We start from the raw sequence: 60,948 nt of genomic DNA on the forward strand, positions 1-60,948 counted from the left end.
GTCTCGCAGACTCTTTCATGAATCAGAAACCAGAAAGATCATCTCACCTTTTGGCAAGTTCAGCAGTTCTCTCTCTGTGGGTTCTTTGTGTCTAGTTTATGCATCATTCCAGGCAAGAGCAGTTTCTTGCCCAAATGACTATCAAACTCCATAAGGAGCCTCTTCAATGTCCATCTTCCTCTTGAAGTAGATTGGTGCTGCCACGAGCAGATGTGTCTCATTGTCATGAAAAACCCTAAGTTATTAAAACATTAAATGGCATATTCTGTAGTCTTTGAAAGATATGAAGAATGCCTATCTTACTGAAATATATCTCTACATATCTAGAAAATCTAACTAACATGACTAGAAACTTGACTATTATCAATGATTATCCATTAACAACCTATATTTCCTAATTATACATTACATTTTAAAATGAACTACACAATCACAATACCTTAATCAAGATCAGAAATACATATACATATAACAAAATTCCCCAAGTCAGCACATCTCCGGGCTTCCATTGCAAGGTCAGCACATCCTTGAAATAAATTGGTTGATTTAATTTAGCAGACCTTTCCTTTATCCAGTGTCTTTCTGCGGCTGTTGTTCCCTTCTCATTAGCATTGAGAAAATTCAAGGTTAATAAAACATTATGTAACCTATTTCTGGGGGTATTTTCTACCCCCTTTTGTTTGTTTAACATATTCTTTATAGTTCGATTTGATCTTTCTATAATTTGCTTGACCTGTAGGATTGTATGGTATATCTGTAACATGCTTAATATTGTAATAAGCAAAAAACTGTTTCATTTTCCTAGAGACATATACTGGACCATTATCTGTCTTTATTTGTGCAGGTATACCCATGATTGCCATAACTTCTAATAAATGAGTGATTACTGAATCAGTTTTTTCAGAGCTTAAAGCAGTTACCCATTGGAAACCTGAGTACGTGTCAATGGTGTGATATACATATTTCAATTTGCCAAATTCTGCAAAGTGGAACGCATTCATCTGCCAGATTTCATTCCTTTGAGTACCCTTTGGATTAGTCCCTGCAGGCAGTGGTGTTTGTTTATAGAAAGAGCAAGTAGGGCATTTCTTTACAATCTCCTTAGCTTGCTGCCATGTAATAGAGAACTCTTTCCTTAAGCCTTTGCTATTGACGTGATGTTTTTTATGAAATTGAGATCCCTGCATCACACTTCCAATCAATAATTGATCAATGTCTGCATTACTTTGTGCTAGAGGACCTGGTAGACCTGTATGGGATCGGATGTATGTTTTATACATAGGGCAAAACCTATTCCTGATCTTTTCTTGTACCTGGATAAACAATGAACTCAGTTCTGTATCACCTGGTATAAATTCAGCAATTTCAATAGGCAAGATAACTCTTTCTGCACATTGTGAGCCAGTAACTACATTAAGAGGTTCTTTAAAATCCCTTAACACCATAAGAATGGCATATAATTCTGCCTTCTGGACAGAATCATAAGGACTTTGTTCCATCTTTTGTAACCTGCCTTCCCTGTTTTATTAGCATCAGTATAAAATGTACGGGCTCCGGTTATCAAAGCGTCATGGATGATTCGAGGAAGAATCCAAGAAGTTCTCTTTATAAAGTTAAACCTCTTGCTTTTGGGATAGTTGTTATTAATTTCTCCCAAAAAATTAGCACAAACTCTTTGCCATGGTTCATTGCCTTCCCATAACTTTTCTATCATCTCATCAGTAGTAAAAGGCACTATAATTTCTGCTGGATCTATGCCTGCTAGTTGACGAAGTCTCAATTTACCTTTTATAATTAATTCAGAGACTTTTTCCACATAAGTTTTTAATTTTTTACTTGGTTTGTGTGGTAAAAAGATCCATTCCAAGATAATATTGTCTCTTTGCATCAAAATTCCTGTAGGAGAAATTCTTTAAGGCAATATGACGAGAATACAACTAAGCTTTGGATTTACCCTGTCCACATGAGCCTCCTGTAATTTTTCTTCAACCATTGTCAGTTCCTTTTCTGCTTCAGCTGTTAATTCTCTAGGACTGTTTAAATCTTTATCACCATTTAAAGTTTTGTTTAAATGAATTATTAGATCAGGTGTTATCCCAACAGCCAGTTGTAGGTTGGAAATGTCTCCTAATAATCTTTGAAAGTCATTAAGAGTTCATAACCGGTCTCTCCTGATTTGTGTCTTTTGTGTCTTAATTGTTTGTAAACCTATTTTATAACCTAGATAACTGACAGGATCTCCTCTCTGTATTTTCTCAGGAGCAATCTACAATTCCCATTTAGGTAAAACTATCTTTATTTCTTCAAACAGTCTTTCTAAGGTATCTATGTTTGAATCAGACAACAGGATATTGTCCATGTAAAGGTAAATAATAGACCTTGGAAATCATTTGCATATTATTTCCAATGGCTTATTTACCAAATATTGGCACAATGAAGGGATGTTTAACATGTCCTGTGGGAAGATAGTCCACTGGTACCTCCTAGAAGGCTGATAGTTATTATAAGTAGGCACTGTGAAGGCAAACTTTTCTCTATCTTTTTCTTGTAAAGGTATAGTGAAGAAACAATCTTTCAGATCAATAACTATGAGAGGCCATCCCTTTGGTAACAGGGAGGGCAGAGGAATTCCAGATTGCAGAGGGCCCATAGGTTGAATAACCTTGTTGATAGCCCTAAGATCTGTCACCATTCTCCATTTACTAGTATTTTTCTTAACAATAAATACAGAAGAGTTCCAAGGGATGGTAGATTCTTCTATATGTCCAGCATCTAATTGCTCTTGTACCAGCTGTTCTAAAGCCTGCAACTTTTCCACAGCTAAAGGCCATTGCTTAGTCCTTATTGGTTTTTCAGTCAACCATTTTAGAGGCATGGCTGTTGGTACCTCTGAAGGGTCATCACTTGTGTTGTGTTCTTGTATAGTTCTAATGGCTGGTTTCCGCCATCTGTAATATCTTGTAGTATTTTCCTCAAGAATATAGGCTCTAGAAGCAGCAGGAATGTTAATTTGGGTATTCCATTGCTGCAATAGGTCACGGCCCCATAAATTCACTGCAATACTGGCTACATATGGCCTTAGTTTTCCTATTTGTCCTTCTAGCCCTATGCATTCAACCCATCTTGTACTTTGTCTTACTCAAGATAGAGTTCCAATTCCCAAGAACTGAATATCTACCTCCTGAAGAGGCCAATGCGAATGCCAAGATTCTGGAGTAATGATACTTACATCCACACCTGGGTCCAGTAAGCCAGTAATAAAAATGCCATTACACACACTCTTAGCTTTGATCTTTGTTCATTTATAGAAGTCTGCCAAAATATACGCTTACTTTGTCCTACCAGATTTCTTGATTCATTCACCACATTTAACTCATCCTTCAGGCCGTTATTGCCTTTAACAGCAGGCATGGGGCTTTCTAATTTCCTTGAAGAGGCATGTTCTCTGCAGTGACCAGAAATGACTGGACCACATTCACCATGGGGGCCTGCGAGAGGCCCCTCATTGCATTTCCTGGTGGTAATAGGTTGCCTTGTTTATCTCTTGTTGATCTACACTCATTTGTCCAATGCCTGCCTTTTCCATATCCCCTACATAAACCTGAAGGCTGAGTTCTCCTATTCCTGTTATTCCTAGAAGAGGCATTATTCCTGGAATTCCATTGTCTGCAGTCCCTTTTCTTATGTCCCATTTTACCACAATGAAAACATTTGGTAATCTGATGTCTCCTTTTACCATTGAAAATTGCTTCTTCTACCCATTCTTCAGTGTCATAGTCAAATGTATCAACATCCATTGTATGCAAGACCCATTCATCCAAGGGCACTGATCTGATCTTTAAAGGCCCCAGGATCCTTTTGCATTCGACGTTGGCATTCTCATAAGTCAAAGACTCAATTACTATATGTCTTGCTTCTGGGTCAGGTATCCCTATTTGTACAGCCTTAGTTAGTATTTGTAAGAAGTCACTAAAGGGTTCTCTCTGACCCTGTTTAACCATGATATATGATTCCACTCTCTGTCCTGGGTCTTGAACCCTGTCATAAGCCTTTAAAGCTGCTGTGGCACATATGGATAAGGGGTGGTCATCATAAAGAGCTTGTTCCTGAGAATCAGAACACCTAGAATTTGATCTAGGGAAATCTCAGTTCCTTTAGCTCTTTCCTGCTGGTCCAGAAGTCTGGCCTCTTGTTTGAAAAGGCATTTCCAATGTAATAGATGTCTGCTCTCCAGGACAGCAGAGACCAGTTGATTCCAGTCCTGAGGCGTTGCCTTGTTACTGAGAGCCCAGGTTTTGAGCATCTCTCTAACAAAGGATGAATGTAATCAGTAATTTACAATTGCTTGTTTAAATACGTACAGGCTCCCATGTATGTTCTTTAATGATCTTAGGGTTTTTGGAGCCAGTTATCTTTTCTGATGTTATTACTGGAAAGTCAGGTAGAACTCTGGATAAACCAAGAGTTTTTGGAGTTAAATTTTGCCTTTCTACCTTTTGCTCCTGTCCATCACTGTCTATAATTTCCTCAAACTTTTTAAATCTGTTTACCATTGCCTTCTGTAAGTTCTGAATCTCCTGTTCAGTATTATGCTCCAAAGCCGTCATTGAGGATTCTAAGGTATGAAGTTTGTCCATTAGAGATAATATCTCATCCTTGGACATAATCCTCATGGCATGTCTGTGCCTTCTTGTATGGAAATTCTGTCAGTCTATCATACCCTTTTGATAAAGTCTGATTTTAACATTCAATGGTTTTAATCCTCTCAGCTAATGTTTCAGCACTTACAGTCATGGACTAGATTTTATGAGCCAAATTAGTTGTTCCCTCCTCCAGAGTAGTGAAGCTCTCTGTTAAAGAAATAATATTAGACTGCACCTTCTCAAAATTTTAGTCAGTCGACCGAGTCATATCAGACAAAGATCTAGTCTCCTCCTTGAGGACTCCAAACTCTTTTTTGAGGAGGTTGGTGTCAATCTGAATTGTTTTTGAAATTTCCTCAATTGACTGAAACTTGTCATTCAAAACAGTCATGCCCTTCCTTAAGGTTTGAACCTCTGCCCTTAGAATTCTGGATTCAGTCTGTAAGGACTGCATCATCCTCAAAAGACTGCTAAACACCAAAAAATGATAAGCCCCAGAAACAACCAAGTAAGAGGAATATCAGAAACATCTTGCAAAATCTCATCCATAGTGTAATTAAAAAGACTATGGAAACCTTGAACAGTAATGTTGTCCGACATTTTCAATGAAAAGAAATCTTACTTGTATTTATTTATTTTATTTATATATTTATTTTCAACCAAAAAAAAATCTTACCTGTAATGACCATTGCTCAGTTGGTAGAGCATGGGACTCTTAATCCCAGGGTCGTGGGTTCAAGCCCCTCGTTGGGTGCCAATTGAAGGGGTGAGGTCTATCATTAGTTAAAAATTAACCAGACTAGCTTAATATAAAAGATAAAGCTTTAATAAACAGAATGAAGGAAAACTTATACCAGAGTCCCAACAGTCCGTCCGAGAACACAGGGGAAAAGAGAGAGCGGAAGTGGCAAGACACTTCCATCTTTTATTTATTTTGTGTGGCCCCAGGGGGACACACCCTAAGCAGAATGTGATTGGCTTAAGTTCCCCATCACTTAGGGATCTTCAAGATTTCAGGGTTGTACTCTGTAGGCAAAGGAATTGTTTGAAATTTGAAAGGCTTTGGAGCAGTCATACATGTCAACAAGACTATATATATATATATATATATATATATATATATATAGAGAGAGAGAGAGAGAGAGAGAGAGAGAGAGAGACTGTTATGTTCAAGTTTCTGGTCCTCAAATGTAATTCATGGAGCCAAATTTCCGATGCAAATTACATGAGGGTTTTTAATAATATTCAAACTCAAGTTTGGACCAACACCTTTCCAGCACCCCAGCATGATGGGTGCAGAAAGAACAGCAGGGAGCCCTGGGAGGGTAGAACTTTTAAAGGGGAAGCGCTGTAATCAGGGGAGTTCATGTCCTGTTGTCTAGGGAGTGAGTAAGAAGGGCATAGATAGGATAAGGTAGTTTTTGAAACCATTGGTTGGTTTCTGGACGCAAAACCCTAACAAAGGACCATTAATAACTGACAAGGTATCTTCAAGGACAGGATGCCTCCTAGGAACATCTGAATCTTGGCAAATTTTATGGTCCTGCTCCCTAGCTCCTTAATTGGTTATTTTCAGGGTAACTGTTCAAATGCTGCTATCGCAGCTCATTTCTGGAGCTGAGATTGGCCCCTGCTCAATACATGGCTTAAGATGAAGCCTCTTCTTTATTTTATTTTTTAAAAATATTTATCTATTTATTATGTATACAGTATCCGTCTGCGTGTATGCCTACACACCAGAAGAGGGCACCAGATCTCATTACCATGTGGTTGCTGGGAATTGAACTCAGGACCTTCGGAAGAGCAGGCAGTGCTCTTAACTGCTGAGCCATCTCTCCAGCCCCGAAGCCTCTTCTTTAAAACAGAGTTCGCAAAGTCAGGTCCTCACAGGACAAAGAGCCACTTAAGGGAAGAAGGGTTAATTTTGGCTTGTAGTTCAGAGGAATTCAGTTTATGGTGGTGGAGAAGTCATGGCTGCTGGTCACATTATTGCCTCAGTCAGGAAACAGAGATGAACACTGGTGCTCAGCTGGTTTCCTACTCGTTTCTGTCTTTTAGTCATTTGGAACTCCAGCTCATGGGATGATATGGCCTCATTCAGGGAGAGTCTTCTCTCCTCAGTCAAAGCTCTCTGGAAATACCCTCATAGACACATCTTCTAGATTATTCAAAATCCAGTCATGTTGACAATGAAGAGTTTGGTGGTCAGACAGAAGACAGGATTGGTGCAGCAAAAAGATTCTGAGAAACTTTTGGGATTTGCAAGAGATTAAATTGACATGCCTGTGGCTGTTCTAAACTTGTGGGTCTGGAAACAGATGGCTGTATACTATAACTATTTGAGAGGTGAGGAAGACAGAAATTGGTCTGCATTGGATGGGGTAGAAGTTAAGGATACTGACTCCTCCCATCTACCAACGCTGCTGATGGAACTAGATACACACACAGATGATTGTACAATTCTTTTAACCCCACTTGAGGTTCCAAGCTACTGATTAGATAATGAGAAAATTAAGGTCTAGGGTGACAAAGATAGACAGCCAGCCAAAGGTCCTGGTTTCAGAAGCTCTGGCCAGGAGAGCTTCTGACATGAGATCCATCTGCTGCTAGGAATTAAGGCAACATGGCAGGCTTGTGGAGAAGTAATGAAGAGAGTTTAAGCCAGCTTTGTTTCTAACGATATTCTGGTCCCTATTATCTTCCACTCTCTCTGCTTCCTATCTGCCTTGAGGTGAACAGCCTCCCATGCCAAACACTCCCACATTCATGATGTTTCCTCCTCATTACAGGTCCAGCAATAACAGAGCCAAGAACTATGGGCTGTAATCTCTTAAACTGTAAACCACAACTGCCACTTTGTTGTTTATCTCTGGTTTTGTCATAAAGACAAAAGTCTGGTCAATAATAGTAATTCAAGGTGACCTTCACTTAGTGGGTGAACTACTCTATAGAAAGGCTCTGGGCCATATACAGTTTGCACAGCAAAGGCCTCTGCTATGCTCTGAATGTTTGCAGCCCCTCCACTCACTATTCATTTGTTGTAATCTAGTTATTTATGTGATAGTGTTAGAGGCTGTGGTCTAAAAAGTGATGAGCTTCTGAAGATGGAACCCTGATAAGTGGGATTAGTCATCTTGTAAAGAGATTCTGGAGGGCAAGCCTTACTTCATGAGGCCATAGGTATATGGGGTCATCTATGAGAAAGCAGACTGGCACCACTCTTGAGATCTACTGAAACCTTGATTTTGGTCTTCTCAAGTCTCCAAGTTATGAGGAATACATTTCTGTTGTTTCCAGGCCACCTGGTTCAATGGTATTTTGTTATGACAGTCCAAAGTGTCAGAAATTGCTACAAGTTAAATGGTTTTCATTTATTTGCTAATTTTCCAAACAATGTGTAGATTTCTATCATCTAGTAACGTCCAAAAGATTCATTTTTGTAGTGACATTTCATTTGTATTTTAATAAATAAAGCTTGCCTGAAGATCAGAAAGTAAAACAGGCCCACTGGTCAGCCTTACAGACCAGGCAGTGGTAACACACACATTTAATCCCAGAAGCCACACTAGTTTGCCATAGAAGCTGGGCAGTAGTGGTGCATGCTCTTAATCCCAGCACTAGAGAGGATTATAAAACGGGAGGAGACAGCTCTCAGCTCAGTCTCATTCTGAGGATTTGTGGAGGCAGGATCACCATTTCAGACTGAGGTAGAAGTAAGAGCCACTGGTTGACGGGTTTGCTTTTCTGGTCTTCAGGTTGAACCCTAATCTCTGTCTCTGGGTTTTTATTATTTGTGCTACAGTTTTACCATTTTGAACTTGAAGATTTACATGCTTCTATATATTTAATTAAAGGCATTGCAATTCTTAATTAACTGAAATGGATCATGTATTGGTGTGGGAGGTCCTTCTGTCTGTGTGTTGCTTTTATTGGTTAATGAATAAAGAACTGCTTTGAGCCTATGGCAGGGAAGAACAGAACTAGGTGGGGAAAGCTAGGCTGTGTGCTGGGAGGAAGAAGAGCGGAGTCAGAGAGAAGCCATGGAGCCTCCATCAGAGTCAGACCTGCCAAAACTTTGCCTGTAAGCCACTGCCACATTGTGATACACAGATTGATGGAGATGGGTTAAATTAATATGTAAGAGTTAGCCAATAAGAAGTTAGAGCTAATAGGCCAAGCAGTGATTTAATTAATACAGTTTTCTGTGTGATTATTTTGAGTCTAAGCTAGCTGGGCGGCCGGGAACCAACAAGCGGCCTCCTACTACAATGTATGAGGAAACTCTTTTAGGTTATTTCCCAAGACTTCAGAACAAGAATCTAGCAATTGTTGGGATCTAGAGAGATATCATAAACAGAGTGTTGGTGCTCTTGCAGAGGACCTTAGTTTAGTTCCCAGCAGCCACATTATGGCTCACTGTAACTCCAGTTTTAGGGGATTCAATTCCCTTTCCTGACCTCCAAAGACACCAGACACACATGCACGGGCACGCACACACACACAAAGGTAAAACACTCATATTCACAAAATAGATAAATCTAAGAAAAAAAGAAGCTAGCCATTTTGGAGCTTTTTTATCCTGTGGGATGACAAGATGTTCTATGGTTATCTGTTGTTATGTTTTATTTGTTTCTACTTCTTTTATGCTGTGTTTTTTCTTCCTGATCTGAAACCACTTTCCTCAGGGAACTCTTGCTAGACTTTCTTTCAAAAACATTTTTTAAGTGAGGAATATAATTTCTAGAACAATCTGAGTGTTCCAGAGGCTCCCTACTTCTGTGTTCATCACTTGTTATAGACTTCTGTAATGTTCAGTTTTAGGAATCACATGCACAATGTGAAAGATTAAGCAATTTCATAGCCTACAGAGATGATTTCAATTCACATTCAAGACTACAGAGTAACTTTATATACTTTAAATACATGTGACAATTAGAATATAACTTACATAAAATTTGCAACAATAATAAATAATAACAAAGATAGCCTTCCATTACAGTGTTAAAGAATGGTGTGAATAGTGTTTGCACGCCTGGTCATTCCTTGATCTTTATGCTGTATAGAGCTACTCTAAGGTGTGTACTATAAAATTCCTTGTTAGCCTGGAACTTCTTGATTCAAGGTACAATTAATTTCCCAATCTCCATCAAGTCATTTCATTCAGTTGAAGCTTTTTCTTGTACAGATTTCTAAGAAAAGTGTCATGGTAACATCATTCTGCAAGTTGTTGCATGTCCGTGAGGCTTTGCTGAATTCACACTTTGAAGGTGAACTTGCCTGGATTTAAAACCTTTTCTATGATTCCCTGTATCATGAATAATAAAATCTCAGAGATGGAAACTGGGGTTCAACCTGAAAAGCAAAGGAGTCAAGTCATTAGAGAAAGTGGCTTTCTTTCTCTAATGACTTTCTTTCTCTAACCAAGGCTGGGCAACCACAAAACTAAGCAGCCTAAACCTCTCTCTCCTCCCATTTTATATTTCCTCTAAGTACTGGGATTAAAGGTATATGACTCCTTAGGACTGGGATTAAAGTGTAGGGCACCAACATCTGGATTTGTTTCTGCACTGATCTTGTGTAGCCCAGAGTGGCCTTGAACTCACAGAGAACCATCTGTCTCTGTCTCCCAAATCCTGAGATCAAAGGCATGTATCACCATTCCCTGACCTCTAGTGACAATAGCTTTGCCTTTGGTCTTCAGGAAAGATTTATTTATTAAAACACAAATACTATACCATTACAATTCTTTTCTTCCTTTTTTCTTAAATTTCATTCTGTCTGAGAATATTGCTTTTAATTTTCTTTCCATTATACAGTTACCCCTTTTGGCTACATAACCAGACTTGTTTTTCTTTAAAGTTCAATAATTTCCCTATGATACAGTTTGGTTTTGCTTGTTCTGCACTAGTTCTCTCAGGTACATGGTGTTCTCTTTCTATTTGTGATTTTGAACCCCTTGGGAAACTTCACTGAATTAAACATTTTCGTGTTTGTCCTTTGCATTTACTTTACTTTTAATCTTTGGGAATATATATCATATAGAGCATAGATTTTTTTTTTGGTCTACCGTTTTTGTCATCTCGCTCAAGTCTTTTTCCTTTGTCATTTTGTTTTACATACACATCTGGTTTCTTCATCTGTCTCAGTTTTTAGAAAGTATGTGTATAGGTGTTTGCTTGTATGATTTGAGTTGCTCCTTCATGAATTGCATTCTCCTCCCTTGGTACTGATAATTTAATCCAGAGCCTTTGGAGCACATGTAGCCCTTTCTTATCAATCATCTACTTTCCTTAGGAATTGTTATTCTCTCCCCACTGTCTACTATTTCCTTTTCTTTTTCTTCTCCCAAAGAACACAGACTAGCCAGGTTGGAGGATCTCAGTAGCTCAGTCTCTTGAAAGCTAAGAATCATTTCATTTTTTAGCTTTTTCCTTTTCTGTCTCCCTTCAGTCAAGACTGCCTCACTGTTCCTTCCTTTGTCCCTCCCATCCTCTGTTCTATATGTTTTCTTCCTCCATCTTTTTTGCAGCTCACTCATCACAAAGTCTTCCTTAGTTTCTGTTTTCATGGTGTTTCTTTCTCCTTTTGGTGCAACACAAAATAACCAATATTTTGGTATATAGCTATTGTCAACACTTCCTTTTCTTCCTAAGATGATTAATGCTTCAGAGGGGATTTTTCCCAAACATTTTCAAAGGCTTTAATGGTGAATATGGTTTTTTTTCTTTAGAAAAGATATTTCATGTGGCCAATGGAGTAAAGAGCTCTCTGTCCAGGGATCCCTTTATAATGGAGAAAAAGGTCTGGTTTATCCACCTCTACTTATAGTTCCTGTCATGGACACAAGACTTGCCAACCAGTTCTTCAGGCTTAAACTGTACACTTGCCTCTTTCCCAGCACTTGTCACTGAACTGTTGCCAACTTGAATGTACACATCCCCTTGAATGGTACCTGTCTTAGAATCAGCTGGATTGGTCTCTCTCAGCATCATGTGGCCTGTCTTTACCACACTGAACCCCTCCCATAGCTACTACAGGCCTTGAATTCATGTACTTCACCAGCCCCAGGAAGAAAGGACGGTCTTTCAGGTCGATGTAGTATTGCTTCCGGCGCTCATTAAAAGCCCAAAGGAACTTTATAGCCATCATGAGAAATCCCTTCTGCTTAAAGCCCTTGATGATCTCTCCCACCAGCCCAAATTTTGTGGTTCTCTTGACTGAGCCTCCAGAATATCTGAGATTATGTGTGTTCATTAACCACACACAACTTGGGTTATTCTCTTAATGACTTTACCGCGGTTTAAAATGAGGAGTCTATGAGGGTGTTATTCTGTTCTTATTCCTCTTCTCTGTTAGTGCTTTGCATGATATTTACCTTTGATCATCTCCTATTAGTTCATTTTCATGTGAAATGAAATTTGTTTTCCTGCTCTTGGAGAAACAGCACAGGCTGATTGTCTCCGTTCACATATGTGGAGCGCCCTCTTCCGTTGACATTGAGAACTCTGCCATACTGATCGCTTGCTTTGTGTTTTCCAAGTGGTTGTCCCTTCTCTGTCATGAAGATGTTCTTATTTCTCTGACACTATTCTCATCACTCTGCATCTTTATTTCATTCCTTGTATTCTCCTCAGTAAAATATCCCCCATTCCTTCTGAGAAAAAATTGAGACCCACTGAGCTAAGTTCTTCCCAGCCTCTACCTAGAGTGCATCGACAAGCCTCTAGGTTATTTCAGTGTGGGATGTTCTTAGCTACTGCTTCTCTGAGTCTGAGGCTCTGAGGTCTGAGGTCTCCAGCGCCATCTTCTGTTCCTCATGAGTTCTAGGCTTGCCACTGAATATTAACACATAGAAATCAGATTTTCTAATCTAATTTCATTAGAAAACAGATTTATGGTGTCTAAGAACTGATTCTTTATTTGTGTTGTTTTAGTCCCTGCCTCAGTTCTGCTGCCCCTAGTCATCTCTGGTCACATTGTAGCAGATGTGGGACAACTTCCTTGATGGCTAGATCTAGTGTGAAGACTCTTTTGAGCCTGGTCGAACTCAACTGAAAATTGTCCATGCTTCCATACAGTTCCTGGCAACTGGGGACTTCCAGGTGCATCATTTCAGATTGTGAGTTAGAGAAACAGTGAGGGCAGGCTGAGAAGTGGCAGGGTAGCATCATCATGCAGGAGGTAAGTTCCAATCATTTGATGAGTGATATAAGAATGTCACTGGCCTGTAGAGCTACTGTGAATGAAATGGATGAAAAAAAAACCCCAAAGATCAAATTGCTTTAGGTAAAAGACAGCCCCACATTTTTTATTCCCTCAGCCAAGAGAGAATTGGGACAATGGAGATGTAACTATTGTGTACACAATTAAATTAGATATTCCACCAGGTAGCATTTATTGACTGTGTTTCTGCTAGGTCTCCAACATGCAGATGAAGGAGTAAGTGCCTCTGCTATGATGCAGAAGGGACCATAAATAAACAACAGGAAATTTATAGCAACTCCAATTTCAGTGGTATTGAATGCCTTGACAAGAACAAAATTGGATGTTATGATGAGGCACAGAAGAGTTGGGGGGTCTTTATGTGGAGTAGTTAAAGAAGCTTTATTCATGAGTTTGCTATTGTTGGCAGCCAAGTGCAATCGCAAGTGACTGTATCTACAGCCAAGAAATTGACTGAGATGGTCTAGTACAAAAATTATTAAATATGATAGTCCATCAGAAAGACAAAAGTGATTGTGAAAACTTAAGCTGCTGGGATTCACCACCAAGGACAGTTTCAGTTAAGATTTTGCTTTCCCATAAAGTTACCATGTAATGTTGAGGCTCCAGGTTCTGCAACACTGTGTCTGAATGTAGCTGGGAACAGAAACATATTAAATTCAGATTTCAAGGTTAGGAGCATGAAAAAGGGCAGATTGAGGCAGACAGAAAATCTAGAGGAGGGATTGTCCCTGAATCCAGGTGAAGGCAGTTTGAGAAAAGCAAGAATGATTGGTTGCATTTGCTGTTAGCTGAAGAGTTTGGGAGCTGAGACCTCTGAAATAATATTAAGTTTAAAGAGAGAAGGGTCATTGATGATTTGAGGAAGAGCCAACAAAGTGGTGGGTATATATGGAATTTTTAATACAATGGGTTTAAAATTTCTTCCAAGAAAACTTTGTATTCAAGGGAGATCCAGCGAGTGATGAGTGGGAAATGGGAGTCAAAAGAGGCTCCTACTTCCTGGAGGTGGATGATAGCAGCACACATTAAAATTATCTGCTGAGATGTGGTGAAGAAAAGAGTGTGGTAAGTTTGCAGAGTAGAGACTACAAAGGGGTAAGTGGATCAGAAGGCAGTAAGAACTTATGGCCAGTTCCAAAAGAACTGATGGTCAGTTCCAAGGAGTGAGGGACTTGACATGAGTGGAAATATATCTAAAGAACTAGCCAAGTGGTTTTGTTGGAGTCTGATCACAGTGGTGCGAAGACACAGAACAAGGGACTTGTGGCAGATTTGGTGGGACTTAGAAACTATTGGGAGATCAAGTGTGTATAGAAAGAAGAGAAGGAGTAGTCAGAGAGCAAGATTCTTAGCATCAATTGTTCGTAATAGGAAGTGAAAACATGACCAAGACAGTACGTGACAGACATTGCAGATCTGGGAAAGTCTTCAGGAGTTGAGAAAAAGAAGGTGTGGAGAGTCAGGTTATGTTCATGTGTTCTCTTGTCCCATGGCTGGTAATCAAAGTGAGCAGTAAAAACGGGACCAAGTTAACTTGCAAAGTATGAAAAAATAATTGGCTTCTACCTCTGGAAGAGGATGGTGCAGGCAGGGAAAACGGTGTTACTGGGACATACAGGCCCATGAATGGTAGGTGAGGATACAGGGTTTTGTTGTCAGAACTTAACGTACAGGGGCAGTGGCAGTTAAAGTCAGAGAAGAGGCTGAATGTGCAGGTAAGAATATTTCTGACATGCAGGCTCTGAGTATTGCACTGCCATGGTGCATGGCTATGTAGAACACAATGGCCTTAGACGTGATCTTCTCTTAGAAAAGAAATTAACAGATTGGAATTGTTAATTCCTCCTCTAGATGGAGTCAAAAGCAGGAAGAAGGGAGGTCCAGTGATTTTTATATTCTTAAAGGTAAAAAGGGTTGAGTTACACTGTTGATGGCTTTTACAGAGAAACAGCTCATAACACAGAGGGAAAATGTGGGTCCATTAAAAAATCTTGTGTACATGTTCATTGTTGTGACCTTCTGAGTGTGGAAACCAGAAGCTGACAAGACGTGTCTGCCTCATCTATTCTCCATGTTAGTTTTTTAGACAGGGTCTCCTCATAGAACTCAGCAATTGCAAATTCAGCCATACTGGCTGGTCAGCAAGCACCAGGGTTCTTATCTTTGCAGTCCCACTACTGAAAATACAAGCAGGTACACTATGCGTGATCTTTTTAACCTGGGTAAGAGCCCACTGTGTGCATAAAGGAAATCCAGGAATTAGCAGCAAGGACTAATGCCGAGCATTCTCCCATACAAGGCAGATGGTATTGTGAATCTAGAGGCACAGGCTGGAGGACACAAGGACATTTCACAGAGATTCAATCAAGAACAATGACAGTGGGAAAGAAGACCCAGGCTTGTGTAAGGTTGTACTTGAGAGCCCACTGAGGCACCAATTCGATGCACAGTCACCAAAATATGTCATGGGCTGTGATTCCAGACAGGGAAACAGGAGCTTCTGGGAGGTATGGCGGGGCTGCCCCTCATCAGTCCACCACAGGTGTCAGCGATTCCAAGGGATGACAGGTCCCCTCTCGTCCTGCAAACAGCAGAAGTCTCTGATCTCTGAAATGTGAGAAAAGCTGAGATACTGATGTTTTCTGCAGAAAGTCAGCCCACAAGGTTGGCAAATGTGTCTCATTTAGAGTATGAAGTCTCCAGGGAGGGGAAGATGGCTGAGAATGAAAAGTGCTTTCTACATGAGGTGAAAATCTGATTTCATCATCCAATACTCATTTGAAAAAATGATATGTGGACAGGTATGTTTAATCTCAGCACCAGGGGGACAGAGACAGGAGGATGAAAAGGAGCACACACACACACACACACACACACACACACACACACACACACAAACGTGCAAGCGTGCTCTCTCTCTCTCTCTCTCTCTCTCTCACACACACACACACACACACACACACACACACACACATAGATGGGGGGTCTTGGAATCAGGCTATCCCTAGGGTCACAACATTTCCAACATTTTCAACCCCTTCTTTGGCTACAAAGCACAGCCTCAAAGCACACATCCGTTCCTCTCCTTCAATGTGAGTGAGCAAAGAAGGGGGTAATGGAGAAAGCAATGGGACCGGCCTTATCCATGGCACCCTAGAGAGGACAGGGAGTATGGGGAAGAGTCGGAGAGAGAGATGACTCAGAGAGAGACACAGTGTCATCAGGAACCTGGTGAGCTGTCTGAGTGTGTGGGGTCCATACAGAGAGGGCAAGTCTGCACATAGCTAGCCAATACTCCACCCATAGCTGGTGACGGTCCAGAGAGGCATCCCCACGGGACTTCTCCACGCTTGGGCACAGGCCAAAGAAGGCTAGGCCCGGCCTGAAGCTAAAAGGAATTGCAGAATCAATGTAGACAATCTGCACCGTCAAGCACTTACGTGAACGTTTATTTCGGGTGTGTGTGTGTGGCGGGGGGGGGGGGGGGTGGTGTCTGTGTCTGGAGAAACAGGTATGCAGTGAGGAATGGTCATAGCAAGCCCCACAGTCTCCCAGATGGTTCTCTTTTGGAGGTGGAGCCGCAGGGGGTGATGGCTGAAAGGAGGAAGCTCCCTTCTAAGGAGTGGGCTCAGGAGGGTTCCTGCCAGCCCCAATCCTGGCTGCTGACCTCTTGCGGGCCGCCTTTAGGATGGTCTTCTCAAAGAGCTCTTTTTCACGATAGTGCACAGGTGGGCCACGCAGGTACTTCTCTTCTGCCTCCTGGTAGCTGAGCTCATCCAGGGCAGCGATGGAGCAGATGATTGCCTCTGGAAGAAGAACCTCCATGGTGAGCCGGACTTGGTCTCCTCTTGCCAGCGAGAGCAGGGCCTGGTCTGCTTCCTTGGATATTTCTTGCAAATGTCTGGCCACGAGATGCAACTGGTCCTCATCCTCCAGGTAGGTCTCAATGCAGAAGACTTCCCTCTTTGATTTCCAGAAGTCGTCCAGCCACCGGGACGGTTTCCTGCCCTTCACGATGTCCAGCAGGTGCTGGTCGGCCCCCTTTCTCTTCACGATGAAGTCTACGAGCTTCTGGTTGGCTCTGTCCCAAGCGGCTCTCATGCGGTCAGGCAGGAGTTTCTTGCGGGGCCCCTTCCCACCCAGGGCGGTCTCCTCCTCCCAGTCTTCCAAGTCGGAATAGCTCACCTTGGGGAAATCAATGCGCAGGTCGCCCTCTTGGATGGCTCTCCTCAGCGGGTAACTGGCTTGGGCGGTGTAGTAGTCCATAAAGGAGCCCCGGAAGGAGCCACAGGCGAGGTCCTCTCTGTAGCGGTCTATCACCGAGAGGCACCAGTTGATGCCCTGGCCGTACACTTTACCGGCTCTCCGCAGGAGGGACAATTTCTCCCCACAGTCCAAGAGCTTCAGCTTGCGGAGAGGGACGCGGACACCCCTGCGCTCAAACTGCATGTTGCCCTCGATCAGCAGCACCCTGGCCGTCTTGTCGTTCTTGCTGACACTCTTGACCACCGCTGGCCAGAAAGGATGGTCCTGGAATTTGAACCAGACCAGCATCCCTCGTTGGATGGTATTCGGCTCCTGGACAGAAGCCACACTGGTAGCTTGGCAGTCTTCCTGAACTCCAGTGGCTCGCCTCTTGGCCCTGGCGTTAGTCACCTTCGAGGGTACTGGAGTTTCCAGTCCTGAGAGCCCACACTGTGCACACAGCACATGGATCTTCCTTTTCCTGGCAGCAATACGGACTGATCTTCGCAGTCCCGGGACTGGAGGCACGCAGGCTGCAGATGCCCCCTCTGAGTCTGGCCTCGGGGTCGGCGGGCCTGGGTCCTTCTTGTTCTCTGGGAGGGTGGTCTTCCTTTGGGCTCCTATGGCACGGACCTCTAGGCCACCACACCTTGCTTGCTGCTTGAGAGCTTTGGGCGCGGTAGAGGCATGCCTCAGTGGCCCAGAGGCAGGCCTGTGCTCACTATTAGCCCTGGCACTTTCCCTAGAGGCCCGGGAGCTCAAAGACCTGAGCTCGGGTGTGCTCAACTTTCTCTTGCCACGATTATCACCAGCATTTCCCGTTGGTGTCTTGCAGGAACTTGGCCACACTCTGTTGCCCCTTAACACGTTCCCTTGCATTTCAAAGTGAGGGGACTCTACAGCGGTGTGGGCCTGGGCATCCCCCCCTTGCACCGCAGGTTCATTCCTTGAGCCCATCAACACAGGTCCTGGGCGGCCTCGCTTCCCAGGACTCCTGTGGGAGAGCCCTTGGCCTTTCTGGTTGTGCCCTTGGGGGTGTGGTCGCTGGCCTGGGCAGGAGCTGGTCTGCTCTTTTGGAACCTTGGGAGCGGCTGTGCTGGTTCTTCGGCCACCCGCCCTTTCTCCTTGATACAAGTGGGTTCCCTCGCCCAGAACATCCAGGGCCACCTTGAGGGCTCTTCTGTATGCCTTGGTCTGCCCTGGCGAGCCACTGCCCTGTGACTCCTTTCCAGCCAAGGAGGCGACGGTTACGATTTCAGACTTGGTTAGGGGCCTCACCTCTGTGCTCCTCACTCTGGTCTTCTCACCAACAGGAAGAATTTGGACCTCCAGGAAAGAGGCCCCTCTCCTCTTACTATGGGCTGAGGCCCTGGGTCTGGACAACACCCTTGCAGGCCACAGCTGGCCCTTCCAGCAACAGAGCACATACTCTGCGGAGTCCATGGTGATGGAAATCTGGGGCTGTTCTGATCAGGGCAGGGTGACCCCCTGGGTTGTGGTGGGCACTGCTCCCTGCTGGTCGTCTCTGACCTGGCTCCCCTGCCTGTGGTGCTGTCCTCCCTCCAGAATCTGATAGACAAGCTTAACCTGATGGCCTCTCTCAGGGTGATGTGGGCATGTCCTGTAAGTGTGGGAGAGGAAAGCAGAGCTGCGTTAGGACAGAATTAGCCTTTAGTGGATACTGAAGCAACAGCTCATTGTGAGGCAAGGAGAGAGAAAGCAAAGCAGTGCCCAAAGTCTGTCGTTCTACAGGGATGAGGGTGCGTGCGGGAGAAGAAATGGAAGGATCCAGAGCAGATGCGTAACACACGGTCGCCCACCCTGAGGCTGGGGTGGTGAACTTCCTCCCGGAGAGGTGAGTGTCTTTACGTGGCTTGTGTATTTTCCTGCCCATCCAATACCTTGGGGGCTCCCTGGGATTCTGTCCGGGTGGGGGGAGCCTCACTGGTTTCTTTCCTAGGGGGCAAATCCCCCCCCCGTGCCCCACCCCAGGAAGCCTGTGGACACCTATTGCACCTTGCCTTCTGTACCAGTATGATCCCAGGTTGAGGAACAAGGGGGATGCGGAAATTTTCATGGCAAGTTGCAAAACATGGCAGGTAGGGATGGTTGCTGTCAAGGTCATAGCTTCTGGCCTCCCTCCCCTTCCACGTTCCCCCTCATATTTTGGTTGCAATCTCTTGCTCCCAACTCCATGCTGGACCTCGCTTTGGGATCAAGTGTACGCATGGTACAGAGGAGAGCCCCGCAAGAAAAGCACTTCGCTGTGGAGAAATGCTTTCTAATTGGCAGACTCAGTAGTGTTAGATGAGAGCAACAGGGTAAGTGTCTCCCTTGGTATTGCCCGCTCTCCTGCTGCTACCTCAAGTCCATAGACCCCGCACACCTATATCTGTTGGTGATAGACACTGTTCTACCAACAGATCCCAGGCCACAGAACTCTCCTGCCCACAACCTCTGCGCCATAATATTGATCCACAGGGTTGTCTGAGACAGACAGGAAATCAAAGCAGCTGTTTGATGACCTGGATGGTCACTTGCCCATCCCTAAGTCCAGTGGTGTCCAATCTCATTTATAGCGTAGCTCTCCCGTTCATGTACCTCCCTTCTCTGCCTCTCCACACAGGGTCTCCCCTCCCCAGTGCTTCTCAATGGAGTCTTGTCCCTTTCTGCTCACTGTGCGTGGGTGTGAGTCGGGGTCTACTCCTTTCCTGACTGCTCTTGCCTTGGGCCCGTGGTTTCCTATCAGCAGTGAGCATGCCGAGCGTGTCGTGCATGCACGCTGGAAACAAAGCCCACATCTGTCTGATCCTCAGGAGAGGCCCACTGAGGTTGCCGATGACCACACACTTTGAGGACCACAACACGGAAGAACCACGAAGGGTTCACAAGCCACAGTTGCTCACTGTTTCTGCTAGGACGCAGGTGGCTTCTGTCATTCCCGGTCCAGCACCAGGCACAACGCGGCAGAACACTGTGGACTCAGGGCTCCTGAAGCAGTTTCCTGAGGACCCTGGTCGTTTGGGGGACTCCTGTTAGCCCACGACCCCTTCTGTGAGTGTGGGCACGCCGACCTCTCCCTTAGGGACTGCAGGCCTTACCCATGGGAATTTCCGACCGGACAGAAATATGGGAGGCAAATGATATTTGCTTCATTCCCTCAGCCCTCCCCTTTACACCCTCTGTATCCATAAACACCTGTTGGTACATTCTATCTCCAGATCCCTATTCACTGCGTAAATATGCAGTGTCCACTCTGCCATATTCCCGTTCAGGTCTCACCAACTTCCAATCTGATCTCACAGTGCATAAAGTGGCTCTCAACATGCAGGAGTCTAGGTCTGTCCCAGGCCACACCTGCTGGGTGATGCAATAGTAAATGAGGACTGTGCAAGTCAGGGGCCCAATTTAGGGATCACCTGCAGTACTTCTTCCTCTGAGGAGTCTGTGAGATCTCACAGGGTTGGCTTGCTCTGATCCAGCCTCCCTGGAGTCCTAGGCCACAGGTATCTGCTGAGGACACAGAGGAAAACATAGGCACCTCAGTTACTTCCGGCTGCCCTCTGCTGGACCTTCCAAGCACATGCACACCAGCAAGGCTGAGCACCATCTAGCCCAACCAACCATGCCCCCATATCCAGGTACCACACCTCGGGCACGAGAGAGCCCACCGCTCACTCGGTGCCCTTAGCCAACACGAAGGCCCGCGTTATACTTATAGAATGCAAGCTTTCCACCCCAGGCAGGGATGCCTGCAGGAGCTTCAGCTTCCCTCAGGCGTGATGCCCCCAGCCTCATACACTTTCTGAGTTAAAGAACATACCCGGGAATACCAAGTTTGTGTTCAAGCCTACATGCCAGGACATCCAGGCAGCATCTGTAACTCAGTCACAGAGAAAAGCGTCTGCACCCATATCAGGTCACACTCTCCCCGGCGTCTGTATTCCATCTGTGCATGCCTACTGCGCCATGCCTTAGAAAAGCCCTTCCGTCTTCTACAGCCTGCTTAAATATTGTCAGTTTTGCCACCCGCCTCCATCGTTTCAAGCATCACCTCTAGTGCACTACCTTCTACTGTTACCTTTCCGACGAAAGCAGCAAAGTCTTCCCCAGAGGTGCACGGAGAAGGGTGCAAGATGGAATCCTGAAGTCTCTGTCTCAACACATGCTTTGGCCCCGTGCCCGAGGCCTTCTGTCAAGAACTCGCACACGATCCCCGTGTGCGACGTCCATTCACGTTTTGTCCAGATGGGAACTTCCAGATGGCTTCCCTCCCTGTGGTGAGACAAACAGACGGGGGCCAGTCTAACGAGAGGGTGCTAGAAGTGCACAAAGCGTATTGTTCACACGCAGGGGCCCAAATACACGGAGAGATCCGGATGATGGGCTGGTGGGTCAGAGGGAAACCCCAGCCGCACACCCAGAAACACAGCCCAGCTGATGCTTAACCCAACTGTAAGCAAAGCAAAGACTTCGACCCGGGCACAAACTAACACCCGTCGAGGGGGACAAACGTTGCCCCCCTTTCAGGTGCTCATACCACACTGATTTTTTGCCTCAGTCTGCCTAGCTGCGATTAGTGACCACTTTAGAGGCGGCTGTCTTTTGGAGGCATTTCTTCACTTCTTGTGTCAGGTCTCCAGGCCAAGAGATCTGGAGACCTCGGCTTCAATCCTCCAAGGGAACTGCCAGTCCTCGTCCACGTTTACCTCCCCCTTAAATGCCTTCCAGCTTCTCTCTCTCAGACAACACAAGCTACAACTCTCTCGGGTAAGGTGCCATCACACAAACACGGCCATTCTGTCAACAGCACGTGTGACAATCATTGCCAAACAGTCACGAGGCATCCATTTACGTAGGTTGGCGATCTATGCTTTCAGGGCCGGAAAGCATAAAGCTGGCACCAACGCGGTGTCACCCGAGGACAAAGAGACAGGACTGGCTGAGCACCAGTCCTTGGGGCTTCGCTTCAAACAGTAGTAGCCAGAACCTTTCCTGTCCCATGAAAGAGCCAGCACGTACCCACGGCACACTCACGGGCTCAGCTCACATTCACTCAGAATGGCTGCAGGCACCTACCTGTGTGCCTCGCGTGTCTGTCTAGTGATCCCACCTCTCCACTCTGTGAGTATCCTTCGCCAACGTATCTGCAACCAGGAAAGAATGGCTTGTCCATGTTGTCATGGCAACCACAGTGTCATCGGAAAAACGTTCTCTCCTAGTAGCCAGTTCTCTGTAGAAATCAGGAAGGAGGCTGACTGACTATTCACTTACATCTCTGTCACCTAGTTCCCCCACCATCCCCTGCAGCTGCACGCATGAAATAAAGTAAGCAGGCACACATACGACAGAAGACGATGCTGCCCGCCATTCCAGGGTACAGGGGGCCTTGGTGCAGGGCTTTGACAAGGGGCTGGGACAAGGCAAGACAAGAGCTGACAGGCTCTGTTCTACCTTAATATAATAAGATCAGGCAGGGGCCAGGTCTGAGAAGGACACCTTTTCACCCGCCAGAATTTGGAAGGCAGGCACATTGTTGTTTTTTATTTTATTTTATTTTTTTAATTTATTTTTTTATTTTTTTAAAGATTTTATTTATTATGTATACAACATTCTGCCTTCACATATGCCTGCACACCAGAAGAGGGTGCCAGATCTCATTACAGATGGTTGTGAGCCACCATGTGGTTGCTGGGAATTGAACTCAGATCCTCTGGAAGAACAGTCAGTGCTCTTAACCTCTGAGCCATCTCTCCAGCCCCAAGGCAGGCACTTTGTATCTCCAGCTGTAAATAAGTGTTCTAGGTCATTTGGCAACAAATATGGAGGACCGTGGACCTCCAGGAAATCAGGTGGCAGCATCATTCCCCACACCCCTGTCCTCACAAAAAAAATTCCATGGTGAATCTCAAGCAGGAAGGAGAGAGAGCAAACTTCAAATGGCAGGAAGCTTTGGAAGCCTCAAAGCCCACCCACAGTAACATATTTCCGGCAGCAGTGCAACACCCCCAAAACAAACCCAAACAGCAACCATCTAGGAGGAAGCAAGTATTCAATATCCCCAGGCTGTGGAGGCTATCTCATTTAAATCAACACCACACACACACACACACACACACACACACACACACACACACTCAAACACAGACACCAAACATACACACACACCACACAAAGACACACTCAAACAAGGACACACTCTCACACAGATACCAAACCAAACACACACGGCACACACACACACACACCACACAGACACACACAAGCACTCATACACATATACACTCACACACACTACATACCACACAGACACTCACCACACACCCACACACACAGCACACACACACCACACAAAACCACACGCACACCACACACAGGCACACCACACAAACACACACACCACAAACACTCACCACACACACACACAACACATACCACACACGCACTACAACACACTCACCCACACAAACACCACATACCCACATCCACACACCCACAGACACACATATACCATACATACACAAACACACCACAGTGACATACACACCATACAGACACACACATACAACACCACATCGACACACACCACACAAACACGCACACCACACAGACAATCACTACACACGCACGCACTCACCACACACACATCACAAAGACACACAGACACACTATACACACACACACACACACCATACAGCAACACACACGATACCACACAGACACTCACCACACACACACACACATAAATACCATACACACACACACACACACACACACACACCATACAGAAACACCACAGACATACACACCACAGACACACAAACACAGGCACAGGGGTAACCGTCTTCCTCTAAGCTGCCTGAAGGCATGCCTACTATCCCATGCAGCCATCACTACATCTAGTGGCATGTTTTCTCACCAGATTAGATGACAGCAGTTTGGAAAGTTCACCTCTTCCAGGTTTGTCTACTCTGCCCATGGCACATGCGTGAATCATTACAGAATGTGCCTTTTGTCTGGTGGATTTCACTGAAAATGATCCCAACGTTCATGGAGCGGCAGTGCATTCCTTCTTAGGGCTGGGTAGTATAGAATTCTGTTGTGCAGATGCACCACGTTTGGTGTGTCTCTTTATCATGAGTGGGTAATTTGGGAGTTCCCCACTGTCACGAGGGCTGCCGGGAGCTTCGGCATACCTATATTGGCGCAAAGGTTTCTATACAGGGGATTGGCCCATACCTAGGTGTGGAGCGACTGGGTGATGGACTGATGTAACGTTTCCCATTTCGTTGGACACAGAGGTGCTCCCCACAGTAGATACAGCATTGAAAATCCCCACAGCACCAAGGCCTTGCCTGGGATGCTTCCTGTGCTTAACTGTAGTTTTTAATTTCCTTCCTAAGTTGTAAAGTAGGGGTGGATTTAACTTCTTCCATCGTAACTTTCTTCATTCCCTAAGGTCCCACATCACAGAACTTGTGTTCTGAGCCCCCATGGTTCATGCATGCCCAGATGCTATGGTGGCAAAACATGGTCATCGTGGACTCACAGTCCTTGGGGAGGGCAGTAAGACCAGGAGGTATCAGAGCCCAGGCTGGACAACACAGTGACAGCCAGGAGTCTCCCTTAGTCTTTACATCGGACAAAAGCTCCAGAAGGCAATCAGGAAGGAGGCCCTCATACTGCAGGTCTAAAAAGGCTGGGCACAAATGAGCCTGTACAGTGGGCAGGGGACCGGGGGCCTCCTGTTTCTGCCCCTTGTGTACTTTTGCAGTCATCACTGGACACCCGGGTCCTCCAGAGAAGCAGCCATGAGTGATACTTAGGCAGAAGGGGCTTACTGGGGCCGGATGCACATGCCCAACCACAGACATGAGCCAAACAAGAACAACTGTTATGGTTTAAGTGAAATGCTGCGGATCCCCAAGTGGCAGTAGGCAGCGGGACATGAGACCATGTTCAGGTGCCCCATGTGGCTGCAGGCAGCGGGCAGCAGGTCCTGAGAGCAGCCAATTCCAGGCAGGGACGCTGCAGATCCCCAAGTGGCTGCACTGGCCTCCAGGGGCAAAGAGTCCCAGGCAGGGAGCTACGTGGTGTGTGAGAGACCTCGACGGGGCAGCCAATCCCATGAGCAGAGACAGACAGATGGGCATGCCAGGACACCACGCCATTGGTCTCTGAAGGAGGCTGATCCCGGGCAGGGAGCCACGCGGCGGGTGAGAGACAGAGTCGTGGATAGGCATGCCATGCAGAGTGAGGTTGGATATTTATTTTGTGGGTTATGGAGCAGAGAAGGGGAGAAGGGCAGAGAGGGAGGCAGAGAGGGAGAGACAGAGACACAGACAGAGACGGTGGAAGGGGAGAAGTGGAGAGAAGGGAGAAACAGAAACTGCCTCTCCCAGAGGGAGACCCAGGCTGGAATCTGAAGATCAGCTTGCCTGGGAAGATGGGGGGAGGGAGTGGGAGTGGCTTGTCTCTTACAGGAACAGGACAAACCATTACATTCCCATCTCTTTTGTATAATAAAAAGGCAGGAGGTTGGGCACCACTGGTTAAAGGAATTGGGATGGCGGATACTCATCACTGCTTCCTGCTTATTTGTGGGCATCGTCTTGAGGGAGAACCTGAGAAAGCTGGATGCTGGTCACATGCTGGTGTCACTGGTCTGTGTGTTCCTGTCCGGTGTTTGTGGTATGGAAATGTCTGGTGTCTCTTACACCTGTTTAAGGTATTGGCAGAACAGAGGACAAAGTTAAGTTTAGGGACAAAAATTTAAAACCAGGGAATTGAGAGGGGTGTTTCTGACTGTTTAAGGTGGATCCTTCAACTCAGCTCCCTGGAACTCACAAGAATTTTTTGGGTTTGTGAAAACAGAAGTTTCCGACATATGCATTGTATAAACAGTAGCATATTTATGTCAGAATGGCTGTGACAGATATTTTTGCACAATGAAAAGTATCTTTAAGACTATGGAAGGCAGCGTGTGAGAGAAATTTGATAACTTGTATTTGTCCTCACACCTTTATACCTTGCAGATCTTGTATTTGTATTTTCCTGAAATTTGTTTAGTGAGGTTGTCCTTTTAAACTGACAAAACCTCTCAGCTGTCAAGCTGCATCAGAGATCTTTGAGAAGGATGAAATTTTACTTGAATTACTGATTAAAAAATGACAGAGAACTTACTTGGTTGGCACCTAGACCTCAGGGTCCTCCACGGATGCTGAAGTTCGCATTTTCCTTTTGCTGTTGAGTTCAGGGCCTTCCAGTCTCCAGAAGATCCTGTGGGCTACGAAATCTGTAGGAAGACAAGCCGACCTTGACCTGAGCAGCTAGACTGTGAATTCCAGCCATTCTGTCCACATCTGGAGATCTTCAGTTTAGATGAAAGGCGGTTGAAGCATAGTGTGGCTGGACGCTGTTCTGTGCCCATTTGTTTTCTGTCTTCTTTGGAGGAAATAGAGTGCTGCTGCTAGGAGCCAACCTGTCTCTTTTTCTTATGAAAAGTTTTTTTTTTAATAATTACATATTTGAATGCCATGTCCCCCAGATCTAAAGCAGTTGTGGCTGTTTATCAGGTGTAACTACAGCATAGAATTTGCCTGGAAAGCCGGGACTGAGCTTGAATGTACTGGCTCTTGATTTAACAGGCAAGACTTACACTTGTAAAAAGACAGAAAGAAGAAAAAACCTGCTTGCAATAGAAGGTTAACGCCAGAACTGACAATAGTAGAGAAAGAAACTTAAAAGGATATACCAGTTTAAAACATAAGACTTGTTGTTTCTGTAGTCTGAAAAGAGATGAGATGAACAGACAATTATAACATTTAACGGTAAACATAGGTGCATCTAAGTTACATGTATGAACACACACACAGAGTGAACCGGAATTGGGCAAAGGGTATGTTCTTGGTGAGGCCTACCTAAGGCATGCCACAGCACAAAACACACAAGCAACAGAGTCAGCACTGGGGGACCAGACAGGGAAAACTTCAGTAAAGATGGCAGGACTTGCTCATCTGACCTGGCTCTCAGTTATGATGGCGGTGAAGTCTTCTGACCTCAGTTAAGATGATGGTAAGTTCCCCTGACCTCAGTCAAAATGGCATACAATTGAAATGTTGTATGGAATAGTCATTATTTTTGAGCTGCGGGGACTTTTAGTTTAATAATAAGAGAGACATAGAGGCGTGATCCGCCCTGTACTGAGCCGCCATGCCACAAGCTGCAGTGGAGGGCAAAAGGCTGGGATTGAAAACAGCCGCCTCATGGATCCGACCAACCTTGTTGGCAGCAGAAGCGGTGGCAGGGACAGTTTGAGGAAACTCCTTCCATTTGCCTATGCACTGACAGTAGTTAGAAAGCTCTCATTAAGGTGGAGCCAGCGGGACACTGGCAGAGTGAGGGAAGGAGCTGAAGAAGTAGGGCAATAAGGCCTGGGGTTTTAGGACTTCTAAAAGGCACCCATCCTAGGGGAAGGCAGGATTGACGGACAAGGATGGCTTGTTAACCATAGCTGAAAGCCTGTGAAAATGGTGACACCACAAGGCTTATAAGGGAACATCTCCCATCTAAAGGCGGGGAGTCAATTGGTGGCGAACACCCCAGGACCCGAGAAAGAGCATCCTCTGCCTACAGGCAGGGTGCTAACGCCTGACTGGCTCCAGTCAGGATGACTCAGAAGACAGAGAGGCCAGAGGCTGCTCCAAGTGACCTTTCACGGTGAAGGAAAAAAAGAAAAGGAAAGGAAAGGAAAGGAAAGGAAAGGAAAGGAAAGGAAAGGAAAGGAAAGGAAAAAGGGCAAAAAGACAAAGAAAAATCTGACACCTTGTGCCCCCAGTTGTGGGAGGACTGACCCCGGAGTCATCCAAAGAAAAATTTAGCTAAGGGAAGCAATCCAGAGATGAATGTTAGCAAAGGGCTCAACTATCGCCATAGACCATGATTGTGAGCTTTTTCCTCATTTCTAAGAACACCTAAAATTGCTGGGAGCAAAACGGTCAGTTCCTCAGGTTTGGAGAAATGGTTAAGCTGACCAGAATGGGCAACTCACCAATTGAAGCCAGTGGAATGCACAAAAGTCACACTCAGGAGGAATTGTGAGCTGTTGTAAAGAAATCTGGTTAGTGAGCCCAGGGTTTCACACATCCTCAACCAGCCTCCATGCAGAGCAGAGGGACTGTGGAGAGCCTGGCCGAATCATAGCATCATTGTTATGATTTAAGTAAAATGCTGTGGATCCCAAAGTGGCTGCAGAGGGCAGCGGGCCATGAGACCATGCCACAGGTCTCTGAAGGTGGTTCCTCGCAGGCAGGAAGCCACGCAGTGGTTGAGAGACATGGACAGACACACCATGCAGAGTGAGGTTGGATATTCATTTAGTGAGAAATGGAAGGGAAGGGGAAGAAGAGCAGTCAGAGAGAGAGAGAGAGAGAGAGAGAGAGAGAGAGAGAGAGAGAGAAAGAGAGAGAGAGAGAGAGAAGGTAGAGGGGGAGAAGGGGGAGACAGAACCTGCTTCTTCAGAGGGAGACAGAAAAGAAGGGACTCAGGCTCAAAGCTGAGGATCACCTTGACTTGGCATATGGGGAGGGAGTGGGCGTGGCTTGTCTCTTAAAGGGACAGAGCAGATCATTACAACAACTACAAGCCCCAAGATGCATGCATATAGTTGCTGGACTGGCGTCCCTTAGGGACACCTTCAGCTATTCTCATGCGTGTTTATCTAGACAGGCCAACACCCTTAGTATCCAGGAGCGAGGACTAGCCCTGGAAAAGGAGGGTCTTTGGTGACTGTCATAAAGCATGTCTGTATAGAAGAGTGACTAGGCATTAGGGCCCGCGAGGTGATATCCTGGGCATCACTTCCACCCTGGAGTGGACAAGGCCCAGAACGGCTGCCTGGGAAAGCTTTGTGAAGGTGCTAGGGACCCCGAGGAGTGAGCAGGACAGCTTGTGCGCCCCTGCAGAGACTCGGGACCTTCCACATTTTCGATCAGTACCCTTTGAGCATTCCCACCCTTCCGCACAGGTCCATACTCCCACAGGTGGGAGCATTGCAAACAGGGAGCAGAGGTGTTCTGGGCACTTTCAGCCCTTCCTAGGTGAGATTCCAGTTTATGCATGCACAACCGAAAGCTGAAGTCAAGTATGCTTCGGTCTCAAGACGGAAGAGCTTCGGCCAGGCTCACATACGTGGGCATGGTTTCTATAGACATTAGAACACTTCCCCATAGTGAGTCCGACCAGGGATGCCGCCCCCTCCCTTGCCAACCTGGAGGACAAAGAGCAAAGAGAGTCTGAGGATTGTGGAGAGCTGCGTCCCTCTAGGTGAGTGAGTAGTTACTGAAACCCAGGTTAGTCTCTGAGATGACATCTGAGCCCAAATTCCCCAGTGGAGGGGAGGAGGCCTGAAAGGGCAGTGTGGAAAGCTCTGGTAGGAAGCAGGGACTGAGAGGAGTGGGCAGGACGATATGTTGAACTCACAAAGGACTAGGGACCTGCCACATGGCCCTTTCTTTAGTCTGGGCACATGAAACATTCATCCGCGTCCACGTGTCCTGGAAAAACACAAGAATGTGTGTTTAGGGTCCTCCCGAGCCTTAAAGGGAAATTTCCCGTCCACACGTGCATGCGTGCATGCGTGCATGTGGGCGGGCCTAAACAAGGAAAGGCATTGGACAGGAGCACGCATGCGCCCATGCTTTTCCAAGGAGGCCGACGATTTTCCGGAAGTGAGAAAATTTTTCCGGAAGTGACCACCGCCGAGGGGAAGCGTGGTTTCGGGTCACCCTCCTGAGGCCGTTCTTCTAGGTGAGTGACCAGGTGTAAGGGCCCAGGATCTTCCCTGAGGTGGTTGATGCCTGGCTCCTGAATTCCATAGCACATCTCCTCTCCTCATGGCCCAGGTTCCCGAGGAAGGTCTAGGAACGATTTGTGAGGGACGCGGAACTGAGAGGTGCGGACCAGCAACACGGGTGCTTGGGAAAAGCCTTAGGGACCTCCCCATGGCCCTTTCCGAGGTCTCTGGGTACTTCAGATGTCCTCCGGGACATATATCCACGGGCAGGCCTATGTGAAAGGGTCTGTGGGTGTTCAGGTCCTCGCAAGCCTTAATTCGCTGTGTTCCTGGGCACGCGGGTGCCACCCCAAGACTCCAGTCACGTATGCGTGATTGCCCCGTGGGCCTAGCTAGGTGTGACCCACCTTCAAGGGTAAGGAGGGTCAGTGGGGATCAGCGTGAATCCTGTGCACGTAGGTTTGTGACGAGGTAGCTGGACCCAGGAGAGCCCGTGATGTCCAGAGCCTCACTTCTGAATGTGACTGGAGGAGGCCTGATTGAGCAGTCTGAGAAAGCTGTGTTGGGACCCCAGACCCGAGGGGAGTGGGCAGGGTAGTTTTGCCTGCTGCTGGAGGGACTAGGGACCTTCCAGGAGGCACCTTTTGTACTTCTTGGACATTTTCCAGATTGGTCCAGGGAGAGAGCTAGACAGGCGGGCACACTGAGAAGAGGAGGTGCTCTGGGCCTTTCCCACCCTCGATAGTGCGGTCCCGTTTCAGCCATGTGTGACTGCAAGCCCTGAGACCCTAGGCATGATTTCTAGGTGAACCTTACCATGGAAATGGAAGAGGGTTGGTTAGACCCTTGCCTACCTGCCTTTCTGCTCTTCCAGAATCCGGGATTCTTAAGTTCAGGGAGTGAGGATGAACTAGGTGTGACCCCCCTCGAGTAGAAGGACAGTCCCAGAGGATGGTGGTGAAGCAGGTCCATCTTGGCGAGTGCCTGGTCACTAGGGCCCGCCACGGTAGCCCTTGAGGTGGTGTCTGGATCCTCCCCTCTGCATCAGACTGCAATCAGGGGCAGAGGGGAGATCTGAGAAAACTCTCAGGACCGCAGGGCCCTGGAGGAGTGGGCAGGACAGCATGTGTTCTGGTGAAGGAAGTCCTGTCCCTTGGAGACCCTGTTACTGCAGTTCCCAGAACAGTCGTGTGCACCTTCAAGTCCAGGTCACCACACAAGTTCCTTACTTGCATGGGTCTCATCCATTAGCTCCTTGGAGCAGGCCCACGCATGCCTGCATGCTTCTCCACCTAATCAGACATCATCCCATTCGGGGACGTGGGATGTCCCTCAGGTGGGACAAGCCTCCTAAGGGAAGAGAACTCTCAGGGAAATGTGGCTGAAGTGTGGTCATGTTATCTGGGTGGGTCCCTGTTCTGAGGAACTGGTGGTTCCAAAATCAGAGTCAGTCTGAATCCATAGTTCTTGATGCTGTATCACCTACCACACATTCCAGGCACTACCCCTCCCCACCCTGACACACACACACACACACACACACACACACACACACACACGCCATGTATGTGCACCAGCTGGGCCCACATGCTGGGCATTTCTCAAGCATAGGTTTTGTTCTAGCCAGTCGGAAAGCATGCTTGTGGAGGCAGGCAGTGTCTAGGTGTTACCTTCCTCTAAAGAGAAAGAGGTTTCTGAGGGAAGGTCTTCGAGTAGGCTCCTCTTGCTGGCTAACTGCTTATTAAAAGAGAAACTGTGTCAGGTTTTGGGGGAGGTGATCAGGCTTGTGCCTGGTAGATCCAAACTTGGCCTGTGGGGTGATGTCCAGGTGCAAATAGAAGGGCCCCAGGGGCTGCGCTTCATCACAGAGGGCTGTGGATCATCATGGGGCTCCCTACAAATGCCATGGTGAAAAGAGTAACAATCTCCCCAAGGCCAAAATGAAATCTTTCTGCAGACATCTTAGTTATTTAGCAGATGATGGTTCAAACTTCTAGAGTCTGACCCCAGGGGGGTTGTTTTTGACATGTTTAAATACAGTACAATTTGGGGGAAAAAGTTTCTGGTAACAGTGATCTCAATCCCATGTGCAGGATGAAGATTGAGGCCTAACTACATAGAAACTCTCTTGCGAGGTACATGTGACCTTTACCATGAAGAACAGTTCTATAGCTTAGGGACCTAGGGTCTGGTGTGGCTTCAGTCATGCGGATAGCGATGAAGTCACCAGGCTGTAACACACCCTGGTGACACCTCCCCTAAGGATGGGCTCTGTTGACTGAGAAACCAAACTAAAGGTGAAGGTCTAGGGAGGGAGACTGAAACATAATAATCTGGGAGATCCGGATGTGGCCTGGCTCTGCAGACACCACAGATCAACAGGCTGTTAACAGCATCCTCTCCCGGTCTTCTGGTTGGAAAACAGACGTCGGCATCCCTTCTGTTGAAGAGACAAGCCTGGGTGCTTACCGTTCCTAGTTCCCATAGTGCTTGTCTGTGAGCAAAGTGGCCTCCTGCCCTCTTACAGGCTGCCTGTCACTCACTGTGGGTGAGTTTATTGGCGAATATCTGCATTTTCCTCCATTGGGTCTTTCAAGGATGCCGGAGTCCCTGAGTTGCTTCTGAGACATGCAGGCTCAGAGTGGGTAGGGATTTCTGCTGAGTGTTCAGCAGGACGCAAGCATGAAGCAGGGACTTGGCTCCGGCGACCCCATTGGGCGTCAGTGGGCTGGTGTCTGGGTTATGAGACGCCTGTGTTGGGCCCCTTGGTTTGGGGGCCAGCCCAAGCAGTCCTATCCTGGGGGAGGGGCAAGAAATCGGCAGAAAGGGCTGAGATCGAGGGCAACAGGGCTGTGGAGCGCTCTGCATTCAGACAGAAAAATGGGACAGAATGTGATTGGATGTGGCGGGATATCGGTGTCATCCTCCTACCTCCTCTTGCCTGCAGCAAGGACTCATGGCCACAGCCTGGGGGAGTCCTGGTCCCTGTTTCCACTGCCACCACGACATTGTTCTCGGTGTCTTTACTGTCTGTGTGCACCAACATTTCAGGAGCCGTCCCCAGCCCGGCAGAGCCCCAGGCATGTCAAGCAAGGAGCAGAAAGATACAGAGAGAAGTGCCAAGCGCCCTAGGGTTGATCAGAATCTCCCATCAGATGCCTTGCAGAAGCCAGATTCAGTCACCCCCGGTAACAACTGATATGGGGCGTATCGGGCGGGACCTAACCGAGTGGACATTCTGCTACTCCTTGGCTGGTGGAGCACAGGGATGGCCTGGTACTAACCGGGTCTTTTCACGGAAATGCGGGTGCGGGTGTGGGGATTCACGTGCTGAGATCTGATTCCCACGCATGCTCTGGGTTTCTGTTCCCACCTGATGTTCTTCCCCCGTGGCAGAGGTGCAAGGGAGTTGGTCTTGGCCAACAGGCCTCTGAAGAACACGTGGGTCACGGTGAATTTCCTTGCAAGGCTTGTACAAACACAAGTACCTGCTGTCCCTAGACTCAGGTCTGGTTGAATTTCACCTGGGTGGCGCTGGGGTGGGTCATGAGATCCTGGAAGACTACTTTAAAACTGCCCTTGGTGTTGAGCTCAGTGGACCCCAGACCGAAGCTGTCTCCCATGTGGGACGATGAGAACAGCACCCTTCATTCACAGAGGTTTTTCCTTTCTTCTAGATGCAGCAAACAATCCTGCAGTTGATACCAGTGAGATGGGCAGCTGTTCCTCAGGATCAAACGTGCAGGAGGCCAGGTGATGTCTTAAGGGAACTTTGGCCTGACCCAGGAGGTAGTTTCAGTATGGTTTTGTGCAGAAACCTCAGCCCTTTTCAGGGAGATGGATACAAACCGAGAGCTTGGTGTTTAGTGAAATAAGCAAGCACCAGAGACGACAGTCAGCTGTTTTCTCTCATTTGAGGATCCCAGATTATAAATAGGTCCATAAAATGATATCACCCGAACTCAGAAGGGAGACTGGGGAGAGGCAGGCAATGTCCCCAATAGAGGGGAAGGTTTGAGGAGTAGGGGCAGACTCTGGAGGTGGAGTATGGTAACATGGCATGAAGGTTGAAGGGATACTCTCTGGGTAATAGAGGAGGACTAGCAGGAGGGTACTGAGGAAGGAGGAGAGTGAATATGGCTGTAGTTCACGAAAGATGGGTGAGCACACCTTTATGAAGCCCGTCACTGCTGTACAGTGAATGGGCTCCGGTAAACATGTAGTATTCAAACCCCTACGCTGTCACAACATGACACAAAGCCGCTGCTTGCGGAGAGGAGACACTGTGGAGCAGAGCACAGTTGGGCTGGGAAGGCCAGGGATGACGTTTTCATGAGTCATCCAGCACCCAGCCTGAGGTTGCTTTCCTGGGGATATGGGACTTTGAGTCACCCACGCTCCAGTAAGTAACCCTTAACCGTGTGCCCATATGTATCTGCAGTGAAGTCTTTGGTTCACTATGAAAACCTGAAATGACCCGGGAGAGGAAGATCCGACTTGATGGGGCAGCTAGGAAGGCCGTGGGGCTGATGGTGCGGGGCGGGAGGCAGCGGCACTGCGGACGGGCTCTGGGCGCGGTGTGGGCTAGTCGTCAGGGTGCAGCGCGCAGTTTGTGAGAAGTGGAACATGCAGGGTGTGGCCCGCACCGACTGCAGGGGGGGGCGGAAGGGGCGGGATGGGGGCGGGGGGGTGGGGGGGGGAGGAAGCCCCAGGTTGGGCGCCAATTTAATCTTCAAGTTAGCTAGATATCAAGAATTATAAATCAATAGTCATATATGTTTATCATACTTACATTTAGGCTAATCAGGTTCTTTAGATACATAGAGATTACATTTAATATAGATAGTATCATCTTCAACCTCTTTGAAGAGCTGCAAAATATGGCCTTTAATTTAACCTAGAGTTTCGTGCCAACGAAACACAATCACTCCTGCCATCACCGCTCTACTCCCAAGAGAACGTTGAGCACCAAAGACACTCCACTTGGAGCTTGTCTTCTTCCTGGCAGAACTGGCCTTTGGACAAAGAAAAAGCCCATACCTCGACCACTGACAAAATTACAGAATATCCATAAATGGATAAAAACAGAATTGTCTTATCTCGCCAAGACAGGGTGAGAGAGTTCTAAAAGGTTTCTTGCCTTTGAAAATGACATGTCAGTTACATCAGGCCTTAGCCAAAATTGGTTGACTCAACATTACAAACGAGGCTTTGGGTGATTGCCCAGGTAATCGGTTGTCTCTTCCATTCGTTGCACATTTCGGAAGTTTCCCGCTTGTACTTCCGGGCTGCTTGAGTAAAATTATTTCCCTTCTCAGATCTTTGATGGAGTTGAAGATTAGATAGTTGTAGTTACCATCTACATTATTTAGACTCCCTGAGATAGAATGCTTAGCAGAACTTTTGTTATATGTTTCTTGCTTAACATTGTTTGTTGCTTGTAATTTTATATTTATTATTTGTTTCTATTGTATATAGTTGTACTTGGTTTTATTCTGTCTTATTTTAGACAAAAGGGGGAGATGATAGGGGAGTTCAGCCAATCACAATTCTGTCCCTGGGGCGTGTTGCCCTAAGGCAAAAATTTACCTATAAACCTGGCGGGTGGGCTTCCCGGCCTCTCTTGGCCCCTGCACTCTTGGATCATTGGGACTCTGGTGTAAGTTTTTTTTATTCTGTTTATTAAAGATATATCTTTTATATTAAGCTAGTCTGGTTAAAGTTTAATTACGGTCGACCACGCCCCATCACCGACTTTGACTCACATGAGCGCTGGTCTCTCAGAAATCGCGGGCCTCGCCTTTCCTTCAAAGCAAAGTTAGGATGTTTGTCCTCAGTTAAGGATTCTCGTGTGCATTTTCCACAGGGAGCCTGTTCAGAAGAGGATACGGGACTTCAAAGGTGTGTTTGAGCAGGTCTTGCTATTCCAGGAGCTTTCTTTCCAACCCTTCAACTCAAGCGTGGTGAGAATGTGGTCACCAGTCAACAGGAGTCTGTTAACAGTTCTGTCGCTCAGGGGATTTTTAATCATCATTATCATTAATTTTTGGAAGAGTAAATTGCCATTGTCCTCTAGGGGGTACCTTTAGCTTAAGTTCTTAACTAGCTGCTCTGAACAGAGGGATGTTGTCGCTGTCACTGAGGCGGTGGGGAGAGTTTCCTGCTTCCTGCATTGCTGAAGAGTGTTACTGGAGATGATGGGCAAGCAGGTTGATCTCTGCTTTTGATCTTACTGCACGAATGGTATGTTGCATTTCAACAGCTGTTTTTCACCTTCTGAAGTAAGTCATTGTTCTGGCTTTCCAAAGTTGCCCTTCTCCAGAAACCCCTGCCAAAGAAGGGCTTGGAGAGCAGCATTTAGGCCATACACCTCTGTGAGCCTGTCAGGGAATGGTGAAGGCAGCCACGCTGTGGCCCGGGAAGAAGAGTGTGATGGCGTACAAACATCAACGTCACGCATGCCACGTGCAACGTCACGCATGCTTGTGGTCTGTCGTCCACGGTAACCAAGTCAGTGTACCACACGCCCCTCAAGCTGAGGCAGCTTTCCTGTTACTTGTATAGGTGACCCTAAAACAGCACTACTAGGGAGACATCATCAATTCTTAGCCGGTGTATAGAGTCAGTTCATGCAAGCAAGGATGTCTGACAGCATTCCTTCTTTGTGATACAAATGAACTGCCTGGTTTTTGAGGTTTCCAGAAAATGGTTTGTCAGTGGTGGTCACTCATCAAAGCACGATGCCCCCGTGCCTGTATTCCTAGCACAGAGGAGGTGGAGGCAGGGGAATCCGGAACTGGAGGTCGTGCTCGCTTACTTCTCAGGTTTGAGACCGGCCTGGGCTACGCAAGACCCGGTCTAAAATTTAAGAAAATAAAAATAGAACAAAGAACGAAATGAACACCAGATCTGTACGTACTCCTTCCCGTTACCGTGTAGGTGATGGTGATGTGTCAGGGATGAAAGAGCGCCTCTTCCTCTGGATATTTGATTTAAAGTGCTACCATTTCCTTTGTCGACTAGGTGACATTACCCGGTCCTTTCTGGCAAAGAGGAAGCAGTCTGAAAAAGATATACATGCCTCTTTCAGAATCCTGAATGCAAACCTCCACAGTATTTTCAAAGCGCAGCAGAAGTCGAGGTAAAGTTGTGACCCTCTGTAAAGGGAACCTGTCCAGCTTTTGCTCTTCCTTCCAAAGTCAGTCCTGCCTGCCCTTGGGATCTTGCGCTGAGTGGAGTCGCTAATGGGACCTAGGTAGCACTGCATTTTCTCTGTGAGCTAGTCCTGTCCATAGATGGCGGAACTCACCCCCTTCCGCGTTTATGCCGCTCAGATGTGCTAGCTGCAAGACTGGTAAGAGGACAGTTCCTCCCCTCTCAGATGACAATACAGACAATGTCCTGTAAGGAAGGCCAGGCTTCTGTGGTCCTCAAAACAGTACCTTTTAGGATGTGCCAGTGCGCTCTCTTTGGTAAATCGTTGTCCCCATGTGGGGAAAGGGTTCTGTGCACACTTTGTGTATGTGACTCCCAGAAGCTGAAGGGTATGCTGCCTTCAGTACACGGACTTGGGCTTTCAGGATCTCTAGGTTACTCCATGAGAAGAAGGGAAGATGAATCTAATTTTCAGCCGGAAATGCAATCTTGGGAAACGTATGCTTCCGAGCATCCTAGGTGTGCGAGAGGGAAAACACAAAGTGATGACACTGTTAGCAAATTAAGACAAGTTCTTCTGGGATGAGAGTGGTATTTCTGCCTCACAGGAGGCAATTTAATTCTTGTCCCCTTTCTCTTTTGAACCTGGCTCTTGTCTCAAAATGTGAAGTGTGTGTGTCCTTGCCGTACACTCACACAGTGTGACAATGCTCAGTAATTGTGACTGTGTTTCTCAGGCAAGAGCTTCACGCCATGCACTCCCGGATGTTTGAGTCCCTGCATCAGAGGTGGCTGGACGATGTGGAGAGTGCAAGGGAGCAAGAAGAACACCTGGCTGTGAGTGTCGCTCTTAGCTTGGAATAGAGCCACCATGTCTGTTCCCCAAGTGGCAGGGCTTTGATGCAGCATATCGCCATGGAAAGGGACAGGACAGGACAGGATGCGGCATGAGCATCGGGAGACAGGGAGGGTGGTGCTTGTGGCCTGGAGAGACTGGCCTTCCTCTCCAGCTTGCTTCTTTTTCTGTGGAAGAGTGGTGTGGTCATGGGTTAGGAGCCAGCATAGGAGCGAGGCTGAGTAGGCACTGCTTGCAGAGCACAGGAGAAGGTCGGGGCTTGGATGATCAGAGGGAAAGCTATACCATCCATGCAGTGCAGATGCCAAAGGTGCAGGACAGGGTGAGGGTGGGGTCCCAGGTAGACTGCTGACACGCTGACGAGGGAGGCAGAGTGAGAGCAGTCCCTGTGGCTGTGGCAGAGCAGGTGGAGGCTTAGCCTTCAGAGGTAGCTAAGTGTTCATGGACACAGAGTAGTGCTGTCTTTGAGGAGTCTTTCATCCTGATGGAGGACAGAGAGGTACTCCCAAAGATGCTGACTTCCAAAAGTAGGGAAGCAGAGCCTGGAATCTGAGGGAGATGGAGGCAGATTCCAGTCTGGCGCTGAGGAGCATGTTCTCCGGACCCGACTGATTGGGATGCAGCCATAGTCCTGCTACTTGCTCAACAACAACAACAAAAAATTCAGAAAATAAGTCACCTCCCTGCCTCAGTTTCCTAGGAGTGAAAGCAGACCCCTGAAGAACCCCTGCCTTTCTAGACTTTGTGTATTGAGTGGTTTCAGTTTTTGACATGTTGCTGTGGAATGTTTGACCACAGGAGCTGCTGTATGTTTGCTATTGGTCTTCCCTGCCCTTCTTATTAGGTCGATAATATAGTTGATGGGATGTCACAATCTGGGGAATGACTGATTGATGAAGAACTTCTTGGTGGGGGTGGGGGGGTGGGGTGGAGAAGGGATTCCCTGAACTCGGTATCTTTAAAATACTTTGTGAAAACAAAGGAACGTTTTGCACTTAATTTTGGTGAGTGAGGTGGGAATCCACAGATTGGGTGGGTTTTACGTTAATTTGAAACGGAATAATTATTTTATAGGATATTTGCACCAGCTTGACGGACTATCTCACTCTGTGACTCGTCAGGCCGTGTTATGTTGCTTTTGGCACCGAAGGGCATGTCTTCAAAAGAGTTCTTGAAATGTCAGCACACAAAACATCACGGGAAGCAATTCCTGTGAGCAGCAGGGTTGGACGATCAATTGTACTGACGACATTTTGTTGTTATTCTCCTATGTTTCAGCTTATAACATGGAAGCAGATGAAGATTTTACAGAAAGCTGTAGGGGACCATGAAGCCAAGATTGGAAACGCTAAAGATTTATGTGACACATTTTTGAAGGTCTGGTAGATTGCACTTGTCAACAGAACACACCCTTATGCCATGCCACGTGTCTATAAAAGCAGAAGATAGATTGGCCCTTTCTCAGCTTGTGGGAGGAGGAATTAGTTTTGCAGAGCATGATCACACTCTCTTGGGAATATTTTCCCCACACCTAGGAGCAATACTAAGGTTTGCTTGACCTGGGAGGCTGATGACAGTGTTGGAGTGTTGGGGGCAGCGTCCTAGCACAGGAGCTGGTGATGAGAGCTCTGCTTAGAAAGGATCACAGTGCATCACAGTGATGAGCTATGGACCTCTAGTGACATTCCGGTGGAGATTAGAACGTCTGGGGATCCTTCTGGTTTTCTCTGACTGTTTTGATTGGACAGATCAGTGAAATACACAATGGGCCATGGTAGGTTTACTTTCTTTCATAAATTTATAATCTTCCGACATTAGCATTGTTCTTGAGTGTGGTGGTCATGTATTTCAGCATCTCTCCAAGAGATGTGGGAAATGAAAAAGCTGGTAGAGGGTTAATCCTCTTTGACCTGCGATTGTCCCCTTGCTGAAGCTCCAGGTCCTCAATGTCGTCTACATGTCCAGGGATTGAAGCAGCCCTTCAATGGGAATTCTTTTTGATGCTCTCATCAAAATGCTCTGTGAAAGATCTCTCCTCAGATCCGACTCAGATGCTTTTTCTAAAGTGCTTCATGTGTCATAGTAAATTAAATGTTTACAGGATGCTAGCGAGAAACTAGGTCTGTCTTCTCTGAGCAAGCGTGAGTACCCTTGTTGGTATCCTAGTGAATTTTCCTAGCAGCCCCGTGTACTCCAGGAATGTGCCTATAACCCCAGAGTGGTGAGGGTAGAGACAAAAGGGTCCCTGGGGCTTATGGGACCACCAGAACAGCCAAACTGTAAAACCCCGTGTTTAGTGAGAGACCCTGCCTCAAAAATTGATGTGGTGAGGAGTTCTGGAAGGCAAAGGCACTCCCGAGTGCACATGTATGCATTTCCCAGTGACCCTCCTTCTTAGTTCTCTCTATTTCCTGTGTCCTCTGAAGAACACCCCCAACTCCCCCCACACACAAACACACACACAAACACACACACACACACACACACACACACACACACACACACACACCCTCTTCACAAAGCTTCACTGACTGCTTGCTTCTGTCTCTCCGTCGTCCCTCCCAGAGTACCGGCTTCCTCTGAAGTGACCCCCATTCCCTGCCCATGCTTTGCTTCTGTTTTGTGCCCAGAAAGCTCCATGTGCCCTGTCTTCCTACTGTTTTTACTGCTTGCAGTCACCATCTGTGTCCTTTTCAGCCACCAGCCCAGCAAGCTCTCCTTCCATACCTGTGTTCAGCTAGTGTGCAGGTCATCAGTTCCTAAGCTGCTCTGGACCCTGGGAATAGACAGAGACTGGACAGGCGTTTTGCGATTTCTGGACAGAGGGCGACACTTCCTTCTCCTCAGTGCCCACCCCTGCAGTGTCCTTTGAGAGAACAGAAGGATTTGAGTCCTGGCTTGAGCTTTCCTTAGACCGAAGAGTCGTGGGATTGCACACTGTGTCTTCTTCTGTGAAAATCACATTCCATGGGCATGGCAAATGGCTCCTTTCTGGGCAACCTTGGGGGTGTCCAGTGTGGGAATCCTTGGGGAGTCTCCAATGTGGGTCCACGCCTCGTCTTCCACGTCTGCTCCTTGTGACCGTTTAACAGATCCTCCATTTTCCCATTTTCGAGATAATTCCGTTTGCTGTTGTTGTCCCACAATGATACCACCTTAAAATGTGGCACTGGAACTTTTCGTGACGTGGAGTAACCCTTTAGATGTGCGTGAAGTAGCCACTTTTCTTACTCTGACTTCCTAACAAGCATCCTTTGGATATGCAACGTCAGTTCTTTTAAAATTACATGAGGTGAGGTGTCAAGCCAAGCTCGAGTAGAGATTTGTTTGTTTGTTTCAGAAAGCCAAGGACTTGCATGAGCATCGCAAAGCTTTCATTGGTGGCGAAGAAAGTGAAGTGAAGAAAGAACTCTCCAAGGCTCAGGACAGAGTTATCATGGAAACGGTAAGTCGTGGGTCTGTAACGCTGTGTGCCTAGGGATGGCTTCCTATGGAGAGAGATGGAATAATGGTCCCCTAATTCTCCGTTTTCCCACAGCAAGTGCAGGATGTGTCCGTTCTTGAAACGTACCTTCAGTCCCTGGTCCTTGACAGCTGTGAAGAAGCCTTCTGAAGCTCACCTGGAGGATGCTCAAGGAGCAATAGCCGTGCGCAGAGGGTGTTAGTAGTAGTCAGTGCAGCTCCTTTCTCTTTACTTTGTCGGTTAGAAATAAGGCTGAGACTCTGTTGACCATGAAGTGAACCCCCAACAGTTCTGTGAGTAGCAACATTTCAGTGTGGATCCTCCTGACCCTGACATTCACCCCAGCAGGGCTAGTTACATTTAGGAAGCAAATGTCATCTGATTTTACAGCAGGCTTCTTTGGTTCTCTGCCACTTCCCCAAAGTGAATGTTACCTTGCTTATTTCAGGGAGAAAAAAATAAAGGTGGGATCCGTCTTTCTGTGCATGCTTTCATTCATTCACGAGGTCACAGAGCCTACTCCATTGCAAAGGGGCCTTTACAGGAAAACCAGCCCAACCTGCTCACCCAGAGTTACAGTAGAGCACAACTCGTATTTTCATGCTCAGATGCGCTACACTGTTGACCCGGTTCCCATGGCAGAGCCAGAGTTTCACATGTTGGGTTAGAGCTTGCAGTGGGGCTGTGGCATTTCCCAAAGACATCCAGACTCATTTCCGGGCTTCATCCAACACTGGCTGAAAGATCCCTGCCCTTCCCTTTGGTCAGAAATATTATGAGTATCTGCATAAGCACTTACAGTTTCAGTATTTTAGGTGGGTGTTTCCACGAGCATTTTCGAGTGTTCTCTTTAGAGTTTCATTTTCCTCAGGTGCATGTGCGTGCGTGTGTGTTTGTCTAACTCTTGAGTCATTCTCTTACTCTTGTCCTGTGCTGTATCTTTTGAACGAATCTCTAGAATCTGTGTTCAGTACACTTGACATTTATTTTCGTGGGTGTATTTGACACCCACTCGTTGAGTCTTTGTGAGCATATTCCAAGTGTGTGTCGGTACTCAGGAAGGCCAGAAGATAGACTCAGTTCCCCTAGGGCTTGAGTTACAGGTGGTTGTGAGCTACCCAAAGTGGGTGGTGGCTAGCTGAATCCCGGTCTTCTGGAGCCACAGCTGGAGCTCTCAACCATTGAGCCATCTCTCCAGCCCTGTTCAGCACACTTGAAATTGCTTGACCTTTCACCCGGAGTTTGTGAGCTAAGCTTACTCTTTGTGTAGATTACAGAAATGAATCTATGATGGAGAACAAAAGCCTTCTGGGAGGGGAGAGAGGAATGATGATCACATTCCCCTGTCCTTCCCCTTTCATGGGGCTCTGCCTACCACTCTTTGCTCCAAATTTTCCCGGTGAATTCTTTTCTAGTCTTTCTTTGAAGGCCACCCCGATGGATTGTTTTAGAGAAATGTTACGTGTGTGTACGCATGCACAAGTACTCACATAGGACAGAGGATAGACCTTGGGCGTGAGTCCTGAAGTTGTGGGACCTGGAGATTGGACCCAACTCATCAGGTCTGGTGGAACATGCCTGTTCAGCCATCTTACTAGCCCATTGACTTTAATATCACATACATCCCTCCATCCTCGCTCGCTCGCTCGCTCCCTCCCTCCCTCCTTCCCTCCTTCCCTCCCTCCCTCTCTCCCTCCCTCCCGCCTTCCTTCCCTCCCTCCCTCTCTCCCTCTCTCCCTCTCTCCCTCCCTAGTATTCCTTTCCTCCTCTGTGTTTCACCCTCACCCGTGCCGTGTGCGTGAGTGTGTAGGGCAAGGGTTGACACTGTGTGTCATCTGTCACCCTTCTTTTCCCAGACAGGATGTGATATTTATTACTGAACATGATTTAGTAGGGTAGAGGGAAGCACCACAGTAGAAGACCTCAGGAGTGCGGGGCCCGCCAATGCCCATGGGACCAAGATTGGTGATGCAGCCTCGGTCATCAGGAATGAGTCACTTCTCAGCGACTCTGTCTTCAGATCAATCTACATTCAATTTAGTGAAGCCTCACCTCTTTGAGATGTGGGTCTAGAGAGAGACAGACAAAGAGGAACTCAGTGAGGAAGACCAGGGCAAGAAAGTGGGAGGAAGGGGCTTAATAACACCACTTGCCTCTGGCAGCACAGAGATCTTGAACTTGGCTTTCCATAGGGCCTCCCTCAGATGTTCCTTATTCTGAGGGGTGATTCAGGTAGACGTTGATGGCCTGGACAGTGAGACCCCCCCCCCCCTGGACGTGGTGACCTGAGGCTTCCCTAAGGCACTGTGAACACCTGTCTGGGACCTAGACTGGAGACGACATTGAAGTCAGAGCTTGAAGAGCCTTCAGGAGATTGTCTCCAAGGTCCCTTAGGGTAGCCCATATAGGCACAGGGTGAGGTCGCTCCAACGAGTGTGCTGTTATTGCACACCAGGCCTTGCTGAGAAAAGGGACCTCCCGTGCAGCTTAGTTGGCTGCAGATTTACCTTACCTTTTAAGACACAGTCTCTCAGTGAACATGAAACTCACTGAATTTTGTCAGGCAGAGTGGCCAGAGAGATTTGCAATGGATCCCGCAGTCTGTCCTGCACGCCAGACATTCTGGCTCTGGGGCTTAAGAGTATTGCTGTGTCTGGATTTTCCGTGGGTGCTGGTGATCTGAACTCAGGTTCTCATGTTTGCATGGCAAAACTTAACCCACTGAGCCATGATCCTTACCCATCTTGAATTTTATGGTCAGTAACATTAGTGTTAGAAACGAATGACATCTATGGTGCCATTTCCTCCCATGCACACATGGGCATGGATGATGTGCACTCTCGCCATACTGCTACCTTCTCCCTGCTCTCAGATGCTACATCTCAGAGACCCTTCACAGCCTGTCCTATCCTACTTTCTGCTCCGTGGGTTTCATTGTGTTTGTTTGTTTGGTTGGTTTTTATGTATGGGATAAAAGGGAACATGTGACACTTGGCGTAGCCCTCTTACTGCTCTGTAACGTCCCGTTGCATTCATTTGCCTGTGGATAACAGGCTTTCCTTTGCTTGTCCCTCATGCGAATGTGACATGTCATGTATGTGTTAAATAATATATACTGTATGTGATACAGCGTTATCTTCATGCCGTATTGTGTTGATGGCCACCCAGGATACTTTCCTTGAGCTTATAAATGTCTCCTCTAACTGTAAGGCAGCGTGTCTTTGTTGGTCTATGTTGTCAACGTGGCCGGATTGACAGATGCCTAGAGTAAGATTAGGGAAGCTCACTTCTGGTGTGTCTGTTCCAGCATCATTGTCAGAGAGGACGGATTTCCAGGAGAGTAACAGAGGAAAGCCTCTCCCTGGGTGTGGAATTTCCATGCAGTAGTCTGGGAGCCCAGGCAGAATTAAAGAAGAGAAAGCCTGCCAGGGCAGCCTAGCTCCATCCTTCCTGAGCTAGATCGTGTAGCACCGTCGCCATCACTCATGACCACAAGACTCCAGAGCCTCCAGCCATCTAATGGAGATGCACAGCAGCTACAGTTCAGGGAGCTTCCAGGTCTGGATTGGGACTGCATCATTTGCTCTCCTTGAGCCGAGGCATCCAGCTTGTCAGTTTAGCTGATACGGAATCATCCCACTGTCTGGCATGCAGAAAGTCATTTTTGGACAATCCAGCACCCAATTGGGTAAGGCATTCAAAGAATTCCACCCACCCCATGTGGGCGTGCGTGTGTGCGTGTGTGCGCGCGCACGTGTATGTGTGTGTGTGTGTGTGTGTGTTTGTACGTTTTTCTATTGGTTCTATTCACCTAGACAACCCTGACTGACGCAGGATTCTCTCTTATGCATGTGTTGTTGGGATGAGGTGTTTAAGTTTAAGTGGCCATGTTTATTAGATGAAGCAAAGGGGGCTTCTGGCTGCTGGACTTTGGTAGTCAACCTCAGGAAGAGGAAGTGACCACATAAGGGCATGGACCTTGGTGGCTAGCTTTAGGAATGTAATCTACCCGTCTTTAGCAAGGCAGAGGGCATGGGAGAGAAGGACAAGGCCTGCCGGAGCCATACACACCACTTTCAAGCTAGCCAGAGTCCCTTCAGCCATTCAGGTTGGCGTGAGGACTGGAGAGATCAAACTTGACATGGCACCTTTTGAGAGTCTTTAGACCAGCGGTTCACAACATGAGGGCTGCATACCCTAGGGGGTGGGGTGTCAAATGATCCTCTCACAGGGGTTGCCCGAGGCCATCGGAAAGCACAGATATTCACATTTCGGTTCAAAACAGTAGCAAAATTAGAGTTATGCAGTAACAATGAAAACGATTTTTTGGTTGGGGTCACCACAACACGAGGGACTGTATTAAAGGGTTGCAGCATTAGGAAGGTTGAGAACCGCCGCTTTAAACTCTCAAAGTTTTAAACCTCCAGTGACACACCTCTGCCAACAAGGCCAGCCTTCCTAAGTCTCTCTAAAAGTAACACCAACTCGGGAACAAGAATTGAAATATCTGAGACTGTGGAGGTGCATCTCCTTCAGACTACCTTAGCCCTAAAGTGGTTGAAGGCATTGCAGCCATGAATCAAGCCTCAGGATAAGGGCCCGTATGGGGAGACATGCCCTGGAAAGCGTGCTCGAAGCCTACCTAATTCATGGGCCTGTTGGTCCCTCCTTCATGCATGCATGTATGTGCTGGACAGCCTCCCTTGTGAGCACACATTCTTCTGGTCTGCCTCATGCAGGCACACCTCTGAGGCATCTCTCAGGCATGGCTCACACATGAGCCTGCTGTGCTTTCCTCCATGCCTGCTAAGTCTGCCACTCACATGGGCATGTGCTAGGCCCATCCTAAGAATACCCACCTGCTGGAACACCCTGTTCCAGACAATCAGAGAGATGCAGTCTTGGGGAGGAGAGGGACTGGTTGCATATGTCCTCTTTCTGAGGAGAAAGGCATTGGGGTGATAATGGCTAGGTGGGTGATCGGATATTGGGCGATGCTGTGCTGAGGTTTTACGGGTAATGAGAAAAATGAAAAACCGGTCAGACTGACCTAATTGCTTTCTACCACGCTGTTTAGGCTAGGCTAAAACATTTCATAGGTGACTAGGACCATCTAGTAGGAGACAATAACAACTGGTAGAGCATTGCCTCAAGGATAGCCAAGAACTGGCCAATTAAAAATATGTCCATAGTATGCTTCATCTACACACCCCAAGGACAGATAGGAACCGGCCAACTGAGGACATACGTATGTCCATACTTCATTTGCAGAACAGTATGCTTATTGAATATCACACCCTTTTGTCTCGATCCCTAGACTGGGAGGAGGGGTCCAGGAGGGATCCCTGAGAGATTCTACCCGAGGTCTGACTGTTCACTTTCAGAAGCTTCCAGACAGAATCGGGGATGGAGAGTATAGGGAGCCACCTGTGGCATTTATACCTTTGACTTGGAGTGTCTTTGGGCATCTCCTACCTTGGAGGGAGGATAGTCTTCCCCTGGAATTCCAGGAAGCCTTAAGAGTCTGGTTGTCTTTAGTTTGCCTTCTGATTATTCTCGTTCGCTTCCTTTTTGGGATATTTCTCTATCTTCCCAGATCCAGAACTAACATAACCAACAACATGGCAAGTACTTGCTCTACTCCTTTGGATTTAAGCCTTGCGCACTGGCAGGACGTGCGGGACAACATGAGCAACAATAGCGTGACTGTGAAGAAGCCTAAGTGGGTAACATTTTGCTCTGTTGAATGACCAACTTTCAGTGTTGGCTGGCCAGCAGAGGGTTGGAGGAAATAGCTTGTCATCCCGAAACTGGCCACCCAGACCAGGTTCTTTACATGGTGACTTAGCAGGGATTGATAGATTGGGTGGAGGATCCCTGTCCTTTTATTAAACCATTCTTACCACCACAGCCACCAAAGAAAAAGAAAGTGCTGACAGTGAAACCAAGGCTAAGCCCAAAGGGCCCAAGGAAAAACAGCCAGCGGTTCTGCAAGGGGGGCTTCGTATCCCCATATGTCCCTAGGCTGTCACCCAAATGCCACAACTGGAGCCTGGTGCTGAGGCGGCCCCCTCATCCCTGGAGGAAGAGGCCCTACTAGGACACGTGAAGCCACCGCAGAGCGAACCCCCAGCCTGACACCACTGTCGCTCTGCCATTGTGAGTGGCTGGGCCGGTGGGCGAGGAGGGAATCCAACCCTTGCATTACTGGTCTTTCCCCACTAGTGATCTATATAGCTGGGAGGCCCAGAACGCCCCCTTTTCGAAGGACCCTCGGGATCTAACTAATCTGTTAGAAACTGTTCTTTTTAGTCTTCATCCAATCTTGGACGATTGCCAGCAGGTCCTGGGAATACTTTTCGCTATGGAAGAGCAGAGATGGATACAGGAGAATGCCCGGAAGATAGTACCTGGACCTGCCGGCCCCCCACTGACTGATCCTGCTTTCATCGCGATGGCTTTTCTTTCTTAATGCCCCAGCTGGGTTTATAACATGGCAGCCCATAAAGACCGCCTCAAGGTCTATCGCCAAACTCTCTTGCTGGCTCTCAAAGCAGCAGCACGAAAGCCCACCAATTTGACGAAAATTTCCAGTATTAAAGAGGGTTCAGAGGAAAGTCCAGCTAGTTACCTAGAAAGACTAATGATGGCCTTAGAGAGTTTACCCCTTCGATCCAGAGTGTCATTTTTAGGTTATACCAACCAGGCAGCACCAGATATCAAGAAGAAATGATATTTGTTAGAGAGATTAGGAGAATAAGACATTAAAGATTTAGTGGCAGTGGCGGAAAAGGTGTACAATAAAAGGGAGACAGAGGAGCAGAAAGCCGAGAGAAAAGAAAGAGACGGGAGAGAGAGGACAAACATGGCAAAAGACAGGAGCAGAACCTCGCTCGTGTCCTGGAGAAACAGCAGGCTAGTCTGGAAAGAGTCCTGCTAACCGCTGAAGCTGGAGCAAAAGGACTGAGAGGACAAAGAACAGACCGGGATCGCTGCCCGAGACAAAAGGTAGGAAAAAGCCAATGTGCCCACTGCCTAGAAGAAGGACATTGGGCACGGGAATGCCCACAGAAAAAGAAAAGCCAAACCCTGGTCTTGATGGGTAGCGGAGAAGGCAGTGATAGTGATTAGGGAAGACAAAGCTCGGTTCCCCTCCCCGAGCCTAGGGTAACCTTGAAGGTGGAGGGGAAGCCTATCCACATCAGGGTGGATACGGGGAGGGGAGGCGGAGGGTACAGGACTGTTAACATCTGATGACACCCTGTCCTCCAAGCGATCCTGGGTTCAAGGGGCCACTGGAATTAAACCATATCCATGGACTATCCTAAGAGAAGCAGACCTAGGAACGTGCCGAGTAACCCGCTCATTTCTAGTCGTCTCTGAATACCCATATCCACTGCTGGGGAGAGATCTAAAATGAAGGCCCAAATTCATCTTTCAGGCCAAGGAGCCCTACTAATGCACCCTAATGGGAAACCTCTCTGAAATCCAGTGGTGGCTGGTGGCTGTTTGGAGAGGCTAAGGAGATGAGGCCTTGCTGAAGGAAGGAAGTATGTCACTGGGGTGGGGGGGGGGGTTGCCTTGAGGTTTCAAAAGCCTCATTTTTCACTTGACTTCCTGTGTGCAGTTAGAGATGGGAGTCCTCCTCAGCTCCAGCTTCCAGCTGGAGTTGCCCTGTGTGCCACCTGTATTCCCTGCCATTATGGACCCTATCACTCTGGAACCATAAACTCGTTCTTCTCTGTTGATGCCTTGGTTATGGACTGTATCACAGCAATAGAGGCCGTAACTAAGAGAGCCCGATAGAAGACCTGAAGGGTTGGTGTGGGAGTCCCCTCTGTGTGTTGTGATTACCATTAATGAATAAAGACACTGCTTTGGACCTATGACAGGGCAGAACTTAGCTAGGTGAAGAAAACTAAGCTGAATGCTGGGAGAAAGAAGGAAGGATAGAGTCAGGAAGAAGCCATGGAGCCACCACCAGAGACAGAAGCTGGGAACTTTACCCGGTAAGCCACAGCCACGTGGCAATACACAGATTAATAGAAATGGGTTAAATTGAGGCGTGAGAGTCAGCCAGTAAGAAGCTAGAGCTAATGGGCCAAGCAGTAATTTAATTAATACAGTTCCTGTCTGATTGTTTCAGGTCTAAGCTAGCCGGGCAGGCGGGAATAACTAGCGACCCCCTTCCTACTACAAAGGGTCGCTCCCACGCATGGGTGCTATTTCAGCAAACCTAACAGTATCTTCAGCAAGGTGGCCTTTATCTGAATGAGACGCTCATCACTCTAAAAATAGAAGTGTCTGAGATTACTCTGTTGGATCAGGGTGGTGAAGGTGTGTGACTGACCATTAAGGGACTCCACGGTGAGGCTGCAGCCGTGGCAATCAGAGACTACCTTCATCCACAGCCCTTGGGGAGCAGAGTGTGTATCGTGAGACATGCCTGATGGCCATCCGTCAGGCATGCATGCATGCCTGGATAGGCCACGTTACTCATCAGTCCATGCTGTGCCTGCCTCGCATGTGAGCATGCCCTTCCAGCCAAAAGGGGGCGCATGTACATCGGAAAGGCAGGGACTAACTATCTGTGACTGGTCTCTGAAGGGAAGGAAGCTCTCAAAGGTGTGGTTGGGTTAGGATCACCTAGTGAATAACTGGGTGAAAGGACATCCTCTGGTAAGGTATTAGGAGAGTAATGCTTGAACCACAGCCCTTGGGGTTGGATGGTGGGAATCCCGGGGAGGCTTGCTCAAGAAGGCCTGTGGTGAGATGTGCCTGAGTCTGGCTTTAGCCTCGAACTGGACTAGGCACCTCTGGAGCGTCAGAGGAGAGGTTCGAGAAATAGAGGGCCTGGGAGGTCTGAGCCGGACAGGGTGTTAGAGGAGGGACGCGTGATATCCAACAGCTGACCCCTGTGTACTATTCGGGGACAGAATGAACACCTGAGACCTCTGAGATACAACCACGGGCTATCACGCCACCAGAGCGCCATTTGGAGAAAAGAGCACAGCAGACCTCTCAGGCATGCTCAACAGCTGTGCCCAAGGGTAAATGCCTGGCTGACTGACAGATCAGCGCAGCCTGGGAGTCTCGCCTGACCTCTCTGTGTAAGTGCTTACATTTCATGTCACGAGAGCAACCCATCGAACCCACTGGCCTCCATGACACACAGGTGCCCCTTCCTTTTGCATCCAATCAGAGACACACACATGGGAAGATGGGCATAACTGGCTGTGACTGCGGCCCAATGAAATGAGGCTGTGGGCCATCCCTTAACAAGAGGGCTTGACTGGTCGAGCCTGGCGTGTGGGCCCCTTGGCACATGCGCACAGCGTTGGGTCCCCAATGCGCATGCACAAGGTCTATCATGCCAGCCAATCAGAGAGCGTTATGTTGGGAGGTGGGACCAAACTAAACGTGACCAACCTCTGAGTGGATGGAGGCTGTCTAGCCGAGCCGAGGCGCATAGGTGAGTGACGGGATTTTTGTTCCTTTGTTTTGGGGGTTTCAGGGTACTGTGGCAGGGCTCCTGGGGTGGTTTAGAGGGATCCGCAAGACGAAAGCTCTTGATGCAGGACAGAGGGACCACAGAGTAAGAGGGCCCAGGATGGCCTGTGAGGTGACTTTGGGAGCCTCACTTCCACTTGAGGCTGGAAGAGGCGCCAGAGGCAAGAATGAAAAGAGGTGATGAAGGCAGTGGGGGGGGGGGGCTAGACCATTGGGCGGGGCATAGTCAGGGGCCTGAGAGAGGTGGTAGGGACTCTACCACGTCTGCCATCTTTTGTTCCTTTCTTTCTTGTGGTCTTTGGGTCCTGACGGGACAACGGGGTCCTCCTGTGATGCTTCCACTGGCAATAGTTCGACAGGTTCCCCAGTCTGAAAGGGAACTCTGGGCACTTTAATCAAGTACATAGGCAACTGTAGGGGCCGAGTCGGGAATGGGTGGCTGATGGACGGCCTCACACCTATGCGAGGGCCTGTAGGCAGCCTCAGGAGTGCCAGAGGTGGGGCCTCTGTCTGATGGGAGTGGGAAAGGAGCCTCTCCGAGGAGCATTCTCAAGTGTGGTCACCCGAGGTGACTGGGACAGGGTAAATAGCAGACTCAATCGCGAGCCCAAGTCAGCAGGGATGCACAGCCCTTTGAGGAGGAGAGTGGGATCTTGGGGCGGAAGGGTCAAGGTTAATCTGTGAGGTGAAGTTTGAAAGGCCCGCTTTCGCCTGGTAGTGAAATAGAACGCCGAGGGCAGTGGATGAAGGGGTTCTGAGGGTGGCGGGTTTGAAGAGAGCTGGGTGTGGCAATGAGGTACAGAAGGGGAAGTAGTGACCATCCATGCTTTTGACCTCGTGGCCAGCTGGAGTCCTCAAGGGACATCTGGGGCTCACTGACGTTCAGCCAAGGGCCCTGCCTCGACAGAAATGCCTGTCTGCAGGGAGTTGGGCAGGACTGGGCCCCTTCTGCCTCCGACCTCTGGGCAACTTCTGCATCCAGATATCACAAGTGCCACTTTAGGCCACTTAATCCCGGGCGTGTATGCCTTTGTAGCCAGTCAGAGAGATGTGCATTGGGAGGTGGGGCCTAGATAGGAACGACCACTCTCTGAGGAGAAGGAAGCTCCCAGGGTGGGAGAGTACCCTCGTGGATGGTTTGCTATTGGGTAACTCTGTTATGAGTCTCCCCAGTTGTGAGAGGGATCAGAGAGGAACCTTACTTAGCTCATGTGCCAGGACAGTGGGATCTGAAAGAGGCAGGACCAAGGGAAACCTGTGGGGTCATCTCAGGAACTTTGCTTTCAAATGGGACTGAGCAAGGCCCCAGAGTGCAAAGCTGGGGAGGGGTCAAGAGGGCTACAGGGATTGGGAAGTCTGAGTGGGACAGCTTATGAGCTGGGAGACGTGGCCGTGGTGACTGAGTAGGCCCTTAGTGGGTTGGCGTTCCCAACCAGACATGGGCATTTGGTGCCCTGTATTACAGGCGGGAGGCAGTGCCCAGGATTTTCCCACCCAAGGGTCGGGAAAGCAGCAGAGGACCAATCTTGAGAGGTAGTGGGTCGGAGAGCTCCACGTTCAGATAGAGATATGGCACAGAACTGAACTTTGGTGACATCCTCTTGCCCTCTCTTTGCTGCACTACAAGCGCCAGGGCATCTGGCCACATCCTGTGGAGTCCAAACCCCTGTTCCCCTTGTCATCCTGTAATTCCTCCTGGCATCTGTAGTGACCAGAGTCCTGTCTAGCCCAAGAAGATTCTAGCCATGTCAAGCAGGGAGAAGAAAGCCCGTGACAGTGCTGGCGCACATCCCAGGCTGGATCGGAATCCCATGTCGGAGGACACCAAAAACCCAGATGCAATCACCCCAGGTAAAAAACAAACAAAATAAGAAACAATAATAACAACAACAACAAACAAGATGGGCCCCTGTAGGGCTCTGTCCACCACAGGGGACATCCTAGAATCTCCTGGTGGGTGGGAAAGCCCCTGACAATGCTGGCACACAACCAAGGCTGGATCTGAATCTTACATAGCATGACACCAAGAACCCAGATGCAATCACCCCAGGTTAAAAAAAAAAGAAACAACAACAACAAAAACAGAAGGGCCCCTGTAGGGCTGTGTCCACCCCGGGGGACATCCTAAAATCTCTCGGTGGGTGTAGCACTGAGTGGATAATGTGCATGAACTTTTGTTGGAATAGCAGGAGGTTTCAGGTACTAATGAAACTCAAGAGTACTTGAGTACTCTTGCTCAAGCTTTTTTGTGCCTGTAGGTTCCCCCACCTGAAATTTCTGCCACACAGGAAACCTGCCACATGCCTAGTCAACATGCCTCTCTGGAAACACAGGGGTCACAGTGACTCTCTGGAAGGCCTGTACAGGTGCCTGGACCAACTGGTCTGAGAGTCAAGCCTAAAGTGGTTTCTCTCTCTCTCTCTCTCTCTCTCTCTCTCTCTCTCTCTCTCTCTCTCTCTCTGTCTCTGTGTGTGTGTGTGTGTCTGTGTCTCTGTGTGTGATGTGTATGTGATATGTATTTGTGTGTGTTCATGACGTCACGGATGACTACTTGAAAGAGTGTAAGGAACAGCTGCTGGCTATGGGATCTAGAAATAATGACACTGCTTTCCGTGGGGGATGATGAGAACAGCACACTTTGTTTCAAAATATTTTTCCTCTTTCGTTTTAATACAGCAGGAAGAGAAGTCATTGATGTCAGCAGTGAGGACATTACTTCCTCTGGAACAGAAGGGCAAGAGGCCAGGTGATACGTTTCATTTTTTCGCGAAATAAATTTAGAGAAGTCTGGCTGGAGAGAGGGCTCAGTGGAAGAAGGCTTAAGGTGCAAACACAGGAGCCTGAGTTCAGGCCCTCTGCACCCACAGATAAAGCCATGCATGGCCACACCCACCTTTTAAGTCCAGAACTGAGGGCTGAGGCATGGCAGAGCCAGGGGGATATTGCGGGTGCTTGCTGACTGCCAGACTAACAAAAATAAGCCGAGATTAAATAAATAAGTAAATGCAGCAAGTAAGGCGCATGCGCCACGTGAATGTACTTGGGTGCGTTGAGCATAAGGGACTCAAAGCAACATCCCGCAGTGGATCAGATGTTCAGTGTGATAAGAAATGAAAATCTCATGCCTCCAACAAACTACGGGTCCTCTCATAGAGCCTGTCTGACAGGAATAAGGTGACCATGGAGAGAGGAGGACACCTCACTTCTGCCTCCTAGGTCGGCACAGGTGCATGCACACCCGCCCTTCCTCTGAACACAAAAGACTAGAAAACTACACGCCTGTTCTTGAAATGTGAATTGTATGTAGGCTGTGTGGCACCCTCCAGTTCTTCCACTCACTACAAAAGAATGGCCTTTTATGTACATTGAAGTAAAAATGTGATTTCTTTGCAGGAAGAAAATACAGAATTTATCTGAAGAATTTGAAGGTACGTTCTTGGAGATACCAGGAATTTGAGAAAATTGTTTGAACCTAGAAGTGCAAGGCGAGGGAGGTATCACTTGGCAGAGAAGAGAGTGTATTTACTGCCTTGTTCTCAAACCCTCAGTGTCAAAATAGTATTTATTAGATTACCGACTCTCTATTCATGTTAATTGTCAATTTGAAGAACATGGCCCCTGCGGTGCAGATGCCGTTATTTACTAACTGTGGGATCTTTGACAATTGGATGTAATTATCCGTCTTCAAGGTTTTGATTTGCACAAGTGATATGTCTGTTTTTAATATCACATTTTAAGCCGGGCGGTGATGGCACATGCCTTTTAATTCCAGTACTTGGGAGGCAGAGGCAGGCAAATCTCTGTGAGGTCGAGGCCAGCCTGGTCTACAAGACCTAGTTCCAGGACAGGCACAAAAGCTACAGAAAGAAACCCTGTCTCGAAAAACAGTCCAAACAAAATATCACATATTACTTTACTTGTTTGTATATTAGTAAAGCGCTCTCTCTCTCTCTCTCTCTCTCTCTCTCTCTCTCTCTCTCTTTGTGTGTGTGTGTGTCTCTGTGTGTGTGTGTGTGTCTGTGTGTGTGTGTCTGTGTGTGTGTCTGTGTGTGTGTATAGGGGTGAGGGCCAACCTCCCTTAAATACCTGACCACTATTTAATGTGTAAATGAATAGCACATGCAGTGGGAAGCTGATGTCAGCACTGTGAACATTGTATGAGCAGACTGAGTCCTGCTTTAAATTTCTCTGTCAGAAGTCAGTCACACAACTGTTAAAGAACTTTACAAACTGAGAACGTGTTAGGAGCTCCGTAGAATTTTCTGACAGAGAATCATATCAGAAAACTTCAGGAGTCAAGATAGGGATGTAGTTGGGTGGAAGAGCACTGGCCTTCTAGGCTTAAGGCTCTGGGTTCCATCCCCAATACCACAGACTTCATGATCAGTGTGGTTCCCTGTTGGAATATTCAGGGTGTCTACCCTGTCAAATTTGCCTAAAAGCTCCAATGGCTACAATAGTTACAGTATTTTCATCTGACTATGCAGTAATCTCTGAGCCTTTGGAGATCTTTGTAAACGGACTACTTTTGTGTTTTTCACAAAGCGGCCCAACAGTCCCTCTGAATGTGTCCTTGAACTGGAGCATATTATGTACATTGATTAAATTTTACCTTATAATGATGTCTCATGAAGAAATTACACAGCAATTTGAAACCCTTTTTTGCTGGTTTTGTTAAGTTCCCTTTGCTGTGTTTTGTAGGTAATATATAGACACTGGAGTACAGCTATCCAATTTCACATCAAGGTCATAACCACTGAAATTCTTGACTGAAAGAAAGGAGGCAGATATTCTTGTCGTTGACAGATTGTTTCCCTCTATTAATAGCAAGTGTTTTTCCAAGTTGAAAACTAAAGTTGAGGGAACTTTACACTAGCGGTTACAAAATTGTATTTCATTACAGCGCCCAATAAGAACTTTCTTCAGGGCAACAGCGAAAGATTCACAGTGATCATCACGGAGTCTTTCGAAACCTTGGAACAGAAATTTGAGGATGTTCTACAAATCCAGTGCGAGCAAAGGTACGGTTGTTGATTCTTGGTGTTTTGATCCCCAGAGGCTTTGACATTTGGTTAGTAAGCACGATGGCAAGAGGTTGAGGAATAGCCCTGACCCCCACCGACCAGAAGCTCAGTTGGATAACGGATTGGCTTGGCATTTCAGTATAGGGTAGACTTCCTTTCCTCATGTTATAGCCTCCCATCATAACCAAAGTCAGCTGCGTTTCCTAGGGATGAATTACGATGACCATTTTGACACATTCTGTTGAGTCCATGGAACAGTATGAGAGGTGCATGCATCGCGTGAATGTGCTGGGCACGTTGAGCTTGTAATCCTCAAAGCATTCATCCCACAGTCAGTCGGGCATCTGTTCGATGCGATAGAAATGAAACTCCCATGCCGCCAATGCCGTATAGCTAGCTATCAGGAGCAGTGTTTACCATGCTACTGTACCGAGATCCACACTAGCGCAACCTGAGGAAGAGCGGGTAGGCCACTGCAGAATTCTCTGATGGGAGCGGATGTGCATGCTCCTTGGACCTGCTCTTCAGAAAGAGAGAACTAACCACATTTGTGTTTGTCAGACAGACGAATATTTGTGGAATGATAGTAAAACTATAGTTCTTCCTGAGTTTTCTGTCACAAAGGCATGTGACGGTACTTCTCTCTCAGCAGGGAGGAGAAAATGCTGCAATGCAAAATGAAATAGTCCACATCAGCTTCCTTTTCCCTGTCAGCATAGTTTAGACGCCATTTCCCCATCCTCCACCTATAGCGTTAGTGAGGGCAAGTCAGTCCTGCTTCGAATATACTTTGTACATATTGGGATGGAGTATCGCACTGTTCCTTGCTATCATTCACAGACAGAAACTTTATCAAGACTATTCTCTTCAGATGAAGAATTTGGAAAGAAAGTTATCCGAGGATGCAGGTGAAGTCAAGAAACATGCAAAAAAACTCGCTGTGAGTATCAAGCAGCTTAGCTCTCAAGGAATCCATTGTGTCAGCATCAGAAGTAGCAGGGCTTCCTGCAGCACATCTGGAGGGAAGTGTCAAGACGAGAACTTAGGGAGGCAAGCAGGGTGGTTGATGAGGTGACTGGAGACTGACCACTGACCGTTTCTCCCTGGATTGTTCCTTTTCCCTCAGAGAAATGACAAGGTCAGTGTTGGGTTAGGAGCCAGCATGGTGGGGGCAGGGGCGGGTGAGCAGGCACTGCCTGGAGAGTGCAGGAGAAGGTATGGGGTTGTATCCTAAGAGGGAGCCCTTCCACCCACAAAGTGCAGACACCAGGAGCAGGAGACCCAACAGAGCCTTCTGACACAGTGAGGAGGGAGGCAGAGTGAGAGCAGTCCCTGTGGCTGTTAGAGTAGGTGGAGGCTTAGCAGTCGGTGCTTGGAGTTCAGAGCAGCTCTCTCCCAGAGGTGAGGAAGGCAAGGCTTCATGCCCTGATGGCCATGGGATGACTGATTCCCCTCCAACCCTGAGATTTGAATGAGGTTTTTGTGAGGTTTGGGGCACAAATACCAGTGCTGTCTTTGAGGGACTCTTTCTTTCTGGTGGAGAATGGAGCTGCCCTCCTGGAGATTCTGACTTCCAAGGGTGGGATGAGGAGGGAGATGGAGGCGCCCCCCCCAGCCTCCGGTCCAGTCCAGTGGTCAGGAGCATGGCCCCTGCAAGCTCACCAGTTGGAATGCAGTCACGGTTCAATCCCTTGCTAGCCATGCTCACTCTCGAAAATAATTTACCTCTGTGCCTCAGATTGCTAGGCGTGAGAGGAGAGATACTTAAGGTCTCCATCTCACGGAATTTTTTTCAAAATACACTTTTAGCTGTTCATTCATATATTGGTCCAGGACAGTATCCGACATAAGTCTTACAGAATCCTTCCCTGTTAAGCAGGGCAGCTGTGGGCTCTACTCCTACTGGTAAGGACAAAAGGAGGTGGGTTCCTATGTAGGGAGTGAGGGACGACGGGGCCATCTCAGGGTAATTTCTATAAACACAGAGGGTTCACAAGCTACGGCAGCCTCTAATGGATGGATTTTCGAGTCTTCAGAAACTAACAGCAATGTTTTAGATACTGCTAACTAGGAAAACTTTCCATTAAATGAATGTGATTCTCATTACTACGGTATTTTTTTTTTTTTTTAGTTTTTGGTAACTCATGTGAAGTGGTCATTGTGTTTGAAAAATTACTAGTTATTTCCTTGTATATGTTTTGCATAAATATGATACAGAGTCGTGTTTTTGTAATCTTTCTGTGTTTTCCTGAATTGTTCTTACATCTCTTACTGTCTCTGTTGCAGAAGACCTTTAAGGAGCAGCAAAAATTTATTCATCAATCTCTGGGTCTCCAGAAGAAGAGAATGGAAGAATTTAAAGATCTGTGTGAACAGTACTTGGAGGTCTGTTGTACATTCTGAAAGCAACCTACATATGGGTGCATTGAATACTCTGGCGTTCCTTCCATGCTTTGGTTTATGCCTTTGGAAAGTTACCTGTAAACATCTTCCTGTTGACAGAGGTTTCTGTCCCGCCCCGCCCCGCAGTCATTCAGTCCCAAAGAAGCACACAGACGTCTACATTATTTATAAACTGGTTGGCCTATTGGCTCAGTCTTCTCATTAACTCTCATATCTTACATCTCAGCCCATAATTCTTGTCTGTGTAAGCCACGTGGCTTGGTACTTTTTATCAGCGAGGCATTCTCATCTTGTTTCGTTTTAGTCTGGGTGACAAATGCAGACTGACCCTTTCCTCTTCCCAGAATTCTCCTGTTCTCGTGGCCCCACCTCTACTTCCTGCCTGGCTACTGGCCAGTCAGGGTTTTATTAAACAATGCAAGACCATTGTACCACAGCATCTTTCAGCATTTTCCTTATGGTGTCGTGGTTCCATGTAAACCTAAGTAGAAGATGAGTTTTTACTTTGAGGGTTCACATATGGTGGGTAGAGTCCTTTGAAGCAGGAATTGCTGCCTTGGCAATTTCATCCAGAGTTGTTCGTATTGTACAGGGCATTGATGCTTTTCAGACCCTCTGTTCTTGTCTCACAGTGCATTTTCACTTGGGTGTGTAGGTGCACTGAGGCACACGCACGTGTCTGTTCCTCTGTGTGTGTGTGAAGGTCAGAAGCCAGCTGTGGGTGTCTTCAGTCACTCTCCTTCGTATCTTTTTGAGACAGGATGGCTCACTGAACCGGGAAGTCTCTTGCCACTGTGGCTAGGCTGGCTGTTCACCAGGTCACAGGGGTGGCGTGCCCTGTGGAAGAGGTCTTGCGAAGTTTTATACCCCTAAGAGCATTTAACACAACCACTTAGATGTGGCATGTGCTATTTCACTCACTACTAAAGGGACTGAGGGGGTGGAAACCTTGAGTTTTAGTTTCATGGTGTTCATTGATACACGACAATCTACTTCAGCTCCAAAAGAAGTAAGTGAGTGCCAGTAAATGTGCTCTTGCCTCATGCTCTCTGTTTTCATTGGGTTTCATTTACTCTTCTTGATTTGCGGGGAGAGGGATCCCGGGCTCTCACACATGCTAGGCAAAGCACCTTTCCCAGAGCCCCACCACCACCACCACCAACTGCTGTTGCCTCCCGGTTGAACGTTCAGCAGTGGGTTTTGGAGTGGTAACGTCTGTGTCTCTTTGGTGGGTGGTGGATCTTCACGTTGCACATGGTGTATGCTTTATTTGGAGAAATGAAACGATGTCTTTTCACCACATTTACTCCCTTTTAAATATTGCTGTTTGCCTTTGTAAACAAAATGACCAAGGCTGATTTCTGCCCATGTCTCTTTCACCTTAGAAACTTGTAAAACTGAGGGATTCTCAGGGAAATTCCCTGGTTGAAGAGCTGAGACGTCTAATAGCCTCCTTGGAAATAAAACTTCTGATGCTGAATGTAAGTACTGGGCCTTTCAGGGCAAAATGAGGCTTGACGAGCACTGTTTATTTTAAACCCATTTAATATGTCCTTGTACTTAACAGCGCCAGCAAGAGAGTGCTGCTGGTCAACCGTCTCTCCTGGATCTGTTATTCTCATAATACTCTGAAGAAACGAAAGTCGATACAAAGGCAGCGATTCTCTCATGGAAATTCTCCGGGAGAAGCTGCTTGTGGTTTGCGGCTTCAGCGGCTGCACCTTCTTGTGTTCTCCTGTTCTTAAAGATACCCCTTTCTGCTAAAACCCGAGGAAACCGAAGGATTTGTGTGACAGCAGTCCAGAGATGTCTATAGGATCCTCCAGCCCACGGGTCGTAATGGCAAGTTTATCTTGGTAGCATCATAATTAATGGTTAGCAGTGCATTGATGTCGATACAGTAGGGTCTTGTACCTCAGTATCCCTTTCCCAAATTAGAAGGCACAAGACTGTTCCACCCTTGCCATCTTGAGAGAAATAGTTCAAGAAGACACACTCTTGCCTCTGCATACTGCTGTTACATTTGTTCGGTCATGGAGCCTATGGGAATGACGATAAACCTGCAAAGGGAATGCGTCCTGTAGACTTGAAAATCTGTGCCCCGGAAATAGTGAAATTGGTAGTAGTCATTAAAACTCCTGAATAAAAAAAGATGTGAGTATTGTGACGAGTATGTGAAAATGTCACTTTCCGATAAAATTTATAAGGTCTTTCAATGCAATGTGGTCTGCTACCTGATGTCATCTGCCTGTCACATTAAGAGTTGATCCTTAGTATGCCTATAGCTCAGTTCCTCGTGGTTTATGTATTTCCTTCTTTGTATGGATAGCAGTAACTGAGAATGTTTTGTGTTTCAAATTTATTGTGCATGTTGTGTGTGAACCCAGTGATATATAAGGTCTTCTGTACACATAAGACTCTTGTCCTGTGGTTTCCTTCATATATATATATGTGTGTGTGTGTGTGTGTGTGTGTGTGTGTGTGTGTGTGTGTGCATACATACACACACACACACACACACACACACACACCTATACATATACCATGGGAAATCTACTTGGAAACATTTTGTTTAACAAATAAGAACTTATTTAAGACTTGCTTGGATGAGTCATGTAATTGCTCTCCCT

General features: G+C 47.3%; 3 protein-coding genes and 1 non-coding gene across 8 annotated transcripts; 2 read left to right on the top strand and 2 right to left on the bottom strand.

Moving 5' to 3' along the window:
• Positions 1-16,365: 16,365 nt before the first annotated feature.
• On the bottom strand, positions 16,366-20,620 carry LOC146889302 (putative PWWP domain-containing DNA repair factor 4). The gene is made up of 2 exons (XM_085684331.2): positions 20,534-20,620; positions 16,366-18,735 (listed from the first exon to the last, which is right to left on the bottom strand). Exon 2 carries the CDS (start codon positions 18,555-18,557, stop codon positions 16,485-16,487), a length of 2,073 nt encoding a protein of 690 aa, XP_085540457.2. The 5' UTR covers positions 18,558-18,735; positions 20,534-20,620; the 3' UTR covers positions 16,366-16,484.
• A 9,167-nt stretch (positions 20,621-29,787) lies between these two features.
• Positions 29,788-41,857, top strand: LOC125389256 (X-linked lymphocyte-regulated protein 5C-like). Of its 3 annotated transcripts, none has more exons than XM_085684361.1 (9): positions 29,788-29,921; positions 32,959-33,095; positions 33,585-33,660; positions 35,774-35,808; positions 36,931-37,048; positions 37,800-37,899; positions 39,197-39,295; positions 41,259-41,363; positions 41,457-41,857. In XM_085684361.1, exons 2-9 carry the CDS (start codon positions 32,990-32,992, stop codon positions 41,529-41,531), a joined length of 714 nt encoding a protein of 237 aa, XP_085540487.1. In that variant the 5' UTR covers positions 29,788-29,921; positions 32,959-32,989; the 3' UTR covers positions 41,532-41,857. The 3 variants fall into 3 exon arrangements, with proteins under 3 accessions (XP_085540487.1, XP_085540486.1, XP_085540488.1); XM_085684360.2 differs by lacking the exon at positions 29,788-29,921 and adding an exon at positions 29,947-30,066; XM_085684362.1 differs by lacking the exon at positions 29,788-29,921 and adding an exon at positions 32,289-32,455.
• A 1,896-nt stretch (positions 41,858-43,753) lies between these two features.
• Positions 43,754-43,882, bottom strand: LOC148117200 (small nucleolar RNA SNORA70). Its single transcript, XR_015737104.1, has one exon. It is a non-coding gene; the product is annotated as a small nucleolar RNA SNORA70 (small nucleolar RNA).
• A 6,889-nt stretch (positions 43,883-50,771) lies between these two features.
• On the top strand, positions 50,772-60,488 carry LOC146889301 (X-linked lymphocyte-regulated protein 3C-like). 3 transcript variants are annotated; one of them, XM_087902894.1, is made up of 9 exons: positions 50,772-50,853; positions 52,600-52,742; positions 53,568-53,637; positions 54,285-54,319; positions 55,795-55,912; positions 56,756-56,855; positions 58,202-58,300; positions 59,704-59,799; positions 59,886-60,488. In XM_087902894.1, the coding sequence occupies exons 2-9, from the start codon at positions 52,637-52,639 to the stop codon at positions 59,940-59,942; spliced, it is 681 nt and encodes a 226-aa protein (XP_087759020.1). In that variant the 5' UTR covers positions 50,772-50,853; positions 52,600-52,636; the 3' UTR covers positions 59,943-60,488. The 3 variants fall into 3 exon arrangements, with proteins under 3 accessions (XP_087759020.1, XP_087759022.1, XP_087759021.1); XM_087902896.1 differs by having other exon boundaries at positions 50,779-50,853; positions 52,519-52,742; XM_087902895.1 differs by lacking the exon at positions 50,772-50,853 and adding an exon at positions 50,886-51,068.
• The last annotated feature ends 460 nt before the right edge of the window (positions 60,489-60,948 follow it).

The sequence above is a fragment of the Myodes glareolus genome, chromosome X (assembly GCF_982192425.1).
Source record: "Myodes glareolus chromosome X, mMyoGla1.1, whole genome shotgun sequence".
Taxonomy (NCBI): domain Eukaryota; kingdom Metazoa; phylum Chordata; class Mammalia; order Rodentia; family Cricetidae; genus Myodes; species Myodes glareolus.

What these genes read in the sequence shown, in the direction of transcription:
- LOC146889301 (XM_087902894.1), top strand. Translation starts at nt 52,637, where the DNA reads ATGTCAAGCAGGGAGAAGAAAGCCCGTGACAGTGCTGGCGCACATCCC. An exon ending in AACATGCAAAAAAACTCGCT is followed by an intron (nt 56,856 to 58,201) that starts GTGAGTATCAAG and finishes TCTCTGTTGCAG; the next exon opens with AAGACCTTTAAGGAGCAGCA. An exon ending in TGTGTGAACAGTACTTGGAG is followed by an intron (nt 58,301 to 59,703) that starts GTCTGTTGTACA and finishes CTTTCACCTTAG; the next exon opens with AAACTTGTAAAACTGAGGGA.
- LOC125389256 (XM_085684360.2), top strand. Translation starts at nt 30,008, where the DNA reads ATGGCCCAGGTTCCCGAGGAAGGTCTAGGAACGATTTGTGAGGGACGC. An exon ending in GAGGGACGCGGAACTGAGAG is followed by an intron (nt 30,067 to 32,958) that starts GTGCGGACCAGC and finishes CCAACATTTCAG; the next exon opens with GAGCCGTCCCCAGCCCGGCA. An exon ending in TATGTGACACATTTTTGAAG is followed by an intron (nt 39,296 to 41,258) that starts GTCTGGTAGATT and finishes TGTTTGTTTCAG; the next exon opens with AAAGCCAAGGACTTGCATGA.
- LOC146889302 (XM_085684331.2), bottom strand. Translation starts at nt 18,557, where the DNA reads ATGGACTCCGCAGAGTATGTGCTCTGTTGCTGGAAGGGCCAGCTGTGG.